We start from the raw sequence: 72,089 nt of genomic DNA on the forward strand, positions 1-72,089 counted from the left end.
TTCTCAAAAAACCAACTTTTTGTTTCAATGATCTTTTGTACAATTTTTTTGGTCTCTATTTCATTTAGTTCTTCCCTGATCTTAATTATTTCTTTCTATATTTTGTTTATCTTCTCAAAAAACCAACTTTTTGTGTCAATGATCTTTTGTACTACTTTTTGGTCTCTATTTCATTTAGTTTTGCCATGATCTTAATTATTTCTTTCTATCTACTACTTTTAGGATTGGATTGCTGTTGTTTTTCTAGTTCCTTGTGGCATGGTGTTAGGTCATTTATTTGAAGTTTTTCCATTCTTTTGATGTAAACGTTTATTGCAATAAACTTCCCTCTTATTACTGTTTTTGCAGTATCCCACCGGTTTTGGTATGATATATTTTTATTTTCTTTAGTTTCAAGAAATTTTTCAATTTCCTGTTTAATTTCTTCTTGGCCCATAGGTCATTCAGGAGTCTGTTGTTTAGTTTCTGTGCACTTGAGTGGTTTCCAGAATTTTTCTTGTTATTGATTTCCAGTTTTAATCCATTGCGGTCTAAAAAGATACTTGGAGTGATTTCAGTTTTTTAAAATTTTCTGAGACTTGATTTGTGACCTAATATGTGGTCTATCCTGGAGAATCTTCCATGTGCCAATAAGCAGAATATGTATTCTCTAGTTGTTTGATGAAATGTTCTATAGATGTCTGCCAGGTCCAATTGGTCTTAGATTTAGTTTAAATCCTATGTTTCTTTGTTGATTTGTTGCCTGGGAGATCTGTCCAATGCTGAGAGAGGGATGTTCAGGTCACCAACTATGATCATATTAGAGTCTATCTTTTTTTTTTAGGTCTAAGAGTGTTTGCTTTACATATCTGGATGCTCCAGGGTTGGGTGCATATGTATTTATGATTGTTATGTCTTCTAACTAGACAGATCCCTTTTTGATTACATAATGGTCTTCTTTGTCTCTTTTTATGGTTTTTGGTGTGAAGTCTGTTTTATCCAATATGAGAATAGCTACTCCTGCTCGTTTTTGGTTTCCATTTGCATGGTATGTCTTTTTCCATCCCTTCACTTTTAGTCACTTTTAGTCTGTGTGTGACTTTACAGGTGAGGTGGGTCTCTTGAAGACAGCATATCATTGGGCCCAGCTTTTTAATCCAATCAGTCAGTCTGTGTCATTTCAATGGGGAGTTTAATCCGTTTACATTTAGGGTTGTTATTGACAAGTATTGCTTTACTCCTGTCATTATATTGCTTTTTGTTTAGATGGTTTAAATATCATTTGTTGTTTTCTTTTTTTCTTTTTCTTTATTTATTTGTTATAGGTTATGAATATTCATGGAATACAAAGCTGATTGTCACCACTCATGCCCAAGATGTGATGGCCAAATCCATACTGACAGCATGCCCATTACCTCAAATTGCGATTATACCTTGTCTCCTGCACCCAATTATTCCTGACATCACTCTGCATCCCCTTTTCCCCCACTCTACTTTAAATCCCCAGGTATGCTCTCTCCCTCTGCAAGTCCAATGCACCACTGTGATTTTTCTTTCCTTCCTTCTTTCTCTTTTAGCTCCCACTTATGAGTGAATCCATGTGGTATCTCTCTGTGCTTTGCTTATTTCACTCAACATAAGTTTCTCGAAGCTCATGCAAATTAAAACCACACTGAGATATCACTGGCCATAATTAGTCTGGCCATAATCAAAATGATGGAGAGTAAGCAAATGCTGGTGAGGGAACACTCCTACACTGCTGGTGGTACTGTAAATTAGTACAATCACTATGGAAAACAGTATGGAGGTTTCTCAAACAACTACAGATAGATCTTCCATACAATACAGCAATCCCACTTCTGGGTATATACCCAGAGGAATGGAAATCATCATGTCAAAGGGATACCTGCACTCCCATGTTCATCCCTTATCTGTTCACAATAGCCAAGATATGGAACCAACCTAAATATCCATTGATGGACAATTGGGTAAGGAAAATGTGGTATATATACACCATGGAAAACTACTCTGCCATAAAAAAGAATGAAATTCCCCCATTTGGAACGACATTTGTTCTTGTCTTCCCCTTTTATTTTTCATCTTCAGTGCTACTTGGGTTTTTGAGGTAACATGATTTAGCTTCTCTTTCTCGTTTGCATTTTGGTTCTAATGGTGAGTTTTGCTCTCTCTTGTAAATCTGTGATAGTGATTATTGTTTTCCAGATTCCAGATGCAGGCCTCCTTTGAGAATTCTTGCAAAGCTGGTCACATGGTAGTGAACTCCCATAATTTTTATTTGTCTGGGAAATATGCTATTTCTCTCTCATTTCTGAAGGGTAACCTTGCTGGATATGGAATTCTTGGCTGGCAATTTTTTTCTTTTAGTATTTTGAATATATTATCTCATTTTCTTCTGGCCTGTAAGGTTTCAGTTGAGAAGTCTGCTGTTAATCTGATGGGGCTCCCTTATAGGTGATGATGCTTTTCTCTTGCTTCTTTTAGAATTCTCTCTTTGTCTTTGAGTTTTGCCAGTTTGACTATAATATGTCTTGGAGAGGATCTTTTTGGTTGTCATCTGTCTGGGGATCTGTGGGCTTCCTAGATCTAAAGGGTTTACATATCTCCCTACACCTGGGAAGTTTTCTGTTACTATTTCTTTGGATAGGTTTTCAGTGCTTTTTCTTTTCTCCTCCCCTTCTGAAACACCCATGATTTGGATGTTTGTGCAATTGATATTGTCCTCTAGCTCTCTTAAACTTTCTTCATTTTTTAAAATTCTTTTTTTCCTTTTTTTTTTTTTTTTTTGCCTGCCTAGATTATTTCAAAAAAGGTCTGAAATTCTTTCTTCTGCTTGCTGTAGCATGCTGCTCAAGCTTTCTGTTCTTTCTTTCATTGAGTGAATCCTTCCTTTTTAGGAGTTCTGTTCATTTCTTTTTAAGGTATGTATCTCTGTAAATTTCTTCCTTCATGACATGGAGTTTTTCTTGTTTCATTGTATTCTCTAGTTGATTCTTCTCTTATCTCTTTGAGTTTTCTTAAGATCGTAGCTCAGGATTCCTTTTCAGACAACTCAAGTGTCTCCTGGTCTATGGGGTCTGATAGTTGAGAATTACCATATTCATTCAGTGACATCTTATCTTCTTGTTTATTTGTAATTCTAATATTTTTTGTTGCTATTTGGTCATCTGGTAGGACGCTTGTTTCTTCTATTACTCTGGAGTGGGCTATGAGGAGAAAGACTTCCTCCTCTATTTGTAGACTCTTTATGTGACTCTTGTATCAATGCAGGTGAGTGTGAAGTGGGCTGCCTCGGCTCCTGTTTGGTCAGTGGGCTGGCTTCTCTGGGGCTCAGCATCAGCTGATGGCTGCACTGGGGTTAGTGCATGGGATGGAGCTCACCTGGGTGCCCACTTTTTCAGTGGGTAGACCCCTCTGGGGCTCAGGTATGGACCTGCTGCTGTGTCTGTGTCAGTGCATGGAACTGGCACTCACCTGGGTGCCCACTTGGTCAGTGGGCAGGCCCCTCCAGGGCTCAGGTGTGGGCAGGCCTGTGGCTGTGTCAGTATCAGTGTGCTGGACTGGCACTCACCTGGATGCCCACTTGGTCAGTGGATGGGCTCTTATGGGGCTTAGACATGGGTAGGCCTGTGGCTGCAAGAACCAATTTTTACGCCTTGCAGAGTCAGCTTTACGTATGCATGTATATATATTCAGCAGGTTCAGGGAAATTCTACGAATTGATGAGGGAGGTCATGAACATGTGCAATGAGTAAACATAGATGTAACATATGTCCTATCTTCATTTTGGGGTGGAGATTTAGTATTAAAATGAGGTGAAATTCGACTCTTAATGGCAAGAGGTAACTAGAAGACATCAAAGTTGGTCTGTGCACAGACTCAACAAACTGACCAAAGCTGGTTGGGGTTTGGAGGGCTAATCAAGAGAAGATGTCCCTGAAGCCAACCTTCTGTCCAGTTGGAGCTGCACTGGGCCCTGAGAAGGAGAGGGAGGGGTTGATGATTGGCACCAAGTGGGCTGTCTGAAGGCCAGCAAGGAAATTTTCCAGCTGCAGCTGATCTGACATTATCTTCTAGGAGTCGGTCCCTGCTTGGTTACAGGAAAGAAAAATCTCATGATGATTAACAACAAATACATATTTTGTAAGAATGGGAATATATGTCTAACCCCTATTCTGGATGGCTGTTTGGTTCTGTTTGGTAGTTTTAAAGTGTCTCTTTGCAGCCACAGAGAGTCCATTTTTGTTTATCTGTTGGGGTATGTCTTAACAGTTTGAAGTAAGTATAATATGCCAAAACATTTTTCAAATTGGTGTGCCAATTTACAGTTCCAGCAGCAGTGTTCAAGAGTTGTTTTTGCTCCTGTATCTGATAACACATGGTATTTTTAATCTTTTTAATTTTTGGCATTCAGATGACTGAGTAATTGTCTCATTTTGGCTTCAATTAACATATTCCTGTTAATGATAATATCTATCTCCTTTATGCTTGCTTATTGGTCATTGGATGTGTGTCTTTGTGTAATTTTTTCTGCGGAGTACATGTGAAAGTATTTGTCTACTTTTCTATCTAGTTGTATTGTCCAGAGGTTTTCAAACTTTTTCTGTAAAGAGCCAAATAGTAAATATTTTAGGCATTGTAGGTCAGATGATCTCTGGTTCAACCACTCAGCTCTGTTTTGGTAGTGCAAAAGCAGTTGCAGACAATATGGATACGAATGAGTGTGGGTGTGTTCCACTAACATTTTATTTACAAAAACAGGCAGTGAGCCAGATTTGGTCCATGGCCTCTTGTCTTATCTATTTCTTATTGATTTACAGTAGTTCTTTCTGTATCTAGATATTAGTAATTGTTGGTTACATGTGTTGTGAATATGTTTTTCTGGGCAGTGGCTTGCCTTTTTACTCCTATGATGAGGTCTCAAACTTCATTATAATGTAGTCTAATTTATTAATTTTTTCCTCTGTGGTTAGTGCTTTCTGTGACTTGCTCAAGAATATTTTCCTACCCCAAGATAACAAGATATTTTCCTATATTATATTCTAGAAGTTTCATTGTTTTTTCCTTTTCCATTGATTAAGTGTGTGGTATTAGATAGGGTCAAATTTAATGTTTGCCATGTGGATTTATAGTTCACATATTCTTTCCACATTGCTTTTTATGCCACCACTGATTTAAGTCAATTGCTTTTTGTGTGTGGATTTGTTTCTGAACTCTGTAGTGTTTTATCATTCTATTTGTTTTTCCTTGTTAATTATTATGGCATTAAATAAGTCTTAGAAGTTCGTATAAGTCCATTAGCTTTTGCTTTTTCCTAATTATTGCCTTGACTATTCTAATCCATTGCATTTTACATATAACTTTACAATTAACTTGTCAGTTTTCACAAAAAGACCACCAGAACCTTCACTGGATTTGAACTGAAATTTATAGGTCAGTCTTTATACATGGTGCAATTACTTTTCCCATGTTGTCCCTCTCCTTTGAGGTTATCTTATTTTTATATAGCCCTCTAATTTTCATAAATTTTAGAATCAAAGGACCGGTCCGTGGCACCCTTGGGAGAGTGTGGTGCTGATAACAACAAGGTCACATGTTTGGATCCTTATATAGGGATGGTTGGTTAGCTCACTTTGGAGAGCCTGGTGCTGACAACACCAAGCCAAGGGATGAGATCCTCTTACCAGTCATATTAAAAAAAAAAAAAAAGAATCAGCATGTCAATTTTCAAAAAACCAGTATTTTATATTTTAATTGTGATTGCAGTATAACTATTAATAAATTTAGCAAAGATTGATATCTTTGCAATTTGGAGTCTTTCAAATCCAACATGATATATTCCACCACTTTATTTTTTAAAATTTCTCACAACAATGTTTTATTGTTGCTTTGCCTACCACAGACTTGTCACCCCTCTTCCCCTGGGTGATGGAGCCACAAAAGATTACTCAAAGCCCATCTCTTCTGAGAAGTGAGAAGCCCCGAAGTGGTTAATCTCCCAGAACCCTCAAGATAGAGGCATTCCTTTCATTTGGCAAATTAACCGTAAATTGGGGTTCTCTTCCTGCATTTTTTTTTCCTGAACAGGAAGTTACAGGAACAGAACATAGGTGGGGTTATAGTTTAACAATATAGGCTGGTAACATTCAGTAAAACAAGCCAGATGACATTTCATAAGGCAATTTAAGTGATTCACCAACAAAAGCTTGATCTTAGCAAACATTTTCTTTTCTGCATACTTCCTACAGTGATTTCTATAGCATATTTAAACATCATTCAAGCAGTTTTCTTGACATATCTAAAGAACAACCAGAAGGTTAGTCAATAGTCATTCAAGCCAGAATGAAACCAGCAACCTGAAACAGTCAAAGTACACAATGATTAAAATTGATTAGATGGATTTTGCTAAACTTATCTGTGGACTTTCGTCCCCTAATCAAGAGCCTTTTGGCTCATTCATGCATTACCTAAAAATCCTATTCTAAGATCAAAGGAGAATCAAGATTTCTAACCCACTACTTTTTATAATTTGCTGAGTGGTTATCTCACTTATACACTATTAAACTTATTCCTGGGAAACTGATATTTTTAGATACTTTTGCAATAGTATGTTTTTTGTATTTTTATATTCTTTTTCTTGCTGGTATAAAGAAACACAATTTATTTTTGTACATTGTCCTCGTATCTAGGAATCTTGGTAAATTTGTTTGTTTATCCTAATGATTGATTTGTAGATTCTTTTGGATTTTCCACATATAGTCGTGTTGTTTGCAGATTAATGACAGTTTTAGTTTTTTGCTTTCTTATTGTTATGACTTTTATGTTTTTTTACTTCCTTATTACACTAGCTAGGAACTCCAGAACACTCCAGAAGTTACCACCACTCCAGTGTTATTACTCTACTCCAATGTTATTGCCATTTCAGGAGTGGTGATAACATCATCTTTGTGTCATTTCACCAAAGAAAATGCTTTTAACATTTTTCCATTAAATGTGATGTTTGATTTAAGATTTTAATAAGTTTCCTTTATCCAATTAGAAAATTTTTCTAGCTTGCTTGGACTTTTATTATACATTGATCTTAGGTTTTGCAAAATGCCTTTTGACTTTTCATATAATTTTTCTTTTTATTCTGTTAATGTGCTGAATAAAAAGGATTACTTTTTAAATGTTACATAAATATTGCATTCCTGGAATAACCCAATTTGGTGAGTAACCCTTTTCATACATTGCCAGATTTGGTTTGCTAATATATCGTTTAAGATTTTTGCATCTATATCATAAGTAATATTGGTTTGCAATTTTTGTTTCTTATATCCTGTCAGATTTGGGTATGAAGGATATGCTGGCCTTATAATATAAGTTGGGAAAAAAGTCTTACTTTTCTTTTTTCTAGAAATGTTTAAGATTAGTTTTATTTCTTCTTTTATATGCTTTAAGAGTTTAGTAGTGAAGCCAGCTGGGACTGGGATTCTTTCTGAGGGAGGGTGTTTAATTACAGAGTCGGTGTCTTTCATAGCTGTAGGACTGTTCAGATTTTCGATTCTTGTAGCAGATTTAGCATGCTGTACTTGTTTTACAATTTCTGCTTCATCTACTAGTTTTCAAATTATTGAGGTGATATTATTCAAAATATACTCTTATCGTCTTTTTAATATTTGTAGGATTTTTAGTGGTGTCTCTTTTTTCACTTTCCCTGTCATATACTTCCATTTTCTCTTGTATTTTGTTGATTACTCTTTCCAGGGATTTATCAGCATTATTAGTCTTTTCAAAATGCTAAGTTTAGGCTTTGTTAATCTCGTTTTGTAATTAGCTTGTTCTCTGTTTCATTACTTTCTGATATCATCTAGTTTTTTTTTTTCTCTACATGTTCTTTGGTTTTAATTTGCTCTTATTTTTTTAACTTTATGAGATTGATTCTTTGATCATTAATTATGAGCCATTCTTCTTTTATAATATATGCATTTAAAGTTGCAATTTTCCTTTAAGCTCAGTTGTAGCTGCTTTCTACAGGTTTTTGATATATTCTCACCACCATTCAATTCAAAATATTTCCTAATGGTCAATTTGATTTCTTCTTGATTTTGAAAGGTTGCTTAATTTGCAAATGTAGTTTTGTTTTGTTTTAAGTTACTTTGCTGTTTGTGGTATGAAGCTTAATTGCACTTTGACAGAGAACATACTCTATTGAATTTTAATGTTTGTTTTTAAATCCGCATTTTTCTTTTTTATTCCATAAAATTGAACATGATAATTTTATCTTTAATCAAAAAAGAGCATAATGAACAAAACTTGTGGTGGGATTATGAAAAATGTGTATTTGTGGGGTTTTTTATGAATATTTCTGAGATACGAAGCTGATTGTCACCCCTCGTGCCCATGATGTGAGGGCCAGATTCATACTGGCAGCAAACCCATTACCACAAATCACATTTGTACCCTGTGTTCCCCACCCAGTTATCCCCAACCTCCCACCCCTTCTCTCTCCCCCCCCCTCCACTTTGTAACACAAGGAATGTTCTCTCCCTCTGCAAGACAAATGCACTACTGTGGTCTTTCTTTCCTTCCTTCTTTCTCTCTTAGCTCCCACATATGAGTGAATACATGTGGTATTTATCCCTCCGAGCTTTGCTTATTTCACTCAACATAAGTTTCTCCAAGCTCATCCATGTTGTTGCAAATGGGAGAATTTCATTCTTTTATATGGCAGAGTAGTATTCCATGGTGCATATACATCACAGATTCCTATTCCAATCATCCACTGATTTACATTTAGGTTGGTTCCATGTCTTGGCTATCATAAACAGCTGCAATGAACATGGGAGTGTATAGAGGATTCTTAAAGCAAATTTACTTCACAGGGCCTGGTTTTCCAAAGCCTTGCAGTTTCAAATATTGACCTTGCAAAGGACAGGAAATTTTCCTCAGGCTATACGTCTCTGGTGTAAGATAAAGAATTCTAACACAGCAAGGTTGCTGGCTCAAAGACAGACTAGTTACTGATTGATATGTAAAGATACTGGAAAATTGCTGGAGGGAGAAGAAATATTTGCTAGATCAAGCTTTTTTTGGTGGATCACTTAATCGTCTAATGGAATGTCATCTGACTTGTTTCACTGAAAGTTACCAGCCTATATTGTTAAACTATAGCCCTACCTATGTTCTCTTCCTGTAACTTCCTGGTCTGGAAGATAAATGCAGGAAGAGAACCCCAATTTGGGATTAATTTCCCAAGGAAGGGATGCCTCTCACTTGAGGGTTCTGGGGAAGTTAACCACTTCAGGGCTTTTCACTGCTCAGAAGAGATGGGCTTTGAGTAATCCTTTGCATCTCCATCACCCAGGGGAAGTGGGATGACAAATCTGTGGGGGGCAAAGCAACAGGAGTGCAGGTATCCCTACAACATGATTTCCATTCCTCCAGTTAGATACCCAGAAGTGGGATTGCTGGATTGTATGGAAGATCTATCTGTAGTTGTTTGTGAAAACTCCATACTGTATTCCATATTGGTTGTACTAATTTACAGTCCAACCAACAGTGTAGGAGTGTTTCCTTCTCTCCACACCCTTGCCAGCATTTGTTATTCACCATCTTCTTGATTATAGCCAGTCTAACTGGGGTGAGGTGGTATCTCAATGTAGCTTTAATTTGCATTTCCCTGATGACTAGTGATGTTGAGCATTTTTTCATGTACCTGTTGGCCATTTGTATGTCTTCCTTTGAAAAATGTCTATTCAGCTCCTTTGCCTATTTTTTAATTGGGTTATTTGTTTTTTTAATGCATAATGGCTTGCATTCCTTGTATATTATAGGTATTAATCCTTTGTCGGATGCATAGTTAGCAAAATTTTTCTCCCACTCTGTAGTTGTCGTTTCACTCTGTTGATTGTTTCCTTTGCTGTGCAGAACCTTTTTAGTTTGATATAGTCCCATTTGTTTATTTTTTCTTTTGTTGCCTGTGCCTTCAGGCTCATGTTCATAAAGGCTGTCTCCAGACCTAGTTGCTGAAGTGTTTCACCTATATTTTCCCTTAATAATTTTACAATTTTGGGTCTTATACTTAAGTCTTTGAATCCACTTTGAGTTGACTTTAGTGTATGGTGAGAGATGCATATCTAGTTTCATTCTTCCGCATATGGATATCCAGTATTCCCAGCACCACTTATTGATGAGGCAGTCTCTTCTCCAATGTAGATTTTTGTTGCCTTTGTCCAATATCAGATGGCTGTAAGCCTGAGGAGTGATTTCTAGGTTCTCAATTCTACTCCACTGGTCTGAATGTCTATTTTTATACCAGTACCATGCTGTTTTGGTTACAATAGCTTTGTAGTATATTTTGAAGTCAGGTAGTGTTATGATTCTGGTTTTATTTTATTTGCTCAGAATTGCTTTGGCTATTCAGAGTTTTTTGTTATTCCATATGAAAGATAAGATTTTTTTTGCATTTCTGTTAAGAATGTCATTGGTATTTTGATGGGGATTGCATTGAATCTGTAGGTCGCTTTGGTTAGTATGGATGTTTTAACAATGTTAATTCTTCCAATCCAAGAGCATGGAATATCTTTCCAACTTTTTGTGTCTTCTTTAATTTCTTTCAGAAATGGTTTGTAGTTCTCATTGTAGAGGTCTTTCACCTTCTTGGTTAAATTGATCCCTAGGTATTTTTTTCATGAAAATTGTAAATGGGATTCATTTTTTATTTCTCTTTGTGTTAGTTCATTATTTGAGTATGTAAATGCAATGGATTTGGGGGCATTTATTTTGTATCCTGCAACATTACTGAAGTTATTAACCAGCTCTAGGAGCTTTTTGATAGAGTCTTTAGGTTTTTCTGTATATACTATCATGTCATCTGCAAATAGAGAAAGTTTGACTTCATCTTTTCCCATCTGGATTCGCTTTATTTCTTTCTCTTACCTGATTGCTCTGGCTAGTACCTCCAGTACTATGTTAAATAGAAGTGGTGAGAGTGGGCATCCTTCTCTTATTCCTGCTCTTAAGGGAAAGGACCTCAGTTTTTTCCCATTCAGAATAATACTGGTGGTGGGCTTGTCATAAATCGTTTTTATTGTGTTGAGATATTTTCCTTCTAGACCTAATTTGTTGAGAGTCTTTATCATGAAGGGATGTTGAATTTTGTCAAATGCTTTATCAGCATCTATTGAGGTAATCATATGATCTTTATTCTTGAGTTTGTTGATATGATGTATCACATTTATTGACTTTCGTATGTTGAGCCATCCTTGCATCCCTGGGATGAATCCCACTTGATCATGGTGTATAATTTTTTTAATATGTTGCTGTATACTGATTTCTAATATTTTGTTGAGGATTTTTGTGTCTAGGTTCATCAAGGATACTGGCCTGTAATTTTCTTTTTTTGTTGTATCTTTATCTGGTTTTGGTGTCAGAGTTATGTTGGCCTCATAGAATGAGTTTGGGAGAGTAGCTTCTGTGTCAATTGTTTGGAATAGTTTGAGGGGAATTGGTATTAACTCCTCTTTAAAAGTTTGGTAGAATTCAGCTGTAAAGCCATCCAGACCTGGACTTTTCTTTGTTGGACGATTGCTAATTACCACTTCCATCTCCTTGCTTGTTATTTGTCTTTTCAGGTTTTTTTTATCTCTTCTTGGTTCAGTCTTGGTAGTTTGTCTATGTCTAGAAACATCCATATCTTCCAGACAACCTAACACTATGCCTCAAAGAACTTGAAAAACAACAATAATCCAAATCTAAAGATAGTAGATGGAAAGAAATAATTAAGATCAGAGCAGAACTAAATGAAATAGAGACCACAAAAAACAATAGAAAAGATCAACAAAACAAAAAGTTGGTTTTTTGAGAAGATAAATAAAATAGACAAACCATTAGCTATGTTAACTAAAAAGAGAAGAGAGAAGACCCAAATAACAAAAACTATAAATGAAAAGGGAGATATTACAACTGATACCACAGAAATACTAAGAATCATTAGAGACTATTATAAACAACTCTATGACAACAAATTTTAATGTTTTGAAATTTGGTGAGAATGGCTTCATGCCCAGCATATGGTCAACTTTTATAAATGCTCCATGTGTCCTCAAAAGAATGCAAATACTACAGTTTGGGTTTGTTAGCTGTATTATTCAACACTACCTATTTACTTTTTTTCCTTTTTCTTTTAGTCACTTAGAGACATTAAAGTAACCCAGTGTGATTTTTCTATTTCTTCTTTTGATTTCATCAATGTTTGTGTTATATTTTTGAAATTATATTATTACTTACAGAAATTTTTAAAATTATTTTATGCAACTTTTTAGTATAATAAAGAATACCTCTCTTTTTCTTAAGGCTTTATGCCTTAAAATTTACTTTTCTTTGGTACTAAATAGCTACATTAGTCTTCTTGTGGTAGGAGCTTACATGCTCCATCCTTTTTTACTATCTTTTACTTTCATCAACTTTTTACATTTTTATATTTTAGGGCGATTCTGTTATAAGTAGCATATATTTGCATTTTTTAAAATCGTAAGCTGGCAATTTTTACTCCACTAGGAATATTGGTCAATGTATTTAATGGGATTACTGATGTGCTTAGGTTTAAACTTATCATTTTAATATTTATTTTCTGTTTATCATAACTTCTCTATATTCTTTTCCTCCTTTTTTCTTACCTTTTGAATTAACTAAGTATTCATTATTATTATTTTGCTGTTAACTTGATAGTATGCATTTCAAACCATTATTTTACTGGTTACTATAGAAAGAAAAACATTTGTTCTTGACTTGTCAAAGTCTAATATAAATTAGTACCTTTAACACTTCCTAAATAAAGAATGATTCTTAGAATTTTTTTAACTCTGTATATCAATCGTCTGGCTTACATGCTATTGTGGTTAATGATTTTAATTCTCCGATACTGTAGGCATGATGAGACCTTATTGTTGCTGTCCTCAGTCTACCCTCTTTTACATTTATTCACATATTTAACCTTTGCCTTGCCCTGCATTCTGCACTGTATCTCTGAGCATCTTTCTTGAATAATTTTTTTTCTGCCTTATATCCCTCCAAAATTTCCTTAGTGTGAATTTTCTTATGGATTATTTCATTTTGCTTGTCTGAAAAGTTTTTATTTACCTTAATTTTTGTAAGATATCTTTTATGGGTTGGCATGTACTTTCTTTCAGCACTATGAACATATCGTATTGTCTTATGGCTTCCGGTATTCCATATGAGCAGTAAATCAAACCATCTCTCTTATTTTTGATCTTTTGAAGGTAATAGCCTTTATCTCTGAATACTTTTAAAGTTTTTTCCTTGTCTATGGATTCTAGTTGGTTTTGCTATGGTGAGTTGAGATACAGATTTCTTAGTATATATTCCACCTGTGCTTTTAAAAATTATGGCTTGATGTCTTTCTTCCCTCATCATTATTTTCTCAGTCACTAGTTCTTTCAATATTGCTTTTATGTTATTCTATTTTTCATCTCCTTTTGGTACTTCAATTTAATGCATGCTTGATCTTTTTAAAAATATGTATTTCCTATATTTCATATGCATTCTCTTTATTTTGAGTTATTTTTCAGCACATGTGCATATGTTTAATGGGATACTTTCTTCTGAACCGTTTTCCAATTTACTACTTTTATCTTCAGATCTGTCAGACATTTCATTAAACTCGTCGTCATTCCTTAATTTTAGTTATTGTAGTTTTCAAGTCTAGAATTCTTATTTGTGCTTTTTTATAGTTGATGTACATTGTTGAATTTCTTAATCTCGTATTTTAATTTCTTGGCCAAATTAAATACAATTATTTTAGAGTCCATGTTGATAATTCCATTACTTGGTTTCTTTGCTTGTCTGTCATTTCTTTTAGGTTGACATCACATTGCCTTATCTCCTCATATAGTTGGTTGTTTTTGCTTGAGTAGCATTCATTTGAGGCTCTGTGCATCGTAATACTCAGGAAGAGATTTGCTTTTGCTTCTGACAGGCTAGGTGTACTGGATTACTTTAATTCATTCAGTGAAGCTAGGACTGATTCAATCTTTCTTAGGGCTGTTACTTCAGTGGTTCAAACAGACTCTGTGGCTTTCTAATTTTTTGTCCCCTAAGCCCATAACTCTGTTGAAAGCACTGTATTATCAGTCTGTCAGGCATCACCTTCAGAATCAGCAGATGATTATAGAAGGAAAGCAGATTCTCATGCCAGGTTCACATGACTGAGTCCCTCTTCTGCTGGATTTTGGCTTCACAATGTCTCACTATTGTAATAATTTTCCAGTGTCTTCAACCAGAAGGTGGGTTTTTTTTTTTTTTGCTTGTTTTTGTTTGTTTGTTTGTTTTTATTAGTTCACCTTTTCTGGTTGTTCTAAGTACAATACTTAGTTCTAAACATCTAGTTTGCCATTAATGAAAAGCTCATCTTGATGAACTTTTCAAAGGCATCTTTATAGATTTTATAGCTACCACCACTGCCTTCTGCACCTGTGAGTATAATACCTGGCACTGAGGAAATTGTATTAGTCCATTTTGTGTTGCTAACATAGAATACCACATACTGGGTAATTTATAATGAACAGAAATTTATTTCTCACAGTTCTGGAGGCTGGGAAGCTCAAGATCAAGGGGCCATCATCTGGCAAGGGCCTTCTTGCTGCATCTTCCCATGGCAGAAGGGCAAAGAGAAAGCAAGCGAGAGAGCAAGAGGACACCAAACTCATCTTTTTATAACAAACCCACTCTCACAATAATGACCTTAATCTATTCATGAGGGTGGAGCCCTTGTAGCCTAATCACCTCTTAAAGGTTCCACCTTTCAACATTGTTGCCCTGGGGATTAAGCTTCCAACACATGTTTCTTAGGGGATACATTAAAACCACTGCACAGATGTCTAGTGAATATGTACTGAATAGATGAATACCCACCAAGTTCCTTCTACTTTCCAATATTTTCCATATTTCTTTCAACTATTGGGCCAATGAAAAAAATTACAGTGACAAGCATTCTTTCAACACCTGCTGTGTCAGGATGTGTGACATGCACCTCACATGCCCTACCTCATTTTCCTCTTGTTAACATTGGCTCTGATTACAATTTAACTATTAAAAAGACTCTTGTTCCCTTCAGAGGGTATTGATTGCCAGGCCTCAGTTTCCGCAGTCTCTGTTGGCTTTGACTTTGGCATCACTCACTTTTCAAGCCCAGCTTTGGACTTCTCTGGACATGCTGTCACACACTCCTCTGTGTATGTTCTTCAGACTCCACACCTCAGGCATCTTCCACCTCAAAGCCTCAAAACCATCACCTTCTTGCACCAGTATTATGACTCTTTACAGTCTTGACAGTAGGACATTTCTGACAGTTTTTTCCTCCTGACCTGGACCCATTGTCATAGGTACAAAAGCACTTGACATTCATAGAAAGGCAGATTTTCAGAGTCTACTCAGCCTCTAATCAGTGTCAAATCCCAGATGTGTTGTCTTCATTTGCTCACTTATAAAATGAGGATTTAGTTTACAAGACTTCAGAAGGCTTGTCAAGCCTTAGGATTACTAGCCTAAGGACAAAAAATATTCTCTTCTATTCCAGTATTACCAGACTTTGAGAACCAGGTGATCATTAGCAACATAGGAAGTGTTTTAATCATTTATTATTATCCAGTGTAAATTTCTATTTCTGTAGGACTTGAAGCTGAACTCCCAGCTGTGATTAACAATCCGAAGTGGGCATCAAAATTTTTTTTTCATTATAATAACAATACTTTATACTTCTTTTTTTAAAAAAATTTATTTTGTCGATATACAATGTGGTTGATTATTGTGGCCCATTACCGAAACCTCCCTCCTTCCTCCCTCTCCCCCCTCCCACCCAACAATGTCCTTTCTGTTTGCTTGTTGTATCAACTTCAAGGAATTGTAGTTGTTATGTCTTCTTCCCCCCACCCCCGGTTTCTTTGTGTGTGTGTGTGTGTGTGTGTGTGTGTTTGTATGTGTGTGTGTGTGTGTGAATTTATTTATTTTTAGCTCCCACCAATAAGTGAGAACATGTGATATTTCTCTTTCTGTGCCTGACTTGTTTCACTTAATATAATTCTCTCAAGGTCCATCCATGTTGTTGCAAATGGCAGTATTTCATTCTTTTTTATAGCTGAGTAGTATTCCATTGTGTAGATGTACCACATTTTCCGTATCCACTCATCCGATGATGGACATTTGGGCTGGTTCCAACTCTTGGCTGTTGTAAAGAGTGCTGCGATGAACACTGGGGAAAAGGTAGACCTTCTGTGTTTTTGCCACTCACTAGTTCTCAGACCTTGGTTCACTCTTTGGGCTTCAGTGTTTTCATCTGAAAAACAAGAGGGTTAGAATCAATTCTTCAAGTATTTGGAGCCTTTTATCTGCCTGGTGCTGTGCAAGGCTCTGGGGATTTAATAATGAAAGAGAGTCCTTGTAGCATGTGCAGAAGCATTAGTGAGAGAGAGAATGGTGCTTGGGGACACTGCTTGGAGTTTAGGGTACATGTATGAGTGGAGCAAGGTGATGCTAGAAAACAGAGACCTTGTATGCTAACCTAAACACAGCCCTTTCCCCTTTAAGTATTTCAACATCTAATCACACCATCAGGATAGTGACGTGATCAAATATACATTTTAGGAAAATTTTTCTGTAGGCACCATGGTAAATAAACTGGAAGGGCTTAGGAACAGTGGCATGTCGACCATTTAGGCTACTTTAGGAATTTGGTTAAGAAGTCGGGCTCATTTAAGAGAGTGTATAGACAAAACTGATAAAATGACAGAAAAGGAGAAGAGGAAGGGGGAACTCATGCCTGGTGGCCCCTATTTCCTCCGTTAACTGTAAGATGTTATGGGGAAAAGTTGAAAGAGTAACATAGGCTGGAGAGAGAGGTGAAGGACATGCAAGGAATGTCCAAGGTGAAAGCCATACAATGGCAGTGGTGCCAGGACACATATTCATGTAGTTACCTCCTGTAGTGCTCACCTGGTGGTAGGAGTGTAGGGGCGGGAAGACAGACTGACATAGGGTGGGAGTATTCCAGGGTCCATATGCTGGAAGGACAAAGGGTTATAGAGTTGAAGTGGTTAAAGTAATGGACACACAAGGCCAGGAAGGATAGGAAAGGAAATGACGCCTGAAGGAAACTGGTAATTAGGAGGAAATAGAGGAGTTAAGTGGGCTGATTCAAGCTAAGACAGAGAAGTGGGCTGCATGGAGAGAAAGTTCAGATAGAAAGCTATGATAGACACAGTGGGCAGATACTCACTGTCCGTGGTGAGCGTCTTCATCCTATAGAGGCTGTCAAGCTAGAATGCAAGAGCAAACTATCAAAAGCACCCTACACTTTCCAGAGTCGCCTGCAGCTAAGGTTCTAGATGTGGATCAGGTTCTCCAGCTGGCATCGCTGAAAGGTGAAGGTGAGGATGGTGGATCTTCCTGCTTTTTCTACTGGAAAGCATGGGCTGGAGACATGGGAATTTCGGCCGTGGTGTTCCAGGGTTCAGTTTTAAGCTTGGTGGGAGCTGATGTATTTGTTGCTGTGGCTCTACTGGAGGGAATGACTTGACACACTCTAGTGCTTAAGTGCAACTCCTCATCTCTGAATTGCAGGTGGTGCATTCAGCCTGGATTCCCCACTTTCGTGGCTGTGGTAGAGGCAGCAGCTCTCACAGCCAGCTGGTTGTGCTGTGCGGTTCTGGCCTAGATGCTACTCCTCGAGTACATCCATGGCCTTTGTGAAGCACCTAATATCCTGTCCTGAATCCTTTTCTGCATAAAATAGCTAGAATGGTTTTGTTTCCTGCAACTAAATCCAGACTGAGAGATATGGCCTCATAGCATTGTTTTCAGTATTAAATAATATAATCTATTCAGTAATAGATCATTTATTCACTAAATAGATACATAATAAGGACTTAGTAATAAGCTCATCATAGGTACATAATAAGGACTTAAATAAATAAAAACTATATGCTATTTAGTTTAAATAAAGGAATCAAAGAGCTGGAATAATAGGGAATTATGATCAGAAAGTAGTATATTTGATTTTAGGAATTTTGAGACATAGTAATTCTGGATAATAACAAAGTCCAGGGAGAATTGAAACTGAGGGTAGAGGTGGTCCTTGAGATTGAGGGGGTTATGGAGGAAAAGGTTCGGTATCAGAACATCCATTCCTGTAGGTGATGAAGTATCCACACCTGGAAAAGCAATAATCCTAAGTTCCTGCTCAATGCACTGGTTTCCTGTCCCTGCCATTGTGTTGCCTCCGCACTTGATGGGGTTACTTCCAGCTCTCCAGTTGCCAAACCAACGTTCACTTTCAATCCTGATGGTGATCCCTGGTGGCCTCCGACACTGCGGGACGCTCCCGTCAGCTGGAACTCCCTCCTTGTTTCCTTCTGAGACTCACTCATTGTTTGTCTCTGTTTATCTTATTTAATTTTTTCTGTCTTTTCCTTCATAATCGTCACTGGATTTTCATCCTCTATATTTGGGTCTTAGAACTTGTGGTTCGCCATGCTTTCAGCTCTGGTCATCTTCTGGTCTTGCTTTGCAAATCTGGTCATCATTTTCCCTCGCTCTGAGAGCTTCAGATGTTCATTCTCTTTTCCTGGTTTTCTGTGACGGCCTCTGACTGCTCAGCAGTTTTATCTCCGTCACTCTCCTATACCCACTGCATCTTAGCCAGAATGCACGTTGATGTTTTGTGTCTCTGAAACATTGTACATGCTGAGTCGGGGTTGTTCTTCTTCGTGTCTAAAATATAAAGACATATTCACATGTTAGCAGCTATTATTATTAATATTTTAATTTTAAATCTTGTTAGTATAATGTCACCTTAAAATTCTAAAATAAAAATCAAGGCTTGCTGAGAATTTAAAATGTAAAATAATGCTCCAGGTGGATCAGAATAGAGGCAGTCCAGATTAATGTTAATATGATTAAATATTTGCATATCTTGAAAGAAACAATGAGTTGACAAGAAAGAAGACTGCTCAGCAGCCGGACATAGAACAAGAGGCCCAATTCGTGTTTGCCTGTTCTCTAAAGAAGGAGACACCACGTTTTATCAGTCTGATGCCTTCACCGCTCTGACTCACTAGCAACTCCCATTCTATTTGGTAAACAATTGTCTGATTATGCTGTGGTTTCCCATATAAGGTATTTATAGGGAAATAATGTAAGACTTCTAGGAAGCCATATTTCACATTGTAAATAAACAAAGGTTCATTCTGGCTTTATTTGTTGAGTTTTACCCTGCAAGGTGGATCCATTCACACTGTTCCATGGTGGAGAATGAAGTATGGCTCTGAACCGTGATTGACCAGGTGATGAGAGAGCTCAATACCTGGGCAATTACATCTTTATTTAATTAGGGGTTTACATGTTTGTTTTATCTATTATATTAAATGGCCAGGGTCTCTCACAGGGCTGCAGGATGGTGAGGCTTGTCCTCTGGGTGGCTGCTGAGGATGACAAGAGAGAAAGGCCTTCCTCAGACTAGCTGTTCTTCAGTTGGCTGGGTGTGAGGTTGTTCCCTGTTGCAGTGGAGGCATGGGTGACGTGAGAAGTTCTGTGACATCTGCTCTCCCTAAGCCTGGCTGGCATTCTTTGACTATTGTTCAGGCCTCCAAATAGGATGTTGGTGAAGAGTTACTTTGGATTTTGGTAAAGTCCAACCCCTGATTGGTGGAGAAGATGTAACAGCCTGTAACACAGAGGAGCAGTCACTATTCACCTGGACTTGCAGCCTTGACAAAGGGGCTTGGCGCCACTAGATGGGGGTCCACTGGGAGAGACGGGCCCCTGTAGGTGGAGGACATTCCTGCCTGTTCATGGCCTCTTGCCAAAATCCTTCATGACCCAGGCACAGTATTCCTGCAGGAAGTCTTACTTCCAGCCTGCATAGGCCTCTGTCCTCTCAGTTCCTATTAGACTTAATATTTGTGTCACTCATTTTAGCCTGTAAAATATTCTTTGTCAAATCATGTGGACACAGAGAGACTGGGCAAGGAATTCCTGCTATGTATATCTGTCTATCTATCGATCTGTCTGTCTATCTAATAGTCTATTTCTTTTGCTTATGACATAAATACCTGAAACTGGGTAATTTGTAAAGAAAATATTTATTGCTTACAGTTTCAGAGGCTGGGAAGTCCAAACCCAGGGAACACATCTGATGAGGGCCGTCTTTGGTGGTGACTTCAATGACACAGGGTATCACATTGTGAGAAAGGCAGGAGCAAGAGACAGAACTTCTCCTGTGCTCACCTTTTAAAGCCGTCAGAACCATGCCCATGACCACCATTAAGCCATCAAATGGATTAATCCACTCACCACGGCATGGTCCTCACAATCTAATCACCGATTCATAACAGGATTTTCCACCCTCAGCAGTTACAGTGGGAGTTAAGCTTCAGCGAGTTTGGGGGGACAGTCCATAGCTCTATCTACCTACCCACCTATTATCTTACAGTTAGACTGTAAATTACCTAAGGTCTAGGGACCACACAGGCCTGTTGTGTCTCCCACAGTTCATGGGACGGTGCTGACTAGGGGTGTAACTAGTATCCCCAAATATCCATTGGATTGAATTTTGGTGTTTTAAAAATTTTTTTTTCTCTTTAGGACTGTACAGAGATTGAAGGGGAGCGGTTTACTTCTCGGGAAAAAAAGCTTTTGGTGCAGAATGTGTCAGCCGAGGACGGAGGGAACTATGCATGGCGAGCCAGACTGACGCATGTGGGGAAACAGTACGTGGTTTTAAACGGCATCACTGTGAACATCAGTAAGTGTGCTCGTGTCTGTCACCGGGCCTTCCTTGTGCTTTGTGTGAGCTGGCTGGCTTTGCGCAGAAGCGATCCTGATCTTGATTTTCCTGAATGTTAGCAGGCTCTCCACCCCGCCACTGTTAGAATCAGGTACACAGAGTGAGGCAGAAGGGCGTGAGGAGCTCAGTTTTCTCTCTGCAAAAACAGAATTCTCAGAGCTCTTGGTTTACTTGTGAAAATTCAATGAGAGCATGTCTGGAGAGTACGTCGGTGCCTGACAAGGTGCAGGCGTTCGGTGAATGGCAGACATTCTCAGCATTGCTCTCCCTGCCTCTGGCTCTGCAGACGTCAGGGGCTCTGGACTGGTGCCAGCATAAGCAACTGCTCGTGGGACTTTAGTTCTTGACCCAGAGTAGCCAGTTCTCTTGAACATATGCCCTCAAGGTTTGAAAGCAGAATCTTAGGGATGGAAGAAACCCTAAAAATAGTTCAGCTCAAGCCATTATTTTACAGAGGCCCAGGAGGGGAGCAACTTACTGAAGTTCACAACGCTGGCTAGTTTCAGAAACAGGGCCAGAACTCGGGCCTTCAGTGACCAGACAAGCATTTTGCCTTTTATACACAACGGACAAGGAACCCCTGCTATGTCATTTCTGCATTTTCTTCAGTAGAGAGTTGTTTTCTACATTTATTCATCTAGATCGAAAGGACTAAAGGCTGGATATTTCTTCAACTTACACCTTCACGTTTGTCTCCAACTTCTTCTTCTTTTTTTTTTTTTTGTCGTTTTCGTGACCGGCACTCAGCCAGTGAGTGCACCGGCCATTCCTATATAGGATCCGAACCCGCGGCAGGAGCCTCGCCGCGCTCCCAGCGCCGCACTCTCCCGAGTGCGCCACGGGCTCGGCCCGTTTGTCTCCAACTTCTGTCAGACCCACTCGAGCTGTCTCTTGATGGTGTGGCCTCCTTCGGGGATCTGCTCAGCATGGGTGGATCCCTGCCGCCCCTGAGACAGGCTGCAGGCAGATCCAGGCCAGGGCCCTTCACCCGTAGGGCCCAACGACTCCCTGCTCCAGCCCTGTGCTACCCACTTGGGTCCTCTTCCTCTCATCCTCCAGTGTTCTTTGCTGCAATTGCTCATTTGATTTAAATGTTTTTCGGTGGTCTTTGATTTTAATTTTGTTTGCTAAGAGTCCTTAATCAAGAAAATTAATTGCATTAGGTATTATGATTTTTATGCTCTTGGGTTTTCTGCTGACTGTTCTCTTTCTGAAAATAAGCATGTTCCTCATCTTGTTCACTGTTGAATCCCTGGCACCTAGCCCAGTGCCTGGCCTAGACTAGGCACAGATCTACTTATTAACCAAGTGATTGACTATCATAACACTTTCGGCTTACATTGGTAGATGAGGGAACTTTTTGAAAGGTGGAATTTCTAAGGTAAAATAAAAAATACCTCAAGAAGTCACTAGGTATAATAGTCTATATTTTATGCCAGTTCAATAAGCATTTATTTATGATGAGTTATATGCCAAAGGTTATGTTAGATAATGACACCTGCCAGTGTCAAAAATGATAATTCAAAGATGAAATACTTGTTCCGTCTATTGAGAAACTCTCAGCCTGGTAGTAGTGAATGGAGAGATATAAATGGACCATTTTAACACCAGTGCTAAGGACAGAGTTATAGACAGTGTCTGGGGAGTGAGAAAAAAAATCAGGAGTCACAACGGAGGCAAGTGACTGAAGGATTCCGAGAGGAAATGAATTCTCAGATGAATTTTCAAGGATGAGTAGGGTTTGTAGAAGTCAAGAAAGTGTGTGTGTGGGGTTCTAGGCAGAGAGGACAGCATAAGTCAAAGTGTAGAAGTGTCAGAAGACGTCATGGTTTATGTTGGATCTAAAGCCAATTTCATTAGCGCACAGGTAAGAACAAGATGAGGAGCAGTGGGAGCTGGGGCTGTAGAGTTAAACAGTGGCAAGGTCAAGGAGGCCACTTATACTTGAGCCTTACCACATGGCTGCTGAAGGGCCCTTGGCCGGGTGCAAGTGCACAGTGATAAGGCTGCATTGGGATGGGAGCGATCAGTCTTGACAATGGTTGAAGCCAACGTTGAAGAAGGTCTCAAGGCCTGGAGACCACACAGGAGGCTGCCGCAGTATCCAGAAGAGTGCTGCTAGTCTGAGCTGGGGTGGAGGCTGGGGCATTTCATCTTCAGATGGTCATTTAGTGACATTTTACTGAGTGCCGAGCAAGGCCGGTTCCTGTGCCAGGCAGAGAGAACATGACAGTGAGGAAAACAGCCATCGCTATTGTTCTGATGAAGTTTAAGCCTGAGAGGGAGGGGAGGCAGCAATTAATCAGATAATCCACTAATGAGATGTGTAATTACCAAGAAGACTAAGGCAGTGAAGGAAAGGAAAATATGAGCTCAAACAGACCAGGACCATTGAGAAGGCAGTGGCTCAGGTAAACGTCCCTGATAACAGTGATGCTGACAGTCAGGAAGCATTAACTGTTTGATGGAATGGGCGTGGTTTTTCCAGACTGTGGAAGTGGCAGAAGTGAAGGCTCTAGAACAAGAAGGACCATGGTGTGTCTGAAGGATGGAAAGCAGGCAAGTTGGGCTGGAGGGATGCTGAGTGAGGGAGGTCACAGGAGGAGATGAGGTTGGAGAAGTACTCAAGGGCCAAGATCAGACGGAATCCTGAAATATTTACTTAGAAATTTTAAGAAAATTATCTAGAAAATTACCACTACTAGCAATTGTTTAATAAGGTTATTTCAATACAGAATAAACTTTCAAACCTAATAGCATTTTTACATGCCCGAAATAATCATATATTATGTAATTGGGGAATGGTGTTAATAATTTCAATAAAAATAACAAAATATTAAGAAATAAACTGAATAAGAAATTTGAAAGTCTTGCCTACATTTTTTAAAAATTACAACATTTTAAGGGTAGGACATGAAAAAAGACATGTTTTAATGAAATTCCATATAATGTTCTTAAATGGGAGGAAAATATTAAAAATGTTATTTCTCCTTGGTTAATACATAAGTTTAATATAATACCAATTAAACTTCATTGAATGTCCTGGACCTTGTCAAAGAATTTCTAAAATTTATCTCAAAAATGCTAGAAATCGCCAAAAAAAATTGAATAGAAGAAATAGAGACATTTTCTTGTAAATATTAAAGTATAATGTAGGCTAGAACAAGTAAATACTGGTGTTTGCATATGAATAGAGGACTGAAAGTAAAAGAACAACAGAAATCAAATAAACAAATTAGCATAATTCCTAAAATTTACAAGAATTTAGTAAAAAAGATTTGTGGCATTTAAAGATGTATAGGGAAAGGGAGATGTAATAAATATGTTAGTATAACTCATTAAATTTGGAGAAAATGTAGTTTCTTCCTTAGATCACATCAGAAATGAAATTAAATTTTGATGAGCTAAAGAAGTATATATAAAAACAAAAGCACAAGAGTGCCATGAAAACATTTTTATGTTTTCTAAACTCAGAATGCACTTTCTTTTGGAAGGAGCATCAGAATTCAATCTTCATTGTTCAATCGTTTGTCAGTACTATGCTTTAAAATCTATAGTCTTTTTTTATAGCAGAGTAGTATTCCATTGTCTAAATATACCACAGTTTCCTTATCCACTCATCTGATGATAGACATTTGGCTGGTTCCAACTCTTGGCTGTTGTAAATAGTGCTGCAGTAAACATTGGAGTACTGGTATCCCTTCAACATGATGATTTCCATTCCTCTGTGGGGGAAAGCTGGGTCATATGGTAGATCTAGCTGTAATTGTCTGAGGAACCTCCATACCATTTTCCATAAAGGCTGCACCATTTTGCAGTCCCACCAACAGCGTATGAGGGTTCCTTTTTTCTCTGCAACTTTGCTAGCATTTATCATTCTCAGTCTTTTGTATTTTAGCCATCCTAACTGGAGTGGGATGGTATCTCAGTGTGGTTTTGATTTGCATTTACCAAATGCTGAGTGATGCTAAGCATTTTTTCATGTGTCTGTTGGCCATTCATATATCTTCCTTTGAGAAATGTCTGTTCAGCTCCTTTGCCCATTTTTAAAATTAGGTTTCTTGCTTTTTTGCTGTAAAGTTGTTTGAGTTCCTTGTATATTCTGGATATTAATCCTTTGTCAGAAGTATATTTTGCAAATATTTTCTCTCACTCTGTTGGTTGTCTTTTCACTCTGTTAATGTTTCTTTTGATGTGCAGAAGCTTTTTAGTTTGATATAATCCCATTTGTTTATTTTTCTTTTGGTTGCCTGTGCTTTTGAGGTCATATTCATGAGGTCTGTACCCAACCCTCCTCCCTGAGTGTCTCCCCTATGTTTTCTTTAAGGAGTTTTATTGTTTCAGGGTGTGTATTTCATTCTTTAATCCATTTTGAGTTGATTTGGTATATAGTGAGAGGTACAGGTCTAGTTTCATTCTCCTGAATATGGATATCTAGTTTTCCCCACACCATTTGCTGAAGAGGCAGTTGCTTCCCCAGTGTGTAGACTTGGTGCCTTTGTCAAAGATCAGATGGCTGTAGGTGTATGGGTTGATTTCTGGCTGCTCTATTCTATTCCATTGATCCATGTGTCTATTTTTATGCTGGTACCATGCTGTTTTGGTTATTATAGCTCTGTAGTATAGTTTAAACACGTAGTATTATGTCTCTAGCTTAATTTTTTTTGCTCAGAACATGGATGGACTTAGAAAAAATTATATTAAGTGAAATAAGTCAGGCACAGAAAAAGAAATACCATGTTCTCACTTATTTGTAGGAGCTAAAAATAAATAATTATGCAAACAAATGGGGGGTGGGGAAGAAGACACAAAAATCACAACAATTCCTTGAGCTAGTTAAGACAAATGAACAGATATGATGTTGATTGGTGGGAGGGGGAGAGGGACGGGGGAAAAAGGAATCTGTAAAGGGACACAAAAATCATCTACATTGTATATTGATAAATTAAAATTAAAAATTAATTAATTAATTAATTAATTAAAAGAATAAATATGATTTGTAATAATATAAATGCTAATAATATCGATTTGATCAACATATGTCAACTTTGCACCCCCAAAATATGTATAATTGGGCTGACCCCATGGCTCACTCGGGAGAGTGCAGTGCTGGGAGCATGGCGATGCTCTCACCGTGGGTTCGGATCCTATATAGGGATGGCCGGTGCACTCACTGGCTGAGCGCAGTGTGGATGACACCAAGCCAAGGGTTGTGATCCCCTTACCGGTCACGAAAAAGGACAAAAAAAAAAAAAATATATATATATATATATGTATAATCAATTGTGATTCAACAAATAAATAAATAAATCTTTGCATAAACCACAGAAAAATTTAAAAATAACAATTCAAAATTTAAAAAATAAAAACTATAACGTCCATTTAAAAATTTAAAACTAGTACAGATATCCACACATGTTATTAAGAATCATGCAGTGTAAAATTCAACATAGCCCATAAAATGTTTTGGTTTTAGGCACATGTTCATTTTGAAAATATCCATGGAATGTCTTGCAACCAACATGAGTGAAACACAAAAGACTCCCAGACAGGCTGGTGTCTGGTGCTGCCTCTGAATTACTCTGAGCCAGTGTCTTGATGTCAGCAAGCTTTCTTTGGCTTTGATAATTATTCCTCTAGGCTGCATAAAGCCTGTTTTCACATGGGACACAATTACTATAGTTCATGTGTGTGGGCAAATATCTGCCCTTCCATTGGGCAGCCTCAGCATCATGCTTGCTCTAAAGCACCAAACTCCCTTTTCAGAGATGCACTTAAGACACCATTATTGAAGTAATTAACTTAATGAGGACTTTGTTCTTTTCACATACACTGATGTATTTATTTCATGTAATTACTAAATTGAAATGGATTTACTTATGCAACTGTAAGAATTATAAAATTATTAAATACCAGAATGCTGTACTTTCTAAGCATAAAATCAGTGGAAGGAATCAAAATGAAAAGATAGAAAAATTAGACCAGCATAAAAAATATAAATGTTTGTATGTATGAAAAATGGTAAAGTTAAAATGTAAATGATAAGCTAGCAGAGAATGTTTGAAACAGAGATGACAGAAAATGGGTAATACCACTTATATGTAAACATATAAACAAATCAAGAAAAATGAACAACTTAAATGAGGCAAATAATTTACAGAAGGAAAAAACCCCAACAAAATAAGAAAAAAAATGTTCATTTGCAATAAAAGAAAGACATTAAAAAATATTCGTCTATGAAATTGGTAAGGATTAAAAAATATATATAAAATACCAAATATTAGCAAGGGTGATATAGTGTTCTAATACATTACTGGTAATGAATATGAGCAATTCCTTTAAAATGTGTGCTTAAGACTCTCCAAAGTTTTCCCATATCACTCAGAATAGAATTCTGAGTCCTCACCATGCCCAGCATAACCCTCCATGGTTTGCTTCTCCTGCCAGTTCATTTTTATCCCTCTCCCTTCAGCCTTTCTGCTTTGACTGCATTGGACTGCTTGCCATTCCTTGAATGCCTCGAGGACAGCTCCACCTCAGGGTCTGGGGACTGGCTGATCCTTCTGCTCGGAATGCTCTTCCCCAGCTGCCACATGGTTTGTTCCCTCACTTCCGTCAGGGCCCCGACCACTGCATTAAAATACACGCCTCGCTCTCCCCATCATGCCTCATTTGCTTAACTTTCTCATTATTCATGAAAGCACTTATCACTATCTCACATATTTTAAACGTTTTTTTGTATCTCTAATTCTGTTTGAATCTATGCTCCTTAAGAACAGGCTTTTTGTCTGTTTGGTTCCCTGCTCTATCACCAGCGCTGAGAGCAGTGCCTAGACCACAGTAAATTTCAGTAAATAGTTGTTAAATAGATACATAAATAACTAGATTGGTATGGAGGACAATGCAAATATGTATTCAGTACCTTCAAAAATACGTCTGACTTTTGACTCAGTAAATTCTAGATGGTAAACCATATACAGCAGAAACGGGTCCACAGGACTCCAGATATAGAAATATCAGATAACGTATTTTCAAAGAAATTGTGCCTACTGTGTTCAAGGAAGGGAAAGACCTGATTGATATTTTCAAAAAAGAACTGGAAACTATAAATAGCAGCATACCAGATTTGAAAAGGAACAAATAAAATGTCCAGAACTAATAAATACAATAACCAAAACCAAAAACTCAATGAGGTTTTAGTAGCATATGACATATTTGAAAAGAGAATTAATGAAGTAAAATATAGGAGATAATACCTGGGATTAAGCACAGAGATACAAAGAATAGGAAATATAGAGATGAGATTAAAAGAAAGAGGATACAGAGACCTAACGTGTATAATCACATATAAGAGACAAGAGTAAATGGGGGTAGAGGAAAGATTATTTGAGATAACGCTGAGAATGTTCCAAACTGACAGAAGACGTTAATCCAAACACTCTGAAAGCCAAAGAAACCCAAGCAGGATAAATAAATATAAAACTATACCTAGATACACCACAGTGAAACTGTAAAAAACCAAAACCAAAAATAATCTTAAAAGTAGAGAAAAAAAGAAAAATGCCTTCTGTGTGCAAAAATAAAATTGCTGGTTGAATTTTTAACAGAAACAATAAAGGCTACATATTGAGAGGAAAAGCTCTCCTAATTTTATAACCAGTGAAAATGACAATATTTGCCAATTATAGTCATACACTAAAGAAAATACTAGAATATTCTTCAGGCAGAAGGGAGATGCTTCCAGATGATTAATCATCTATGCAGAAAGGAAGGGAAAAGCAAATATTGCTGTAAATATGTGAGTAAAACTAAATGAATCTTGACTACATGAAGCAATAATAATGATTGTTTATGGATTTAAAATATATATGAAATTAAGGTACACAACAGCATTTGACCATAGGCTGGGAAAAGGGTAAATGTAATTGAGTTCTAAGGACTGTGCATTATCTGAGAAAAGGGTAAAAATATCAATAATATCAGACTTTGAGAAGTCCAAGTATATATATTTATAATGCTTAGGGTAACCATAAAAGAATAGTAATTTTAAAAATACAGAGTTAAAGGAATAAAAAAATCAAAAACTAGGTGAGAAGGAATCCAAAAAACAAACAAAAAAGGCATGAAGGAAAAGATAAATATAGGACCAATGCAACACATCAAAAATACATGAGTTGATTTAAACAAACATATATCACTAGTAACAAAATGGACTAAATGATCCAAATAAAAAGATTGTCATACTAAATTAAAAAAAAAAATCTCTGTACTATTTACAAGATGCTTGAAGATGATAGGGTAGGAAATAATACAGAATAAACAATAACCAAAATAATGTCAGTATAATTATACTAATATTAATGTGCATTTTAAAGCAAAAGCATCATTAAACAGAGATATTTCATTATGATGAAAAGTTCAATTTTGAACTTGTAGATACATAACATGGCCTTAAAACACATATACAGAGAGAATTTAGAATTACAGGGAGAAATTGATAAATCCACAGTAATAATGAAATTTGTTGACATAGTTTTCACAGTAACTTATAGAACAAGCAAACAAAATGCCCTGTCATGACTAACAAAATATGCCTAATAAATAACCTGATGTTCATATATAGAGCCTAATGCCCAACTACTACAGATTGTACAGTCTCTCCAACCACAAATGAAATGCTTAATAAAATTGACCATACGCATATGAAGCTAGTCTCGACAAAATCCAACAGATTGAAATCATATAGAATATATATTCTCAGACCAAGATACAGTTAAATATTAAAAAGATAACTTGAATAACCACATAGGTTTAAAAACCAACTAAATAAAAAACTCAGTAGCCCATAGATTAAAATAGAAATCACAATAAAATTAGAAAGCATTTTGAAAGTGAATATTAATGAAAGGATTACATCAAAATCGATGGGATAGGCAAAGATTTGCTTAGAGCAAAGTTTATAGCCTAAATTAGAAAAGAAAAGTGGTTGAATATCTGTGAACTAAGAGCTTACTTCTAGAAGATAAAAAATGAGAAACAAAATAAATCCAAAGAAAACAGAAGAAATAAGGTTTTAAAAAAAGTAATAACAGAAAATAATGAAATAGAAAATGAACATACAATCACATGATTCATGAAGCCAGAAGTTGGTTATCTGAAAAATGGAACAATATTTAAAAATCTTTGCATGACTGATTGAGAGAGAAGGCACATACTGAAGTTAGAAGGAGCCATCAACGCAGAGCATGCAGGCATTAAAAAGATTATGAAAAAAAAGAAATAATTTTATTTGAAAAAAGCTCATAAAAGAACATTCTGGAAAACTTAGTTCTCAACAATTTGAAAATTTAGAAGAAATGAACAGATTTCTAAAAATCAGCATGTAGACTCTAACACAGGAAGATATAAAATTCCGTATAGTCATACAGCTATTAAATAAATTTAAAATCTTCTCCCAAACAAAATCCCAGATCCAATTGACTTTACTGGTAATTTCTACAAAATATGTAGTGGACAAATATCAATTTTAAACAAATTATTTCCAAGAGTAGCAAAAGGGGAAAGGGTTTTTAACTCATTTTATTAGGTCAGAAAAACCTTGACATCGATGCCCAATAAGGACATTATCACAAAGAAAATTTCAGGCCAATCTCATAAACAGATGAGAAATTCTTTTTTTTTTTTTCTTAATTTTATTTTGTCGATATACAATGTGGTTGATTATTGTGGCCCATTACCGAAGAAATTCTAAGCTAATTATTAGCAAATTGATTTCAACAACATACATAAAGGATAATACATTGTGACTTAATCGGATTAATTCCAGGAACGTGAAGCTGTTTCATGTTAGAAAGTTCATTCTTTTATTCCACATCAACAAACTAAAGGAGAAAAATAATACATCTACCTCTCAACAGACACTAAAAAGTTATTTAGAAAAATTGATTCAGGAATGTATTATTTTTCAAAAAATAAACTCATAAAACTAGTAATGGAAGAAATTCTTAAACTCTTCTAAGACTAGGAATCTATAATCTGATTTTTTAAATGTCTTTTTTTTTTTACACCTACAGAAACATCACGTCTGGTACTGAACTGTTGAACATTTTCCCTTTGTGTTGAAGACGACGATAGTGGGGACCTCAACAGATTGTAGTTACTGCAGATTTGATAAGCTGATCATAACACTGATAAGCAAATGCAAAGACTGAATATAGTCACGATCCTTTTAATGAGGAAGAATTAGATGGAAAGACTTGTACTACCAGATTTAAAGATCCATCAGAAAGTTATGATAATTTATTTTTATTTTTATTTCTTTTCTGTGACTGGTAAGGGGATTGCAACCCCGGGCTTGGTGTCGTCCGCACCACGCTCAGCCAGTGAGCGCACCGGCCATCCCTATATAGGATCCGAACCCGCGGCGAGAGCACCGCTGTGCTCCCAGTGCCACACTCTCCTGAGGGAGCCATGGGGTCGGCCCAAAGTTACGATAATTTAAATAGTCTACTGCTGGTTCAAGGATAGATAACAAAAGAGAACTGCAGGTCTAGACCTGGACCCACATACAGACTTGATTTTGGCCAAGACAGCACAGAGAAGTAGGGGAAGTGTGATCTTTTCAATAAATGGTCCTGGACAATTGGATGTAATCTTGAGTGAAATGAAACCTGACCCCCTTTTCACACCGTTTGTAAAAATACAGTCGGCCCTTGGTGTATGCGGGTCTCACATCTGCAGATTCAACCAACTACAGATCAAAAATGTTTGAAAAATAAATGGATGGTTGTGACTGCACTGAAAATGTACATACTTTTTTCCTTCTCATTATACCCTAAACAACACAGGATGACAAGTATTTACATCACATTTACACTGTGTCACTTATTGCAAGTAATCCAGAGATGATTTCAAGTATACGGGAGGATGTGCATAGGTTATATACAAACACTAAACCATTTTATATCAGAGACCTGAGCATCCATGGATTTTGGTATCTGTGGAAGATGAATATTGAGGGACAACTGTAACTTCCAGTGGATTGCAACCCTAAATAGGAAAGTCAAAACAGTACATTTCTAGAAAAACACTTCCACAATTTTAAGGTAAGAAAAGATATATATATAAATCCAGACATACAAAGCACTACTGGAGAGGGAAAAACTTGCTAAGTAGGTCTTCATTCAAAATAAGAATTTCTGTTTATTAAAAGACAACATTAAAGGAATGAAAAGACAAGCCATAGAGTGGAAGAAAATATGTGAAAAAAGCAAACAAAGGTATCATATCCAGAATCTATGAAAAACTCCTTCAAAGTAATAAGGAAAAGACAACCTACTAGAAGGACAGACAGATGACTTGGACAGACAGTTTATAACAAAGGCTGTCCCCATGGCCAGGAAAAATATGAAAAGGTGCTTGCCCAGGTACAATCTGAGGAAATGAAAATTAAATTTATAGTGTGATACCACCGTACACATCAGGGTGGGTAAAACAAAACAGACTGGCAGTACCAAGTACTGTTGAGTGTGTAAAGTAACAGGAGCACTTGTACATGGCTGGTGGAAGTGTAAATTGGTACAACCTCTTTAGGAACCAGTTTGAAGTTGAAAATATGCATAATCTGTCATCTACCAGTGTTACTGGTGGATAGGTATGTATACATTAAATGTGTGCACATGTGCAGAGTGCATGAGAGCATTCACAGGAGCCTTATGCATTCTAGGCAAATACCAGAAACAATTCAAGTGTGTATATAGCAGCAGAAGAGATAAACAGCAGTACGTTCCATTATCTGAATGAAGTGTAAGTACGTGCAGCAGCGTGGATGACTCTCACGAACTGCTGAGCAGTGGAAGTAGGAAAGGAGTGTGCAGAGGCTCCCGGGTTCTGGCGATGTCCATCGTCTTGATGGAGCCAAGGTGGTGTAGATGTTTGCTTTATAATAATCCATTAACTTTACACTTATATTCTATACTTTTCACTATACCTCTTATATTTCACAAGAAGTTTTAAAAAAATCACCTTGAATAAATAACACTCCTTGAAACTTAGGATTTACTAGGCTCATGGGGAAAAATTGTGAAAATCTAGATTTATTAAATATAATTTGTGAATATGTGTGGAGGCAGGATAAGGGTGGAAGGGTCATACCTGATGAAGTAGAAATACCACTGCGCTTGGGATTAGGAACCTAGAGTCCACATCTCACTTCTTCCTCTAATTAATGCGTGATCTTGGGCAAGTCCCTCAATGTATCTGAACTTCAATTTTCTCATCTGTAACATGAGGGTAATACTCCTCCCCTTTTCCTGCATTGTAGGATTGTACTGAAGATGTGAAAACTGAAGGAGAAAATGTGCAGAAAATACTTTGTAAACTGTCAAGTTCTTTGCCAATGTTGCTAGGAGTAGAAGTAGTATTTGTTGCCAGATGTTGAGGAAAACACTCATCAGAAGCTGGTGATATTTGTCGGCATATGCGAATCCCTTTACAGCAGATTCCCCGAAGGCCACTTGTCCCTCATGATCTCTGTCCAGGGAGAGAAGAAAAGAGATTAACATTGACCCAGGGGGGTATTGCTGGTAATCAAAAGATAATCAAGCCTCAAAAGCAAAGTGATAACAAATTTGAAAATTTGTAGAACTTTCATTTAATATTTATGAATTTGGGTTTTACAGGCTCCACCCTTGTCATGGACTGCAACATAACGGACACAGGGACAACACAAATCGACAGTGCTGGACAGTCAATGACACTTTGGCGGATACTTACTATAATGAATCCAAATGAATCAGAGAGGGATTGGAGTAGGTGTTCTGCTTTTCTGGATTCTCTAAAAACTAGCAAGAATTTCTCCATCTAAAATAATTTGGTGTTACTACTGCCTTTTTTAGACACTTCTCACTGCCTCCTTATCCCTCCCATTGGCTTCATCTTTCAAGGAACTTCTCAGGCCTGTGCATGGCCAGGCGTCTGGTTGAAAGCAGTGTGACATGTTCGTGTTATCAGTCTTCCTAAAACCTAGTTAGGGAACAAAACACAAAGTATGCCTCAGAGCAGTAAGATCCATTTTTTTCAGCTATTGCTGAAAACTAGTCCCATAGACATCCAGTCATATCATGAGCCTGGGCCTTCAAGGCTTAGACAGCAAAACAATCACCCACCTGGGACTTCTGGGGGAGATAGTGCATAATCATTAGTGGTCTAGAAAGAAGGTTAACAAAGTCAGAAGGCTGAAGAACTTGTGCTGGCCCTTCCAGTGTAGAAGAGTTACTGTATGTGGAGATTGGACAGGGAAGTCTCTCAGGGCCGTGGAGGGCGTCTGTAGTAACAGAGCCCCCCTTCCTTGTCACTGTCTGGAAGAAAGTGCAAATTTGCAACCTCACAATCTACACACATCAAAGGGCCACTCAGTGAAATATTTGCAGCATAAAATGATGGTCCAAAGTGTACTCTAGGAAAAAACTCGATCTCCAGAAAAAGGATTATGAAACGTGTTGGGTAAATATTTTATGTGGGTGAATACTCATGGGTTAATGATCAGCTCTTTTCTTTTATAGAAGCTGTGCTGCTTTTCAGGAACACACTTCGTGCACAGTAAACATAACCTTCTTAGAAGTAAGAATGGAGGATTACGGCCTTCCTTTCACGTGCCGTGCTGGAGTGTCTGCAGCATACATCATGTTAGAACTCCCAGGTGAGGTTCCAGTGGGATACAGTGTGTTCAAAACGATGGCCAGGAAACACAGGAAAGAAATGGTATTAAACGCTCCTTGTGAGGCAGCAGGGTGGTATTGAATAGAGACACTAAATATGAAATCTGGGGAAAAGCTGATGTGGTGTCTGATAATGTTCTCAGAGTAAGGCTATGATTTTATTGCAGTATACTTAGAAAATGCCATATAAATGTACATGGAAATTTTAAACATCAAAATTCTAAGAAGCTATTAAGCCTGATTGCTCAACTTTTACAACCATTTGCTTGTGATTTTCACCTTTTAGATGATTTATTATAGATAGTTGGATGTACAAATAAATGCTTATGTAGACTTTTACCATGTAACTTTGTAAAATTATCTATGAGGCTGAATTCCAACATTTGAGCAAGAGAGCTTCAAACTCACTGTGTGTACACAGACTACACTCCTAACCCTGTTCAGAGCTTATCCATTAGAGGTAATAAAGCTGGAGAATAGACAGTTAAGGGTAAAATCAAAATCTTCAGAACAACTTTAAATTCATAACATTCCAGGGGAAGTGTATGAACTACCTTGTAAAATGCCATGTGGTTGACCAAGACAGTTTTTTTTCTTGATTCTATTAATATCATTTTTGTGTGTGTGGCTAATTATGTGCGAGAGAGGGCCTGTATTTGCTAGTGTCCCTTAAAGATCAGTTAAACCCATGTTCACATGCATCTAGCTAAAGTCCCATCAGAAATGTTTTTCTAGAACTTAATACAAAATATAGTGGTTGCCACAGGAGCCAGCACATGTGTTTTTGCTCATGCTCAGCTCATAACCACATAAGTGTCCGTCACCTCCCTTAGAACAGGGGCTATTAAGGAGATGTCCATGGCAGCCAGCATTTCCAGGTGTGCACGTTCTCACCTTGCTTCTGTGACCTGGGGGCCAAGGTCACTCTGTCTCCAGCTGCCCGGACTGTGAGTGAGCACAGCCCCTCCTCTCCTCACCCCGGACCCGTGGGGAATCCTCTTGGGTTGCGTCATGTGGAAGGAGCCTTGGGCTCATCTGCCACCACTGTCCACTTTTGCTCTTCTCCCTGGCTTCTCCTTGTCATGGAGAGTCACTTTCCATCACTTTCCCCCAGTCAATTGCGTGCATCCCATCTTTCTCTATGGCACCCCACAGTGATTCTTGAAGTCCCAGCATTGGTGCTGTTTTCTTTCTGCATCCTCGTCCCCACTAATCTCCCTTCCTTTTATGGTATCACTGTCAACCCTGTGCAGGTGCAAATTCCAGATCTCCAGCTCTCTTCTCTCTTCCCACGTGGCAGCCTGCATTCGCAGCTGTGTACTGGACTGCGGGCACATTGGGCTAAAGATTGGAAGCATATTATCCTCTCAAACCTCTGGGTTCTCTTCCTGTTTTTTTTCATGTTTGTTCCTGGTACCCCCATATCTTCCACATTATCCAGGCTCAGAATCCGGGGTCGCTCTGATGCCCTCTTCTGCTTCCCTCGTGCCTCCACCCAGTTGCAGTTGCCGAGGTCTGCACAGCCTTCCTACGCAGGGCCTGCCTGCTGCAGCCATCCCCACCTGCCTGCTCCCCCTAGCAAGCGAGGTGGCAGAGTGGTTCCAACCCAGGCCTTTAGGGTCCAGGTTTTTAGGATCAGATCCTGGCTTTGCCATGCGTGAGCCGTGTGAACTCAGAACTGTTACGCAGCCTCTCTGTGCCTGCTTTTCCTCGTCTGTAAATGACGATCATAACACTACCTTCCTTCAAGCATTGTTCTGAGAAACAACTGGGATTTTCTTTCTTTTTAATTGTGGAATATAACATACATATAGTAAAGGACACACAGAATATATGGATCACATAACAACTAATAAAAAGTCATTTCTTTGCTTTTCCATCTGCACTGATATCCCTAAGAATAGTTTAGTTTGGCCTGTTTTTGAGCGTTAAGAGCTTATACAGGATGTTTCTTTTTATGTCTGCTTCTTTGCTCAGGTGTGTGGGGTATGTTGGCACATCGATGATGCTGCAGGTAACTATAGTCCATTCATCTTCATTGCTGAGTCCTGTTCTGTTGAATGACTAGGTCATGATGTATCCATTCTACTATAAATATATGGTTATTGGCATTGTTCCCAGTTTGGGACTTTTAACAAATAATGCTGCTATGAAAATTTCTGTATATGTGTCCTGGTATCCAAGTATGTGCGTCCCTCTGTGATACATCATTCGGAGTAGAATTTCCAGATGAGAGCCTGTCATTAGCTTTTCTAAATAATGCCATACTGTTCTCCAGTGTGATTTACCAATATTTACTGCTAGGGCTAGCAGTGTGTGAGAGACTCTGATGAGATACTTTTATAAACCAAGCACACAGCCTGACATTTCGTGAATTCTTTAAAAAGTGCTTATTTTTATTAGTATTATCCTGGTTCTTAACATTATTAGGTGCCATTTGGAGGATTATATCAATTTTTTTTAGTGGTTTCTTTGCCTTGAGGATTTTTTCTAGTCCAATATATTCTGGTGACCATTGTAGAGTCATCTTCTCCCAGGGTGGCTATCACCCTGCCACCCGTGCCTGGGCATTAGTGACACATGCTTATCCCTGGGATGAACTGGAAGCCCTGGCTTGGCTTTCCGGGTCTCCCTGGTCTACCTGATCCCACTCATTTCTTAGTTCTCTCTCTCATTTTCCCTGCAGACCAGAGGATCGGAGCAGAGACAAAGGCAGGTCTCTGTGGGCCCCGTGTTTTGATGAAGGAAGGGACTTTGAGGCCTTTGCAGCAGTGTGTGGTAGGCCGGTGAGGACAGGATCATTTTTCACCCAGGGAGCAGGGCAGGATCGGCTGGCCTCTCCTCCCCTCTCGCTCCGCAGTAGCTTCCATCCGAAATGCAACCTGGCTCAGCCCGGAGGGAGTGATTCTGGGTCCACCCCAGGGAAAGGAGGGGAAGCTGATTGTGTAAAGCCTTGGAGATTCCACAAGACCTGAAGTGGTTACAACTGAAATCTGCCTCAACCTAGAAGTTGGAGCTCTTGGTTTGTTAACCTAGACTGAAGTTGGCCAATGCAGATTTCCATGCCAGTACAGACTTACTGGTATCTGTGTTCAGAAGGATTCTGAGACCACGTCCTGGCTCCAAGGCACTATGCTGTCACCAGCTAATACCTGTCAATCATGTGCAAGGAGGGAGGGGTCCTTTGTTCGCTTTGTTTTAGGCTGATTAAGAAGCTGTGCTTACTAAATTCATCTCTGTTCCTACCAACACTCACTTCCAATCTCACATGCAGTGTGTTTGGTCCTGTGCGCTTTGTTTTATTTGCCCTGAGTTCTCAGGAACATCATCCTCTAAACTCAAGCCTCTTGTTGGTTTTCTTGGGGGCAGAGTTATGGTTCCAGCTTCTCCATTTGACCTCCTTGTTTTTGTTGAAGACACATCCAGATTTGAATTTTATTTGGTTTGTCTGAAATGGATCACTAGAAAGTTGTTTAGATCAGATGTACCCCTCTGTGAATTTCCTTTGATTACTTGTTCTCACCTACTGTCTCAGTTGGAGGCTGGCGGTAGCCATATGGACTCAGCTGGCAAATACCTCCTTTATATATATGCCAGGGCATCTGGTATATATGTCAACAGTGAATTTTCTATTTATTTCTATTTCAAAGCCCCTATTCCCTTTGAATTTATTCATCAATGTCCTGATTTGATTTAATCATCTTTAAACTCATTTACAGAGCAGAAGGTATCAACACTCCTGAATGCAAGGAATGATCAACCCAGAAATTTCAGACCATCTCTCCTGTCTATTGCCAGGGGCTTTTAGAATCCCATAAATGTTGTGGGCATGATCTTCCTATCATGACAGTTTTCACTACCAAGATCTCTAAAATATACACTAAAACTTGCCTGACCTGGATCCTCCCAGAGGAAGAAGTGGCATTTTTGCTCCAAGAAGGAATCACAAGCTGGGAAAGAGCAAGGGGGTGGGGGGTCTCTCATGGTTGGGAGCCAGAAGTTCTAAAAAGTGGTCAGGATTCGATCAGGCACCCACGTAGAGAGCAGTTCACCTGGCTGCAGCAGGACTTAGTTTGGGGGGGGTACCGAATGTGGTTTCAGTTGTTGGCTTTATTGTGTGAAGTATTGAGAGACACACGATAACAAATAGGAAGTGTTGGGCCTTGAGATGCCTACAGCATGGTATGGCTTAGGGCCTGTTGTGATAAGCTCTTAATGAGTATTTTAAAAATAAAAGTGTTCTGGGGGTGAGAAGAAAGGATCCCTGTCCTTCCCCTCCTCGCCCACCTCTGGTGAGGAGGGAGGCTCAGGAAGGGCCGATGGAGGAAGCGGTGTGCGAGGTGGGTTCCGAGGATGGGCGTTTCTCTCTTCCTCCCTCCTCCTTCCTCTTTTCCAGCTCTCTCCACCCTGGAGGCTCCTGCATCGGGGCAGGGTCTGGGCTGTGGCACGCAGGCGGTTGGGTGGTTCCTCTTCTTGGACACGTAGAAGCGTGTTTTGCAGACTTGCAGTGCCAGAGGAACTGGTTCTGCTCCTTGGGCTCTGCCCGCCACTCGTGCTGTGCTCATCATCGCCCGGCACCACGATCCTCGGGCACAGAGGGGTGCACACGCCCTGCCCGAGGCCATGTCTCTCAGGCTCCTCTGTCACGGGGAGGGTTGGGCGACGCTCTGGCTCTCGGCCAGTCTTGTGGAGCCAGCAGCAGTGGCTTCCAGGAAAGACAGCTGATGGCCCTTTATTTGTGATGGGAGCCTTGCTGCTCAGTGTTGAGTGGCCGGGAACCAGTCGGAACAGTAACAGTGTTGCAATCGCCAACATGCAACAGAACCACCTGGGGAACCTCCCAGTAAACTTATTTGGGCTGGGCCCCTGGAGAGTCTAGTGTTGTCATATAAGGCTTGCAGGTAGCAGAACCCAGATATGTGGGTTTGCAAAGCGGTCCTCATGCAGCTGGGACCAGCTATCAGTATCCAGCGCGCTGAGGAATTTTCCTCTCCTGGGTTCCCAAGAACCCATCTCTTTCCTAAAATTCACAGTCCAGATCAGATTACTCTACTCCCAAGCCTATTACTTAACTTTAAAGAAACATTTAAGCAGTGCCCTTATTGACGTTTATATATTTCCATTTGGCATTTAGAATGTGATCTGTATTAGTAGAGGATATATTTGACTCTGTATTCTTATTATTTTGCTGTCATTTGTAGCTCCAGATTTTCGAGCTTACTTGGTAGGAGGGCTTGGTGCCTTGGCACTTGTGGCTGTGTCTGCTGTGTGCGTGTACAACATTTTCAAGATCGACATTGTTCTTTGGTACCGCAGTGCCTTCCGTTCTACTGGGACCATAGAAGGTAAGTGTGTGTAATCACTAAAAAACGCCTCAAATTTGTTACCTGCTCACCCGTATAACCACTTTAACACACTTTGTCGTATTTTACTAGCTTACCTTTCATGCTGTTGCAAATTTAGAGGAAGGAATGCCCTGGAACTACTTATGCTTCAGAGAAAAGATCTGTCTGTGCTCATCAGTGTCCTTCCATCAAATAAGGCTTCCAGGTCCTAGTGACAAGTAGCAGGAGCAGGTCATCCTCAGGGTCCTACTGCAACCGTGTTAGAAAGGCCCTCACATCCGTCAGTGTTTGCAAAAGAGGAAAATTCCTCATAGAGCCAGGTCTCTGCATCATGATGTGTGCTCAGCACAGCGGTGCTTTGTGTTATGGGGAGTGATGCGCCCTGTGGCACCCTGTGGGTGCGGATCTCTAGGCCCTGTCCTCGGTAGAGAGAGAGATGAACCTAAGTCTGAGTGTGAGTTTTCCACTTCTCCCTGTATGAACTTAGAAAGATATTTAATTTTCTTCTAATTCTAAGCTATAGAAAAGAAGACAGGAATAAAGGCAGAGAGGAAGGAAGGGAGGGAGGGAAGGAGGGATGAAAGGAGAGAGAGAGGGAAGAAGGAACAAAAGAAAAGGGAAGGAAGGAAGTAAAGAAAAAGGAAAAACCGAAGAAGAAATCAAGCGAATCCCACCTCGCCGAGAGCTGGCAAGTGACTGAGCTGAGCTCTGTGCCGGAAAGCACTCAGCAGGGGCCGGGGCATGGGGGCTCCGCTGCTTGCCTGGAGGTCAAAGCAAGCTGCCCCCCCACCACTCTACTCTGGGGTTTTAGTCTGTGGTGTCTGTGTCCTGCCAGCGCTATTTGACACAGAAATCTTCTTTGTGACTCTGACACTCTGGGGGACAGGCATTTTCCACCATTGTAGTTGTAAATCTTTGTGCTATTTGGATGGAAATATTAACATAAGGTCAAAAGAAATCTGTGCAGCTGACAAGCATGGAGATGCACAAATTTATACCTTTCAAGTCCAGAGACATGCAGTGACAAGAGGAGGAAAAGGGCAGAACTGGGTGTTCAGGCGAGTTTTATGAGTAACTGACACACAGAAGAGCACCATTTACACTGAGGGCCTGCTTTGCACACTAAATACACAGCATAAGTTGTCCACATGTTTTATAAAACACAGATGTCCTAACTCAGACTTGATTCTAAGCTAAATTTCAGAATTCAAAATTAGCAACGCTTGAGCCATGTAGAGAGCACCAAACTCCATTTTGATGGCAAAATTCAATCGAGCCTTGCATATGCAGCACAACTGAAGTCCTGCAAGCACTGCAGATGGCCTGACTGGATGAGTGCTTTCAATTTTTGGCTGTGGTCACTGCAGAGGCTGCCCTGTCTGAGCCCACCCATGACTGTCCTCCTGCCTGCATCCGTTTGAGAAGACAATTCAGTCCACCCGCACTTATTTTTCCTGACACACATGTGAATGGTTCTGCTGTTTTCTGTTCTTCGACTATTGGAGGACTGTGTCACTTTGCATGGTGTTCTGGCCCCACGGTGTGTCTCCCTCAGTGACTCACACCCCTCCCAGGAGTGTGACTGCAGCCGTGATGTGCAGAGTGCGTGGTCGGCACAGCAGGAAGAGAAAAAATAGTGACTCACCCTGAGCAGGAGGAGCTGGGCACGTGAGCTGCTCAGGGAGCCTCACTCTCTGCTGAGACTAGGCTGCAGCTCGAATTCTGAACCCAGGGCTGAGCATTTGGAGATCGGAGCTGACATGCAGCCAGTGGTCCTCCTTGTTTGTTTAAACTCAGAAATGTGTGCACTTTGTGATTTAATTCTCTACAGTTCACTCCATGAGAACTACCCTGTAATCACATCCCTTCCCGCTGAGTGTTGGCTTTGACAATGAGCTGGTGATGAGACTCCCAGATAAGTCTCAGATCCTGTTTACAGCTTTGTTTCCCTCGAGGATGTTTCCTGAGTTATCTGGGAGCACACCGAGTAATGGACGGCAGATACAAATGAGGGGGAGAGAGACATTATGTCCCTCTTGTGATAAGTCATTTATGCCACCAGCTGGATTAAGCTTGATAAGACCACTAATAAATAGTTAGGTGTGTGTGACACAGTTTTAGTCAGAGCCATTGACAGGCCTGGCTGAAGTTGGCAGATTCTGTATATACTCATTCAAATCCGAGGCACTTTTATGATTGTCCTGCCAGGTGTGCAGGTGTGCACAAGAACGGAAAGCTCAGCTTAAAAATGCACTGGAGAGATCTGCATGTGCCTCACCTTATTCCAAATAGACTTATGGAGAATGCACCTGTAGAACAGACAGATTAAAAACAGCACAGTTGAAGCAACACACTGTACCCCACAAATATGTACAAGTGAGTGTTAAAATAAAATAAAAACAAAATAGGTACAGTGAACAAAGGGGAAAAAAGGTAAAATGGTGAAATAAATCAGGGGGAGTTAACGACAAATCTTGGATGGGTTTAGAGGTGAATTTGCTTTCAAAGCTAAAAGAAAGGTGATTACAAGATCCATCATGTGCTGTTCACAGAAACCTTCCAGTTGCTCATGAGAGAACATGGATTTTCCGGGGCTAGTTTCAAGGGAGATTTTTTGTAGGGAGTTATTTTAAAACAGGATGATGTAAGAAACCCTGTCTGCCTCAACATTCCCGTGGCAAATGTAATAACATGTTTAATGTGGCTTTTCTTCTACTGTCTCTAATGCATGTTGAGGCTAAAAGCCAAACCTTATGCAATTCAGTAAAAACATTTACAGGAAGGCCAGATTGAATCTGTTTGATGTTCCCACCAGTCTGGTTTGGTCAGGTCTAAAATTTAACAATATCATATCAAGAGAAAGCAGGGAATTGAATAATCTCTAGGTAGTCTTTCATAAATATTGACTTATTCAAATGAGCCTTTGTATCTTAAGCCAACAGCCAGTAAAGGCATACGCACATGCTTAGACACTGGAGGAGGGTTGGTGGTATGCTCAGAAAATAAAGGGACTTGGCCAGGACCTGGGTAACTGTCACCTCAGCATTACAGAGATGTGCCATGCAAGCATCTGTCGCAGGGCCCAGTTTCCTCAGAACGCTCGCTAGTAGGTCTGCACTTCTGGAATCTTCTTGGTGAAAGACAGTGGGAGGTGTCCAGCACATTGTTACTTGTTGCTGTTCACTGTTATCTCCTCAGTTACTGTTCTAGTTACTACAGCTGGGAAGCGAATTACCTCAAAACTCGGTGGCACAAAACAAGCACTGCTAATGGGGTCTGGGGGCCAGGAATGTGGACAGGCACAGCGGGGATGGCCTGTCTCAGCTCCGGGATGTCTGGGGTCTCAGCTGGAGGAGCGGCAGTTGATTTTGGCTGTCTTTGGTGGCCTCAGCCCCTCTCCACAGGGGCCTCCTGAAGCGACCTCTCTGTGTGGCCTGCTTCAGGCTTCCTTGCAGCACAGTGGCTGGCTTCCAAGAACATGTGTCTCAAGAGCAAAGAACCAGGCAAAAGCCATGGATTTTTTATAACCTAACATCTTAATTTCTAGGTCAACTCCTCCACATTCTATTTGTCGGGGCAGCTGCAGAGGCCTACCCAATTTTAAGGAGAAGAAACAGATCCTGCCTCTTTGTGGGGGTGTGGTAAAGTTCTGAAAGAACGTGTGGGACTAGAAACATTGCTGGAGCTGTTTTTGGAAAATACAGTCTGACGCAGTTGCACAGGACCCATGAGGGACAAGCTCTGAGACGTTCCTGCTCCTAATTCCTATTTTAGCCACACCAGAGGGACCCTGGCCCTGGGCTGAGATCAAGGCTGTGCATTTACCAGCTGGGAGACTTCAGAGAGCTCCTGCAGCCTTGCTGGCCTCGGGTTGCTTATCACACTCCGAGGATGCAGCCGTGCTCCTCACAAGTGATCGTGACAGGCAAAGCTGGGAAGTGCCGGCTGCTGTTGCCTGCGAAAGGCAAAAGCTCCCACTGCTCTTTTGCTGTATTTCAGGAAATGACACCCCGGTCATGTGAAGGTGAGGGAAAACTCTGCATTTTGAGGACAAGTCAGCAAGTCGTATCTCTATTCAAATGCTTAGTCAGAAAGAAAGGGGGGAAAAAGATGACCCCAAAATTGGGGATATTTTTATATTTTGAGTTTTTGAAAGGTGTGAGACTTTATCGCTACCCAGATCCCTTCTCCTGAGTTTGGATGTCCAAAAGTGCCTGTGTCCTAGACACCCTGCTTACAGACAGGGAACATGGGACACTAGCAAAAGAGAGAATAACCTAGTAAAAGTGGTGTGTTTGTTTCATAATCAGAGGCAGTGGGGAAAAAAAAGAAACAGATTGAGAGAAAAGAGTTACCAGTGGCAGGGCTTGAGACAGAAGTGGCAATGAACCTGGATGTTCACTGTAGTTACAAGGCCAGGAAATACCGCTTTGCTGGGGAGGCTTCTCTCTGTGGTGAACGGAGCACCAGCACGACCAAACCCTTATCAGAAGCAAAGGGAGAAATACGACCAAATGTTTAAACAGAAAAATTTGATTCCCTAAAAGTTCAGAAACATAAGAACTCTATGAAATGTTTCTTTTCAAAAATTTTTTCTATTCTACAATCCTCTGGCTTTGGAAAGTCAAATGTATGACTTTAAATTTAATACAGAAAAATATCCACTTGTTTGAGTGGTGGTCCAGAGCAGTGACCTACAAGATTCCACAAGGATTTTTAGTTGTGTTGGGTTTTTGCCAACTCTAGACACAGAGTTAATCATTCCTTTTGTACCTGCCCTATGATTCCACTTTTAAAGCTGAAATTGACCTGTCCCCAACATTGTTATAACCTCTTTGGGCCTCTGTAAAATCAAGCTTTATGCAGACATTTGGCAAGTGCTGATTGAGACCTCTTCTGCACCAGCTCCTGCTCTAGGTGCTGAGAGCAGAGCAGGGAGCCCAAGTCCCCACTCTCACATGGCTTCCTTTCATCACAGAGGGTGGGAAGGCAGAGAAAGAGTGTATATGTGTGCATGTGTGTGTGCAATCACATGTACACGTGCATGCATATGCATGACTGCGTGTGTAGGACTGTGCACACGGGGACACGTGTGCACACGACCGCATGTGTACACGTGTGTGCACAGGTGTGAACGTATGTGCATATGCTTGTGCATTATCATTCTTCACAGGATGGCCAAGAGCAGAAACCTGAAGGTTGGCAGAGGTTGGTGTGAGAACTGATGGAATGAGAAAAGGCAACATGTAAACTGTAAAGTTCAGTATACATGTTAACTATTGTCACTTAGACAACTAGAGAAAAGCAAGATTTTGCCTTCTCTTGTTAATCTTCGACGCACCCCATCTCCAAGCCCGTTCATCAAACAAACTCCCATGAAAAGGGATAGAAAAGAAAGCTCCCCTCTCGGGTTCCCCATTAGGTTGGCTGTGACTTTCCAAGTGGCCCGGACCTTGAAATCACATTTTCCAATGCGACGCCCACAGTCCCTGTCCTCCCATGCAAGCCCTCTTGCCCTGCTGAAGTGTGTCATTCACAGAACTCCTGGGAAGGCCCTCTTCGTGCCTGCTCACCCTTCACTCTCAGACCCACACTTCCTTCTAAACCCTCCTCACCCTTTAAAATCCAGGAGCTGTTGCATGCCATTTTGAAGTTTTTTCAGGAACTCCAGACAGTAGGGAGTTTCCTTTCTTCCTGTCTCTGCTGTTCACTTAGCTGTTGCAGTCTTGTGGTGCCTTATGCTGTTTTTGCTCTGTGCATGTGAACAGTCTGCCCAGTTAGATCCCGGGTCTTGTGCATCCTTGCACTGGTGAGCACAGAGATTGTTTTTAGTGGTTGCTCAGTAAATACTGCTCATTGTGACAGTGGTGACGTGCTGTCATGCTTGACTTCTCAGAATGGCATGGCAGATCCTTAGGGTCTGCTCAGATGCTCGTTCTCTGTATGACACAATTCTGCACAATTGCAGTGATGGAATTCACTGGTGGGTCTAAATTAGGAGGGATTAGGCCTGTTTTGTCTGGTGCAGTTAGGGCAGAACTCTGTGCACAGGCCCCACCAAGGGTAACATGGGTGGCGTCTGCTGTTCTTAATTCTCATTACCAGCCACATCACAGGAGCAGTGGGCTTAGAATCAAGACTTGGGATGGAATTAGGAATGGTGGAAATGGTGCAACCTTCCCAGTCTCACCTCCATTCTTGTGTAGTGGGGATGAAACCTTGCAGGATGATTTGTGAGAGTGAGATGTCATAGCGTGGCAGTGCCTGGCACCAGCCAGCAGGGCACTCTGAAGTCACTGAACCCAAGCCAAAAGCACATCATGGCAGCACCTCGGGTTCTCCCCTTGCTCACGTGAGAGAATTTGGTGGGAATGATTCCTTGAGCTTGCCCCACTTCCTTTTCAGATGGGAAGCTGTATGATGCATACATCTTTTACCCAAAGCCTCAAAGTGAAAGCCAGCGTCACGACGTGGACAAGCTGGTGTTGAAGATCCTGCCCGAGGTGCTGGAGCAGCAGTGCAGATATAAGTTATTCATATTTGGCAGGGATGAGTTCCCCGGACAAGTTGTGTACTAAGTGAGGTATAAAAATAATAATAATAAAAAAGAACCTCTCTCTTCCTTCACTCTGCAAAGAGCAGCAACTCTGCTCGCCTTCCCCGTGGAACCTCAGGCAGGCTGTGACCAGAGCCTGCAGGCTCCCTTCTCCACGCAGCTCATTCCTGCACCACCGTGACTGGCATTCGCGGGGGCAGTCGTGTGAGTCTCACTTTAGAGTAAGGATGTACTTAATCCATGCACATGAACAGTGGCCCGTGACGTGGTCTTGGCCAAAAGACCAAAAAGAGACAAGTGGTCATTTGCCCTCATGTCACTGAGACTAACTGCAGAGTGTTCTCTATCAGTTTGAATATTTAAATCAGGTCATGTTTAAAGGTGATTTTATAAACCTCAACCCCCCTCGCTCCTTCCCCACCTAAATAAAATGGGAGATTTTTAAATTTACTTCTCCCATTTAACAAGAGCATAGCTTTGGGCAATTCAATGGACATCTCTGAACCTCAGTTGCCTCGTCTGTAAAATGGGAATAAGAAAACTTCTCCGACTCAGCTGAGCAACCTGGATGAGAAAAATCTGAGAAGGGAAAGTATGGAGCTTAGCACACATTGGACGCCCAACCCAGAAGTTCCCTCCTGTTCTCTATTCTCTCCCCATAAAACGGAAAAGTACAGTAAAATGGCTGAAATCTGAAATAATCATCCTTTTTTAGTCACTAGGAAATGTTACTCACTCACTTCTTCAGCAAATATTTATTGAGTACTCTATGTGCTGGCTACTATTCTAGGCACTAGGGATACAAAAATAAGCCAAACAAGAAGACTCTGTCCTTAGAGGCCGCAGTCTATTCTTATATTCTACAGGAGGCAATTGCAGGCCAAAGAGTGTTTGCAGCGATGGGTGTTTAAAGAACCCTCCCCTCCCTTCCCAAGCAATCAGTAGGTTTCCAAGTCAGTTGCATAGATCCTGGTCATTTAAATAGCTATAAAGAACAAGAGGAAAACACAAATACAAGATTAACACAATATCTGAGCTAATTACATTTTCTCTAGCCTTTTAAAACCTACTTTAAAAAAAAAAAAATGTTGATCATCTACCATATACCAGACGTTCAGCTAGTCTGGAAATACAAAGTTAGGCACGATAAGATACTTGTTTGCTGGGGAAGGTGACATACCAATAAACTACAAAAAAAAAAAAAAGTGACTCATGACCATAAAGAACTGATTCTTTAGGGAAAAGCAGAAAGGCTTCACAGAGGAGGTGATTAATTAAACAAACAAAAACGAAAACAACCCCCCCCCCCACTTTTGTTAATCCATCCCTAAGTCCTGTTCATCTTAAAGTCTATTTTTTCTTCTCAGTGCCATTTCTAATATTCTCAGTAGCATTGTGACCCGGGCTGTGTTACTCATGAGATCTTCTGAATCTGTTTTCTTTCTAGCTGTGGCCAATGTCATCGATGAAAACACTAAGCTGTGCAGGAGGCTGATGGTCATCATAGACCCCGCATGGGGGGTGAGCTTTGGCCTAGTGAAGAACATGCCAGAAGAACAAATCGCAGTCTACAACGCCCTCATCCAGGACGGGATGAAAGTCATTCTGATTGAACTGGGGAAAACTGAAGACTATATGACCATGCCAGAGTCAATCCAGTACATCAGACAGAAGCACGGGGCCATCCAGTGGAGTGGGGACTTCACAGAGCAGTCACAGTGCATAAAGACCAGGTTTTGGAAAAAAGTGAGATACCACATGCCACCCCAAAGGTATCCACCCTCTGCAGTCCAGCTGCAGAAGCGCACTCCCTCCAACTGCACAGCAGGCAGGCGGGAGGCTGGCTAGGGGCACATCACCCACTGACGGCTCTGCAACATGCAGTGGCGCCTGCGGGCTGTGCACCCCTGAAACTTGCAGTTATGCACTTATGAGAGAGCTTGCATTTGTCTGTTTGACCAGAGCTACTTCTTCAGGGAAGAACGCCTCTCTAGAAGGCCCTCACTAACCTACTGGCTCCCGAACACTCATGAACACTCGCTGAGCTTGGGGTAGAGAGAGCATTTGGGCCCCTTGGGAGTGAGACACAGGGTTCTACGGAGTACGGTTTACATGTCAGAAAGTGTGGCCCATGGTGTGGCACCCATGGGGCTTGCGCAATTGGGACAACAGCAGGGTGGTCTGTGGCTGTGGGAGGACTGGGAAGGGTCACCATACTTTGTCCATCCCTGGCCAAATTTGCCTAAGAAAGAAGGTTTATGTGTTCAATGGCGAATGGACAGAGGCAGTTTATGTGAAAACAAGGCTGCCATTAATTATCTCCTGTTTCACTAGCTGAGCCTCATGTCCTGGGGTCTTGGTTCCAGTCCTTGGAGGTGGACCCAGAGCTGATGGGAAACGATGGGGTGGGGGCTGACCTGGAGGTGGGGGTGACAGAAAAGGGGAAAGACAGGTGCTGGGACCCTTGGTGACTTTCCAGTTCACCTTCCTACAGTGACTGAGTTAGTCACAAGTCCTGCTTCCCTTGGTCACTACCCTCAACCACTCTGAGTCTGTCCATGGGAAAAGCCTGAGGGGAGACTGAGTCACATCAAATAAAGGGTCTGGAGGATATGGTCTTTTTCCAGAAGACCAACTGAGATGAAGATACACAAGAAAGTGCTTGTCAGACCCCATGATGTAGTGAGGCCAACGTAGTCCGACCAACGTGAGGACTGGGGAGTGGGGGGCCATGGCTTGGGTGCCTCTTGCTCCTGTGGGGACCCCTCAGCAACTCCAACAGCTTCCTGCTGTGTCCCAATCAACCTTTCCTCAGCTCTTGATTCCGCTGTGTATTTATAAACTTTCTTTCAGCACATGTTTGCTTGGGTTGGTTTCGTTGGTTTGATGGTTGATTAATCCATGGCTGTCTGGAAAATGAAGAAAGTAGAAAATTCCTCCCTGGTTTCCTTCTTAGAATAGAGCCTGTCCTACAGGTGACAAATCTACCACGCCTGGAATGAGCTCCTGGGGCTGACCCTGGCTCTCAGAGCTGTGGAACATTGGGTCTGAATTGCCAGAGGCCTCACATCTCAAGTGGAATTACTCTGGGGCCCTTGAGGGATGAGAACTCTGTGCAACGTCCCCTCCGCTCCTGTACCCAGGGAGCAGCTGAGGAATGCTTCTGCTGCCTTAACACAAGGATGCCCCAGGCTCAGGCTGTCCGAGGAGAGAGACTCTCCACTTGGGGAGGACTTCAGAGCCCTGGCTGCTGTCCTCCAAATCCACCTGTCCTTGGAGGCTCTCTATGAAAGGAGGCAGTTGCTGATCACCTTTCATGCCCTGGCCTAGCCACCTAGAAACAATAACAAAAGAGAATCAGAACCTGCAGTAAGGGAGACAGTGCATCTTTTCTGATTTCAGGCCCAGAACTGGGCTCCAGAAAGAATTGTCCTTTCATGCATGGTTAAGACCTGCTGCACTGAAACATTTGGTTGAAAATGCCTTGTTTTGCTCTGTGTCTCCTCTTCCACACACACCGTCTATTTCCAGGCTACTGTGAGGCTGCAATTGGAATTCTGGACACCCAGTTGAGCTCAGTTTAGAGAAGAGCTGGTAGGGGGTATCACTGTGGGCTGAGGTGGGTGACAACTGTGGGCTATGCTCATGGGTCACAGTGGGTGACAGCTGAGACATTGCTGTGGGGCCTGTGGGTGAGAGCCGGGGGCATCACCGCAGTCCTGGTGGGCTGAGCCTCATGTGGAAGCCTGTGCCTGATGGCTCATGCCCTTTCCCCTGTCTTTCTACAATGAAAAATGAAACTGTAACTCTTGTAAATATCACAAGTCCATGACATAAATTTTCTTCTCAGCTGAGAAACATAAATCACAAAATTACTTGTTAGCACCCATGTGAAAATCACAAACATTTTTCTCAATCCCGAAAATAAAAACCTACTTCTACTACATTCAAATGATCAGCTTGTCATTCAGATATTTTTCAACTTAATTATACTTTTCTGGCAGGGTTGTCAACTGAAAATTTGGGCAAAACCCAAATTGTGGCTGTAGTTATAGAAAAACGTGGGGGTAAAGTGTCATAGCTTTTTTACTAACTCATTGGATGTATTTTTCTCTGTCTGAGTCACTGACATGTACCATTTTGCTGGATTTATTGTTGTTCCTTACCTGCAAGACCTGGAGACCAGAGCTTCACGACCTGGTGAGTGTTGTAGTCCCCACAGCCTTTCCAACCCCCTTCTGTCCCCCTAATTCTCTCTTCTCTTTGTTGTTGTCAAGATTTACTTCCCACCCCCAGCCACCACCACCACTCTAGTGAGCATCTTTCTGGAAAACAGAAACATGTCTAAGTGGGGAGGCTTGGCAGAGGGTAGATGACTTTTCAACACATCGCCCAGTGTGTTCAGGTTTTCGTTCTCTCTCATGTACCAGACCACACCACGCATGGACAGAGGCAGGAGTGGAGAAGTTGGACTCCCAGGTGTTAGCTGAAATGCTGACACCCGCTACCAATGGCTTTCATAATTCTTTGACTGCAAGGTACAGGAAGAAATAGATTTCACTTTGCAACTCAGTATACATGCGCACATCCACAGAATGAAAAAGTTCAACTTTTCAAATGCCAGTCACAGCACAACAACTTGTTTTAATGATCAGCTTATGTGTTTCAATGCAGTTTGGAAAACCAGGCTTCCCAGGAAGCCTGGTCACTCAGTCAGTCCCGTTATTTTCCTTTCTCTAATCAACAAGGCTTATCAAAAACTTATTAGGCTGTTCTTTTAATTATCTAACTTCCAGGTCAATTAGCTTTGTTTGTGTTTTAAGTGACCACAGGGTAGTAGAAACCTTCCCGACAGCAAAGATTTACATGAACACAGCTTCCTGCCTGTGTAAAAGGATGACTTCAAGAGAAGAAGAAAGCAGCCTTGTGGGAGAAGAGCCTGGAGAAAGAGAAAAGCATTTCCTCCCTTGAGACACCAGAGAAACTGCAGTTCCCATCTTAGCTTGGCAAAAAGCAGCGACTCTAGCCTCCCGCGGCGCCGTGGTGCCCCCAAGTGGCAACTGAGGAAATGCTGCCCGTCCCGCACTCACAGAGCCAGGCAGCCCGATATATGGCAGGTGGGCGGGCATGCAGGGGGACACTCACCAGCTTCTCGGGGTCTCCAACTTCAGGCCAAGAGTATCTTTCTTCTTCTTAGCTTGTGGAGGAGGCTGAGACAGTGCCAGTTTCTGTCACTGTGATCCTAACTCTTGGGCTTCCGAGACTGCAGCAGTCTGTCCAACAGTCACACATGGGACCAGCAGGCCCTACTCACTACGTACACACACGAGCGCACTCTAGTCATAGTGACCCCAGAAAGGTGGCCCAGGAGTCAGACTGCCTGGACTCCAATCACAACTCCACCACTTGCTCATAGAGTACACTAGCTAACCGGTTCGCTTCTCAACCCCGCAGGCAAGTCACAAATGCTGTGCCTCAGTTTCTTCACCCATAAAAAGAGGATAATAAAAGTACCTACACTGGAGGATAACTTGCACACAAAATGCTTATTGGCACCTAGCAATACCTCAATGAACATATTGTAATGATAATTATTATTGCATTTCCTATACCACTATTTTTACTATAATTATTTTGCACTTCTTACTGCATTAATGGTAATGAGGGTGACAGACAACATTTAGTGGCACTTACAACATTTGATATTCTTCTCCATGCTTTGTGCACATGAATGCGTTATCAGCTCCGTGAGGCAGGTGCTCTGAGGATTTCCACTTTGCAAGTGAGGAAAGGGAAGCATGGCAGGGTCAGGGGAGGTTTTGCAGTCGGAGAACCTGGGTTCAAGGTGTCTGACCTCTGTGGGCCACAATGTTTCATGTCCAGAAGCCAAGTGGGATAATACTTCCTTGACAACATTTTTGTAAGGATTAAATGCATGTGTGAAAAGTAGTTTGAGCCCTACACAAAAACCAGTTATTGTCACTACTGTGAATATGGTAAGTCCTAGGCTACTTTATGTAACCAAGTTAATTTATCAAATGGTTCTACCTCAAAAACAAACAAACCTGATCCTATAAAATATATAATAAGCTCATGAATTTAGGGAATGATTATATTTTTGCTTTTTTAGTGAAAGAATAGAGATAGGGCTCATGTAAAGAGTAACTCAAAGTTTATATGAACTAAATTTTAAAAATGAAACCACAGAAATGTAGAAAACATAGATGTGTATTATATTGGATCAGAACAAAGAGAAGGGAGGAATGACACATTTTAATATAATCACAAGTAAAATGAAAAAGCATAGAACGAACTGGGAAAATGCAGAGAATCAACATGAAAGACAAAGGCTGCTGTCTTTATTACCCACTAGAAAAAGGGTCAAAGAATATGAACAGGCCTTTGACAAATTAAAGGCTACTTCATGCAAATGCCTAATGAATGAAAAAGTGTGTAACATCACAAATGATCCGATTCTGCTGGTTAAGGGCATTTACAACATGCCAGGCTCTATGCCAAGCTCTTTAAATATATTCATTAATACTCTTGATTATCCTATGTTTTCTCCATTTTACATGTTTGGTTTTTTGGTGGTTGGCCAGTATGGGGTTCTGAACCTTGACCTTGGTCAAACAAGGTGGTGCTCTACCCAACTGAGTTGGTTAACCAACAAGCTCTCTCCATTTTAAAAATGAAGACATTAAGTACGTAAGAGATTAGGTAACCCACCCAGGGGTAAGGCATTTGTAAGACATGGCCCTAGGGAAATTTATCACTGACTGGATATTTCATGATATTGTAGCATTACTGTTAAATTTCTAGGTATGATAATGATAGCATTGTTATATTTCCAAAAGCATATTTATGTTTTAGAGGTGATATACTGAAACATTTGTGGATGGATGTCTGAGGTTTTCTTCAAAACGGTCCTGTGCAGGGAGAGGTGGAAGGCAGGGGAGCTGGTGAAACAAGACTGGCCATGAATAAGGCTCATGGGCATTTATAGTCCTATTTTTTCTACTTTTGCAAATGTTTGAAGTTTTCTCCAGAAAAAGGTTGAAAAATAAACTAGTTAAGATTAAAAGAAAAAAAAAAAAAAAAAAAAAACCCCAACCCTCAGACATTTGAACAAGTTTGCCTGTGAAAAAAGGAATAGTGGGTATTCTGAAGAGCAGGATAAAGCCAGGGAAGGAGGTATTTTGTTTTGTTTTCAAAATAAGAATGAGTCCCCACCACCCCCAATTATTTGCTTATTGGGAAAATCCATAAAAACAGGAAACTATTAAAAAATTATTAAAAACATTATCCTTTTGGTGTATATTCACATAGATTGGATCTTGCAATACATATCTAATGTATTTAATCCATCCTACATTTATGGATTGTGTTAGAGTTCTCCAGAGAAACAGAACCAATAGGAGATTATATATTTTTTTATGTGGCACATATATATATAAAATAGAGAATTGTCTCACATGACTCTGGAGGCTGAGAAGCCCCACAGTCTGCTGTCTGCATGCTGGAGACCCGGGAAGGCCAGTGGTGTATTTCTTCAGCCGGAGTCCAAGGCCCTGAGGACCAGAGGAGCTAGTGATGTCAGTCCCAGTCTGAAGGTGGAGGATGAGACGAGACATCTCAGCTGAAGCAGTTTGTGAGGCAGGCGGGTAAAAAAGAAAAAAAAAAGGAGCACACTCCTCCTTCCTCTGCTTTTTCGTTCCGTTTGGGCCCTCAGCAGATTGGATGCATGGTACCCCTCACACTGTGGGAGGCCATCTGCTTACTCAGTCCACCCATTCAAATGCAATCGCACCCAGAAGCGCCCTCACAGACACACCCAGAAATAATGCTTAATCTGGGCATCCTTCAGCCCAGTCAAGGTGACACATAAAGTGAACCATCACGTGGATGTTTAGGTTGTTTCCAGTTGGTTACTTCGTAAACAAAGTGCATTCGTTTGATAATTTGCCTTGAATAAATTACTGGAAAAAAATTTCCAGGCTAAGATGTCTGAGGCATCCTTCCAAATAAATGCCCCTCCAGAAAGGTCATACCAGTCATGACTCCTGCCAACACTGGCTACAGATGCCACACATGAAGTATTCCAAGGGGTGCCAGTGAAGAATTATAGGCTTGAATTTGAGTTTTTACTTTGGTAATGACAACAGGAAATTTCTTGTCTTACATATATGTTTTGTGCATTTCAAAAAAATGGTCAACAAGTTGGGATGGGATGTTTTTGGTCTTGAAGGGCCTGGTAATACATGTCTCCATTCCAGGGTGTAGGTATGTAATTCCTTGTCCCCTGCACTTGTCAGTTGCATGTGCCCTGCTGCTGGTGACTCATAGCAGGGCACATTCTCTAGCTGGGCTTCCTCATGGTGGCAAGGCCATTCCTGCAGGGTCACGCTCTATTGCTCTTCCGTCTAGTTGGCTGCATCCTAGAAACTTGACTGGCCACAATACAGGGGTGAGGAAAAGCCAGGGCTCCAAACAAGGGGAGAATCATGCAGCCTTTCCCAGTAACCACCTGATAGAGTAAGTTACTTCAGCAACAGCAACCACTAAACCTTCTCCCCTAAGGAAGTTGGATCCCCTAAAACTAAGAGAAAGCTTGTGACGTTAGGATATACCGGGCCTGCTTTGATGTTATCCTCTCTGATTTTATTTCATGTATCACAGTACAAGGGCACAGATGTTCCTGAGACATTTCTAAAAGAGATGCTTGGGATTTTGAGAAGACTATGGGTCTTCCTACTAGGTGTTCAGTATATGTTCATTGAAATAAATCCACAAAACCAAACACTTTATTGAGGGCAGATGGGTGTACAATAGCAGGAAATTTCCTCTCAGTCTCCATGCTTGAAAACCAGTTCCCTTTCCATTTCCAACTTTTCTGTTTCACAGCTGTCAAAATGCCCACAAAGCTTCCTGACTGAATAACAGGTAGGCCCTGTCTATCTCATTCTGTGTGAAAATAAAAGGTCTGCATCTTGCAACTCTTACAATAGCCATGTCCCAGAAGGTGCCGCCGTGGCCCTCTCTGGAGTGGAGGACCTGGCACAGTGCCAGCACCTGCTAGGGCCTCTGCAGAGCTCTGCTGACTGAGGCCATCAGGGGAGCACAGAAGCCAAAGCAGCAGAAGGCATGGGTCCCAGCTGCAGACACTCAGCAGGTGGCGCCACGTGGCCATTTAGCGATGCTGTGACAAACACCCCAGACTGGCCTTTCTGATTTTATTGTCATCTTCTACCACTCATTGAACAAGTGGGCACCCTAAATTGGATGCAATGCAGGCAAAGCCTCATGGTCTGTGCCCTGATAAAGTGCATGTTCTAGTGGATGGACGAGAGCGCGAGGAAGAACTGGAGATGCGGGGCAGAGAGAGAGAGGAAAAAAGAAAACCACAAAAGAGGATACAATGTGATGGGAGACTGTCTCTCTTTATTTCATTTTTAAAAACTGGAACATGGTTGATTGTACATATCTCTGGGATACAGCATTGACTATCAATACCTGTGTACAATATATGTGCTCGAATCAGGATAATCGGTATATTTAACATTATACAATGTAATCAACTTTGGTGGCCCTTTACCAGGTCCTCTCTTACCTCCTTCCCTTCTCCCTTTCCCACTCTGAAAGCCTCAGTTCTGTTCTCTTCTTTTGAAAGTTCGATGTATTATTGTGATTGTCATATATTTTATTTGTTTATTTTATTTTTTCAGCTCCCACTTATGAGTGAGGACATGCAGTATTTTTCTGTGTCTGGCTTATTTCACTTAACATAACTTTCTCTAACTCCATCCCTATTGCTGCAAATGGCAGAATTTCATTCCTTTTTATGACTGAGTAGTATTCCATTGTGTAAATAATCACATTTTCCTTGAAAATGAAACAGCAGTCACTAGGGGATGTGGCTAACCCGAATGTGACCTCCCTAAATGAAGAGGCCGCTGCACCCCAGTTGTTTGTTTTTTTGTTTTGTTTCTGTTTTTTGGAGGCTGTTGGTACCGGGATGAACTCTGGACTGTGGTGCTAACCAGCTGACCTGGCCCCCTGCCCTCACAGATGTTTTTGACTGAGGGGCTGGTGATGGTCTGGCTCCCATCCCAGCAGATCTGAGGTGGGGAGGAGCCGCCACCAGGGGCCTTGTGGAGGCTTGGAACAGGGTTGTGCTTTCTAACACTTGGTTGGCTTAAATGAAACCCAGGGCTAAACCCTCCACTGGGGTTGTCCATTTTGGAGGTCATTATGGCATAGGAAGTATAATTTAGACTGGTTTTCCCTCAGTACTTGGAAAAATTGTCACCTGGATGGAACCAGCCTAAAATGAACATGGAGGGCATGCTTGGGGGTTCTGGGTTGCCTGTGAGGGAGGGGTGGCCGCAGCACGGGGTCACTCGGGAGATTATTCATGGGGTAAAAAGGATATTTAAACAGACAACTAAAACAAACCGCATCCCAAGGAATTTGTTGACAAAGTTGGTAATAATTAAATGAAGGCAACTCTTGATTTTAGATTAAAGGGAATTAGTTGGGTCATATACTATGCGGATTTTTAAAGTGTCAAATCTATTGAAAGCATGAAGTAATCAAATTTGAATGAGATACAAATTTGAACACTAGGCAATAATCTAGATGAGGATTATTTCCTTTGCCAGAGGAAGAGGAACTTTCTGAGGTGGTAGTATTTCCCATCAATCTTAGCAAATGTGAAATTTCACAATATTATGGTGCAAAATAATTTCACTTTCTCTAACTTCTAGATTAACAATCTGCTCCATCCAACCACTGCTGTTTTAGGCTTTTATTGTCTTTCAATTGCTTTGACGTCTTTTAGCTAATTACAACTCTGTAAATTGTAGAAAACTGAGTGTTGCAAATAATTATTGTCTGTAGTCATGCAACTGGATTCTGTAAGGTGGAGAGACAGTTTATTTCCTCTTCCATCATGCAGAAAGCTTTTCCCCTCATCTATTTCTAAGTTCACTTTAGCATTCCTGACTGCCTATAAATGATTTTTAAATTTTCCTTTAAACTGGCTGAAACATCATATTGGTTCCCTGATTAATTAATAAGCTGAATATAATCATCAACAAGTGTTCATTTTATATTCGAGAGTCATGATTTTAACTTTTTAAAAATATCTTTTCACAGGATCTAAGCAGTCCGACTCCACAGTCCACACCTGACAAATACTCCATGCTTGACCAAACATTCACCAGTCTCCTAAACCTTCTCCTGGGCCCATCTGTGCACTCCCTTGTAAAATCTGTTTTAGTAAAGAATCCTGACAAGTCAGTTTGGCAAGGACCTCTCACCCTCAATATCTGATCAGGTTCCTCACCCTCCACCCTGGCCTATATTTAGTAAAAATCTTGTTAGGTTGGTTTAGCCAGAATTTCCCTTACCCCTAATGTTTCCTCTTGGTAATTTTCTATCCACTGACCCTCACCCTGCTCCTTGGCTATGAATTCTCACTTGCCCATGCTGTATTCGGAGTTGAACCCAATCTCCCTCCCTCCCCAACACACGCACACTGCAAAATCACATTGCTGTGGTCTCTTTACCTATCACGATGGTCCTGCATAAAGTCTGCCTTACAGTGCTTTAACAGGTGTCACTGAATAACTGTTTCTTTAACACACTTTGTCAACCTAAGAAAACTGAGGCAAAACTATAAAACAAAGAGTTTACTTGGGCCAGATTTTAGGACTGCAGCCTAGAAGACGCCTGCCCAGTTTCCCCCTAGTACATACTCTTTTTGGCAGCAGTTACGAGCTGATTTTTAAAAGAAGAAAGGGAGCAGTTGAGGGCAGGTTCCAAAGTGGTTCAGCAAGAATTTACACTGGTTCACTAAAGAAACAAACTATTAATTGGTTATACATTTCTCGTTGGGTCATAAATTCCAGGGAATTTGTAATAATGAATGAGGGTCACATTGTACAACTTGCTACAACACTGGGATGATCTATACCTGGTGGTAATGGCAGCCTGTCAACTAGAAACATGCCTTTTAGCAGTTATCCCAGACATGGGCAAGGGCATGTGACTGAAGCCCCCATGCTCATGTCTCTCTGGGCCTGACAAGTTTTGCAGACTTCACAGGGCCTAGATGGCTTTAAGCCTCTTCTTTTCTCAACCTTTAACTACAAAACTATCTAAAACCATCACTAGGGTAAGAGCTAAAGTATATTGTGCACTGAAGTATATGCCAAACCTTCTGCTGATGCTTAGAAGGGCTAAACAAATTTTCTAAATAAGGTCTTACAGAGCTAAGGAATAGGATTAAAATTCAGCTCTATTTTACGCTTGTATTTCAGCTCTCAACCACTTGTATTTCCTCGTCAAGTTCTTTCATTGGCACAAAAATGCTCTGTTCACTCAAAATGGACACAGGACTCAATACTGAAGAGTTTACTAAACTCATGACCTATCAAGTCTTACAACCACTTCATGATGTAGGTGGAGTACATGTCCTTATCTCCAATTTAATGATATGGAACTGACTTGAGAGGTCAAAGGGCTTGGTCAATATCATAAAACTACTAATTCATGGAGCTAGTAATCCAACCCACACCTTCTGATTCTGAATTCTTATATGTTGCTCTGCTGAAGGAGGACACTGTAGGGTCATCCCCAGACAGGTGGCCAGTGCCGACTGAGAAGGCATTTGCTGCAAGGTAAACTACACTCACTGCAATCCTGGAGATGGTTCAGAAGCCATAAGAACTGAGCCTGTAGTGCTAAACCAAGATTTACTCACTGCTCTAAGACACAAACATCTTAGGACTTACTAGGGCACAGTGATGGAGTGACATTTTTCCAGGGCTTTTCTTATGTCTGGCATTCTGAGAGCTTAAAGGCTAGAAGAGAACTCTGAACAGTACACTAAGCCTTTCAAATAATTTCCCCAGAGTAAAATTGCCTTCCTATGTATGAAAGTTTCCTGAGTCCACCCTAAATATGAGGAGAGGCTTAGCATTGTGATTTAATGACAGTAGTCCATTTTCTCCTCCAGCAAATTCATCCTACCTCAAGTCATTAAGAAACTAACTAACCCTCTTTTGAGGTACCCCCCCAAATATTTTCTTTTCTTTCTGCCTGGAAAATTTTAATTACCCAAATTCACCACAGATGAAGTTTACTTTTCAAATTTTCATTTTCATTGTTGTAATATTTGCTCAAATATTTTTACCAGAGAGTTGCCTGAAACTCTATGTGTCATGGAGTTCATGAAGCTGCAGAAATTCCAGCTGTACTGTCTAAATTCAGAACTTGGAATTCCACTCCAGGGGAGTGGGTGCGGCAGCACAAGCATTGCTTGCCAAACCCATGCTCAGAGGATGCTGGTTTGAGCTACCCCGCTCTGTGTGACTCTCCAATGGGTGTATCCTTGGTTAAGGACCTGTCCTTTTGTCCTCTCCTTTTAGGAATATCCCCTTTTTGGAGGACAGAACATTTGTCCTCCTTTCTTCTTTCTGAGTGGTTGGTTTTTCACTTCTACATTGAGAACTTCAATGATATCCCCCCTGCTCCAATACACACAAACCCTTTTAAAGATGGCACAGTTAGATAATAGAGCTGACTCCTGAACCAGGTCCAGGACAAGCACAAACTCAAAACAAAGGCAGCTTTCACCCGTGAAACAGTACACCAGCGAAACCCAGAGTCAGTTTCACTTGCTCTTAGTTATCCAAAAAAATTCCTGTGATGAAGCAAAATAAATGAAAGACTGAGGAGGCTTCCTTCCTTTTAAACTGGTCCAGAGCCATGGTTCTAGGTGACCCCTAATTTTAAAAGTTTCTAACTGGCTCTATTTCCAGTATTTCCACTAGCTCAAAGAAAAAATACAATGGGAATAGAAATATTAAATTTTTTAAAAAAGATTAAAGGATAACTCACATTCTCATTTCACTCTACTTGACCAAAGACACACACTCTTGAATATGAATGATTTGGCCACAGTCACTGTTAGCTTGAGTTACCACTTCAACATCAAGCAAAACTGAAAGGAACTTTGGGGCAGCTGATAAATGAGACCTAAAATATTACCCAGTCTGGTAAAGTGATATTTAGAATTCAAATGATGGTGGCAAAGGGCATATTCATTTTTTTTTTTTTTTTTTTTGGTTACTAAGTGTATTCTTTACAACAGCCACAAGGCCATTACCGCAGTTTGGTGGACAGGAGTTAGTGGCTTTTGGTTCAGACAGCTCTAAACGATATGGCCACTTGCTTGGCTTGTGTCCTGGGTGAAAACTTTTCTGCGACTCACTTTCCTCATCTGTACAGGTGATAATAGTCATAATAACTACTGAATAAGGTTATCTATAAGAATTAAATTTTTAAATGTTTGTATAGATTTCTTAGTAAAACGCTGAGCATAGTAAGTTTTCAATTAATGGCATAGTACTTGCCAGGAATGTAAGTTCCTTTTTAAATATTATGTCAATGTTTTAATAGTCGAAGTCATTCTCCCTATACCCTGCCACCCTTTCAGTGGGATTGTTGGTTTCTATTTCCATCATGAGTAAACAGCACAGTTCAGTGTTTCAACGTGCCCAGGGCTGTGGAGACTGTCTGGTTAGGGACTCCCTAGGGAACCAAGAAAAAAGTTCTTTGGAAACAACACATAACTGAAATTAAAAAAAAAAAAAAAAAACTCAGTTTAAAACCAGTCACAAAACATTTTGTGAATCCTCAAAAAAAAAAAAAAAAAAAAAAAAGTAATGGCTCAAATTATCGAACATGTTCATTATTTGACTTTCAGATCATCTTTTAAGTTTATAAAAGCAGACTTTCAAAATGACAGCAGCTTCTACTGTATTAGCACATTTTAAACAATGTTGTTTTTTGGCAGGATGGAGCTTCTCTGTTTCTTCCTATTGGATCTTTCCCAAGTGAGAAAGAAAACCATGTGCAGATCTGAGTCCCTTATTAAATTCCCAATTCTGCTCAAGGAGGGAGTTTAGGTCAGTGTTAATGAACCAAGTCAAATCTGGCTTCTAATGTCTTCCCTGGAAGAAGGGAAACCATGGACTTGTTACTCAATCTCTCTCAACCTGTTTCCATTCATTTAAGATGGGGTGATACTGGCATTTATGTAGGTGAAGCATTTTGAATCATGCTTTTTGCATGTAGTAAGCACTCTATAAATGCTGGCTATTACTGTTCTATCCAAGACTGATTTCTTAGAACACAGAATAAATAGCTTGATTTTAGGACCACTTAGTTTGATTTGAGGTCTGCATTACCATGTCTGGAAACCGATAGTCACGACTGTCTTGGTTCCATCTACAACATGGTTTTAGTCTCTTTGTTGAGTAAACCCTATCTTGAAGAAAGCTGGGCATCTGATTTCTAACTGCCATACTTACTTGAGTATCCCTGGCTTGGAAGCTTATTAGAGTCACAGAAAGAAAAAGAATTTATTAAGTCAATTATTGTACACAGATAAAAGGACATGCCATTTGCTAATTGTGGGAGTGACTGGCTTATGGGCCCATTAACAATGAACAGTGACTGATGTCCTAAAATGAAGCCTTCTGTCTGCACTGCTGGGTTTTCTCAGGAGGAGTTAGAAATAAGATACTTGGGCCAACCCCGTGGCGCACTCGGGAGAGTGCAGCGCTGGGAGCGCAGCAACGCTCCCGCCGCGGGTTCGGATCCTATATAGGAATGGCCGGTGCACTCACTGGCTGAGTACCAGGCACAAAAAAGACTTAAAAAAAAAAAAGAAATAAGATACTTGACAGAGTTTAGTAGGGAAAAAAAAATCAAAAACTGAGAAACCACTTGCTTTATTTGTGCATGAGATATACTTGTGAAAGTCTTATATAACACTAACACAATCATTGACTTTATTAAAAAAAGATTACTTTGCCTAGTTTTGGAATGCTGTGAAACATACTGGAAACTATTTTTTTCCATACTGAAAATGCTGAAACACTTATTTCTCTAGTTAATATCCATAAGTTAAGAAAATCACTTTATTGAAGGGAAGATCTCTTACAGGAAATAAATTCCAAGCTGAGGAATGAAACACCATTGAGTTTTCCCCAGCAAATGTCCTTTTTCTTCACTGGCTGCCCATCATGATACACACAGAGGCAGGACTTGTAAATTCATGTCTCTTTGGGAATAAGTCAAAATTAGAATTACACACCAGGGTAACTTTCCCCAAAGAAGGAAAGTGAAATAATTTTGAGAAAATAACACAAAAATAAGCAAGATGCGGTTGTGCTCCGATGGAAAAATGTGAATCTAGATCTAGACCTTATCTCTGGTTTTGCTTTTGATTGAGGGATTCTGGAAAGAAACATGTCTGGGTAGAGTTGTGATCACGCTTTTCAGTGTTCTCTGTTTCTGTCACGTCCTATCCCTAGTCCCTCCAAGTATCCTCTATCAAACAACCTCTCAGAAAAGTCTCGGATATCAGCTACTTACAACTCTTCATGTAATTTAATCAATGTACGTTCTCTTTTATCAGTGCATATAGTTCAGCCTAAATAATTATGGCTCATAGAGATCAAGCTCTTATTATAAAACAAGCACTAAGCTAAGAATTTTCCATATATTATCTCATTTAATCCTCATGAACATTCTATGAGATAGATAAATCACCCAATCTTATCGATTGGTAAATTTCAGCTTAGGAATGATAATTAATTTGCCCAAGATCTCACAGCTAAAAGTGCTTTGACTTCAGAGCCTGAGCGCTTAACTACCTACATTGCTTTAAAATCGAAATGATCAGAGTGCCAGGCATCCAAAGAGGTGAGGAAGTACTCAGGGGGCGTCCCTGCAGGCTGAAGCTGACACTCCAGGCTGAAGACTTAAGTTTTCCACATACCTGCCTTAGTGGTGGCCTCTTGTATAGGAATGGTAATTCTAACATGGAATTCAGTAGGCAGTTCTAGCTCTACCTCCTGCTGTTTCCAAGAAGAGAAGTGCAAAGTACAGCCTTCATGAGAGAAAGAAACGCATGAGGGAAGCATAGGAAAGTGTCCAGAATCTCATCCTCCACTTCGTTGTAGCAGAGTCCCTCCTAGGGCTGATGTCTCTTTCAGCAGGTGGCTTAAGGTCAGGAGAGGTGCTCACGGCATCGTGTCAGCTTTGTGAAACTGAAGATAAAAAGGACAAGTTCTTTGGGGCTTCTGGTAGAGGACATTGGCTGGTCAGTGGACCAGAGCCAGGAGAAGGAAGGGAGTCCTGTGCAGCTCACTCACTCCCAGGGGTGAGTAGAGAAAAGGAACCAGGTCTTTCTCAACACTCAGGAGGACACTCCATCTGCTGCTCTGCCTGCCTGGGGCCTGTTGGGAAAACCCCTCATGGAATACCCAAGAAATTCCTGCGATGCCAGTTCTACACTCCACCAATCTCCAAAGCAGGCTGTCACTCAAGAGAGTGGGGGGAGATCAGACCACACTGAATTTTGAACAATACTGGATGAGCACTCAAAGAGGCCATTTCAGTGGTGAAAAGTCTCTCTCAAGTCTGACAGAGCCACCAGGACCACTGGGGGCCTTAACAGCCACACATTTCAGGCAGGAGCTTCAGGAACATCACAGGCTTGGGAAGCTGTGGACAGCCTGTGTCTAGATGAACAAATAGCCTTGGGGAAAACAACTCCATTATGGCTTCTACTATCTGAAAGGGCAAGTTCCAGTCTACTCTCTAAATCCCACCACCTCTCACCTTAACAGCACCAGTGTCTCTTGCTGACAACACCAAGGTCAAGGGTTTAGATCCCCTTACCAGACAGCTACCAAAAAAAAAAAAAAAAAAAAAAAACCACCCAAAACAAAACAGCACCAGTGTCTCAGAGAAAAACAGGAGAGCTACAGCGATTCCACAAAATCTTAGACCTACTGGCTACTCTGGGAAAGACCCTTCACAATTTGGATTTCTGTTGTTATGTGGACAGAGTCCAATAAGAGATGTAGGCACTATTTAGCTCTCAAGAATTGGTTTTACTTATGGCCTTGGAAAGGCAAATTCTGATGACTCCTCTCTGCCTCTGTATCCACATCTACAGTTTTAGGATAATGACTCACTGCCTTCCTCTCATGGGGCATAAAGTTTTTCTGTTGCTTTGATTGCTTGTTTGTTTAAGGAAAAAGAAAAACCCAGAGGTCCCTGAGTTTTATGTGTGCGTATATCCCTTTGGACTGACTATGTTCATTTGGTAGTGTATAATTATTATTAAAATCAAAATATTCAGACAATTTAGAAGCAACGTTATGTTTCAGATATAGAAGATGGGGTTTTGTTGATTGCCGTTTCTATCACTGAAGCAGGAACTGAGTGAAAATCATTCACAAAATATAAATCCGGGAGAAAGTCATATGTTTCTAATTGTTCTCAGTGGTCTGGAACATACTATTCTGATGCCCTTGCCTGAACTTAAGAAAATTAAGAAATGATTGCCAAAATGAAAAAACTAATCAGTAAAGGGGCTGAAAGTCAAAGTCAAGATTTTTCAGTAAACAAGCAGAAACAGAAAGTCAAAAACTTTAATCAAAAAGATAAAGAGAAAAAATGAGACAGAGTGAATCCTCTAGGTAGAACATCCAACAAATGAATTCCTGCCATGCCAGAGTTAGTGAAATTAGGGAACAAAATAATAGATCATCAGACTTCAGATTGAGAGGGACTACTAAATGTCAACTAGAATAATTGAAAAAAAATATTGAATAAATGAATCTGAAATAAACTCAAAGTATTCCAAACACCAAAGATAAAAGAAAAATCCAAGATGCTTCCAGAAAGGGAAACTTTCAAGTACTAAGTCCTCACATCAGCAACAACAAAGTGACAGAGATAATGGAACAATATCTTCACAATTCTGACCGAAATTTATGTTACTATGGAATTTTATTCCCTGGCAAATTATCAATCAATTATGAGACATGGGATGAATATAAACATTTCCAGAGACAGAGGACCTAACGTTTTCTTCCCATATGCGCTTTCTGAGGAAGTTACTCAAGGATGTGCTTCAAGAAAATAAGGAAGGAAAACAAAAAAGAGAAGGAAATGAAATCCAGAAAGCATCTGAAATCTAATCCTATGGAACAGTGATTATGGAAGGGAAATCCCAGAATGAGATCTGACCAGTAGACCTAGACAGCAACCAGTTCAGGCTAGAGCAGGAAGCTACAGTGGTACTACTAAAAAATTCATGTGTTGTTTATTTTGATAGTCCTGGTATTTACACAGGTAATTTTGTCAAAACTCACCAAAATGTACATTTTAAATGGTTACATTTTATTCTTTTTTTTCCTCATTCTTAAATTTACAAGTTTAATTTACAATATGAAGTCTGTAATTTCTTGAAATTCTCACCTTGCTCTTATAAAGAGTTGAGTCTACAATTTCGGTCTTCATCATCAGGAAGGATACCTAATTCTTCACCTGTCCACTGGGAAGGATCTGGATATGGAAAGTGACCCAGCACAGCATCTGAGTCATGCCCAAAGCGCCAGAGAATCCAGAACCACATGGTTGCACAGTAGACCTCAGCCCGAATCACCTGTGATCTAGTCAGCTGGGGAAACTGTCTCTATCGGGGCTCGATATGCACACCCCGCCAGCACAACGGACTGTGTGGCCATCTCGGAAGAGGCGGCCTCCAGCGCCCACGGAAAGAGCCAGCCGGGTCAGAGCTCACATACTCGCTTGCCCGGTTACGTTTTATTCTATGTAAATTATTCTTCAATAAAGTTGATTTTTAAAAGTTGCTGAAGAACTAACCTTTAATTGAAATTTAACCAACAGAAGAGTGAAAATATATAATTCTGAAAAGTTGGAGAAAAGAATAAGAAATGAGAAGTAAATTAGCCAAAGCCTTGTTTTTCTTAACAGGGAGTTAACAAGTACTTAAATTGATAAACAAAAAAAGCATTTTAACATATTTTAAAGTCCTTATTAAATTAATGAGGTATTTGTGCATGACTGACAGACAAATGGAACAAAACAGAGGATCCATAAATAGTCCCAAATTACACATACAAATTTATTATATGATAAAGATGTCACCTCAAATCAGCAGGGATAAGATGAGCTTTTTAATGTGTTAAGGGATATCAAGATAATCATATGGAAAAGATAACATCAGATTTATTGCTCACACTGTATATGAGAATCAATCCAGACACATCAGAAAATGAAACATTTAAAAAAGGAGCAGGAGAAAAGAAACTAAACAAATACTAGAAGCAAATATGAGCAAATTCCTCTATAATCAGGATTGGAACACTTTTTTGGACTCAAAATCTAGATGAAATAAGGGAAAGCATGATTGTTGACTACATACAAATAAAATTTGTTTTACCCAGTGTAAAAAGTAATTTTAGAAAAGTAAAATGGAAAATAAACTGGGGTAAATATTTGTACCTTATGACACACAAAAAACTATCACTAACATATCGAGTTCCTGAGAATAGTAAAGAAAAGAATACAGAAGTGGGCAAGAGATAGGAGCAGATACCTTACAGGAAAAGAAATACAAATGGCTCTTAAGTGTGTGGAAAAATGCTCAACATCCTTGACAATAAGAGAAATGCAAATAAAAACAATATTGAGATACAATTTGTAAGTTTAATACATTCTGTTGGCGAGGCTGTGGGGAAACTCTCCTACACTTTTGCTGGGAATGAGAAATAGTATGACTTCATCAGAGGGAGACTGGGTGGGCATCATTTAGAGAAATTACATATTCATTTACCATTTGACCCAGAAATGCTTTCAAGAGTCTATTCCAAAGATATGGTGGCAAAAATTCAATCAAGACATGTGCACAAGGTTATTAATTGGAGGATCATGTAAGTATCAAAAGACTAGAATGACTGGAAAGACCAGACAAACACCTGTCAGGAGGGCCACCCAGTGGGACCTATGCGGCTGTCAGCAGCAGTGGGACCAGGGTGGGAGCAAGGACCAGCTGCAAAGAGGCAGGAGGGGCTCTCCAGGGTACTGAATGCTCTAAAATGGATTGGGGCAACAGCTGCATTACTGCATAAACAGACTGACACTCACTCACCGGACCTTTCGGATGGACGAATTTTAGGGTATGAAAATTGTACCTCAAAAAAGTTGTGAAAAAAATGCAAAGTATCTTTCTGTGTGGCTATGGAGTTATCTCTGGAACATATTATTAAATAAAGCATGCGGGGAAAGTGAGGTCGGCAAAGAGTGAATACAAATATACAAACACATTTGCTTATGTATTTTTCTAAAATGGAAGAATAAATGAAAAACTCATAAAAATAGTTACAGTGATAAGGAAGACACTGATGGAGGGAAGGAAGCTTAAATTCTTTGACTAGATTTTGTTTTGTAGATTTGACTTTAGAACAAGGTGATATTTTATACAATTATAAAACTAAGAGCAATCCCTAAAAATGTAAAGCAAAATGAAATACCAAGCTGGTAGCATAACCACTCTAAGGACAAAAAAAACAAAACAAAACCTACTCTCAAACAAACCTTAAATTGTTTTCAGTAATCACATTACTAGTGATCATTGTGATATTATTCTGAACCTGTGGTATGGGTATCCTGGCAAATGAATGATACTGTTGGTGTTATTGGCAATGGGACTGTTGAGGTAAGAGAAAGAGAGGCAGATGATGATACTAAAGAGGTTAAAGAAATACCCTATCATTCTGAATTTCAGTATAAATCCACGATGAATTTTCTATCACTTAAAAAAATCCTCTTTACATTGAAAAGACCCAGAAAAATGGCCAACTTTGTAGCAGTGAGCAAAACCACCACCAGACTGTGGTCCCCAAATATGATTTCCCATGAAAAGAATCCCAAGTCCTGGAGAAACGGCTGATTCCAGGCCCGGGAGGCAATGCACAAAATGAACCTGGAACGTGTCACGCCTGAACGCAAGAAAACAAGCAAAGACCACTATCCAAGAGCCAACTAAAATACCCAAGAGCCAACTTGAAGAGACCACTGGCCAAAGCTGGGGCCATTTGGGCATCAATAATCCTGACAATACTTTAAAAAAGAGGGATGTATCAAACAATTACAATGTGCTAAACTTATTTAGATCTTGGTCCAAACACACCGTTAAAAAAAAAAAAAAAAGAAAGAAACACTGTGAGCTGAACAGGGACATCTGAATACCGAATGAATACTTGATGAAATTAAGGAATTTTTGTTAGTTTTTTATGGTGGGATAATGGTTTGGTAGATTTGGAGATGGATACTGAAACATTTATTGATAAAACGATGTAATGTCTGGGAATTGCTTCAAAATAATCCATGAGGAAAGTGAATGGGAAAACAGATTTAAAAGATGGCCATAAATTGATAATAGTTGAAGCAGGGTGATGGATACATAAGGGTCCATTCTTTTTGTTAATTCTGTATATATTTAAGTTTTTCCATAATGAAATGTTTTTAAAAAGTATAAGCTTAGCCACTATTTTCTTACACATTCTGTAGTAGACGTGAATTTGCTCCATTAGGGCAAGAGTGGCACATTATTTTAAGCAATCGGATCCAATCCGATCCAAGCCCCCTCTGGTTAAAATGTTGACAAATTCAACCTCCATCATGTTTGGGGATGGCTGCTTCTCTGTAGGACTGTCCCAGAACCTTTGTGGCTTATGAGTCAACTGAAAGCAGGAGGCAGGTCTGCACTCTTCAGTCCACAGGAACATTCACTATTCTAGCCTATGGGATCTGTCACCTGGGGCTCTGCCTCCTGTGACCACACATTTTCATGACACCTCACCTCTTCAGAGGTCCTGCCACCTGGTGGGGGCTAGACGAGTCTGCACCTGCAGAACTCCTCTTCTGAACCCATCCCCTTCACCAGCTTCAGGAGGCCCACCCTCTCACCTTGGTTGGACCCTGTGTCATTCTGCTCTGGCTGCCATAACAAACTACCATAGACTGGGTGGCTTAAGCAACAAAAACTTTTTGTAACTGTTCAGGAAACTGGACATCCAAGACCAAGGTGCCAGCAGGGTTGGTTTCTCTAAGGTCTCTCCTTGGCTTGCAGACAGCCGCCTTCTCACTGTGTCTTCATGTGGTCTTTCTTCTGTACATACACATCCTATTGTCTCTTCCTCTACTTATGACACCAGTCCTATTGGATTAGGGCCCAACCCTTATGACCTCATTTAACCTAATTACCACTTTGAAGGTCCTATCTGCAAATACAGTCACACTGGGGGTCAAGGCTTCAACATATGAATTTGGTTGGGGTGGGGAGGCAGGGAGCATAACAGGTCCGTAACAGATGCCTCTTTTTCTCTCCCCACCAAACTTCCCCAGAGGACCTGGACTCTTAAACAGAAGTCTTGACAGTGAAGTTGTCTTCCAGGTGCCTTGTTTTGACTCTGAAATGCAAAATCCGTCACTGCCCCTGGGAGGGCTGGCTCAGGTGAGAAGAATCAATACAAGCTGTTCTAGTATTTCTCACAGCTGAAAGTGTGAAACATACATTATATCAATAATGACAGACAACAGATCTGGGCGTCAGTCTCTGATTCCTTCTCGCTAAGGAATTTTCCAATGAGGTTTAGGAAGTGTGAGCAAGTGACAGCCTCTCTCCACTGTGGCCTGAACTCTCTCTGCTGGGTGTTGATTCTATGATTTTGAACTTGCCTTATCTTAACACATTTTCCAATGTCCTTAATTGTCGTATTTTACTAATGATTTCTATGGAACAATGTGGTCCCCTGACCAGCAGCATCTGCACCACCTGGAAATTTGTTAGAAGGGCAAATTGCCCGGTCTCACCTCAGATCTTTAGAATCAGGAGCTCACTCGGAGGGTGAGGCCCAGCCCCCTGTTTTCACCAACCATTGAGGGGATCTGATGAATTCTCAAGGCTTGGTGACACCTGGAAAGGCTGCACAGCCCCTCCTCACCTGAGCCTGTGCTGGACTCTTCTCGGTGGTCCACAGGGTTCTTGATGCACCACATCTTGGAAACTTCCTTTTGAAATCTGAACTAAAATCCGATCGTCTTCCCTCACTCTGTACAATAACCTCAGCATGTAACACAGCGGATTGTACAAAGTATGGTACTTCATAGATATTTATTGAATGGATAAACGCTTCAGTGCATAAAATCATATACACTTAATTTGATGCAGACGTTTTACGCTTACTTTATGTAGGTTAAAAAGTAGGCTCTCAGAAAACTGAACTTGATTTCCTATGTTGGAGGAATGTTGTGTAAGGTTCAATCCCACATGATAAGAAGCCATTACTTCTGGCAGATTCCAGGCTAAGCACTCTCTTATGTTACTCCCAACTCAAAACGATGTCTTCCACGTAAATGATGTGGTAAAAACACCTGCAACTAGCTTTCTAGAATTAAGATTATAAATTAAGACAACAGAATTGTATTTCAACACCAGGAAGATTCTCACTTGGACTCTAAGGAGAGAACCTGAATTATGGAAACAGTAGAGTGATTTGAGAACGTGACACTCAAAATTTTGTTGCTCAGTGACCACATCATATGGGAACACACCATGAGCACTCCAGGTTACACAGCTACTGGCTACCGCTCCACTTCTCAGTTTCTACCACATGGGTCTTTGTTCCATTCCTTCTTTTACAGCTTACACAACAGCAGAAACCTGTGTCTGGACGTAATGGTGGAACGGGTTTTCCTCAAACTACAAGAAGTCCCCGACAACTTCATTTCCCAGCAGGATGGGCCCTAGTTCGCTCCCATCCAGTGACTCAGAGGTTCCTGACTGAGCACTGTCCCCCACACAGGACAGGGCATTCTGTCTAAAACACCTACGTGCCTCAGGAAAACACCCAGCTGCACAGATCCTACAGCACTTGACTCCTTGTGGGATATGTGAAAAAAATCCCAGTTGATATCCTTCCTCATGGCCTTGAGTAAACTAATAATGCGGCAGGGAGACTTTCAGTGTTAAAACATGCCACGTCAGTCCCACAGGGAAGAGTGAGGTCTCCTTAGGCTCCAGGACCACCAGATTAAACCCCCTGTGATTTGCAAATTATGTCCTCTGCCTATCTTTGTCTCTCTCATGTTTGTTTTAATAAAGCCAAGGGACAAATCTTTGTAAATGGGAGGAAAAACCCATTTTCTAAAATCAAGGTTTCTTGATGAAAATGTGAATGAATGAGATGGATCAGAATCCCACCCCACCCCAGGCTCGTATCCCAGCTGAGATTGGAGTGGAACCGTGTCTCAGTTATTCTGTAAGCCTTTAACTCAGAAAAATGAGTGTTTTTAAAACTCCCTTAAACCAATCAAAATGATATGCACTGAGGTATGAAAAAAATAGCCTTTGGAGATTAGCAAACAAGGTCATAATTCTGGCTCCTCATTAATAAATTGTAGAATGACTCCTGCAGGTTACTTAACTTTTGTGAGCTTGGGAAGAGGTAGACAAAAATGCTTATCTCAAAAGACACTACGTGGAGATTAATCATGATAATGTACAAGGATACTTCAAAAAGTTCATGGAAAAATAAAATAGAAAGATAATGTGGGGGGATGGCCAGTTATCTCAGTTGGTAGAACTCAGTGCTGATGACACTAAGATCAAGGGTTTGGATCCCCATAGCAGCCAGCTGTCAAAAAAAAAAAAAAAAGATAATACAAACCTTTCC

General features: G+C 40.4%; 1 pseudogene; it reads left to right on the forward strand.

Moving 5' to 3' along the window:
• The first annotated feature begins 19,560 nt into the window (after positions 1–19,560).
• On the forward strand, positions 19,561–49,904 carry LOC134362663 (interleukin-1 receptor-like 2; annotated as a pseudogene).
• Positions 49,905–72,089: the final 22,185 nt, after the last annotated feature.

Source organism: Cynocephalus volans, chromosome 14 (genome assembly GCF_027409185.1).
Source record: "Cynocephalus volans isolate mCynVol1 chromosome 14, mCynVol1.pri, whole genome shotgun sequence".
NCBI lineage: Eukaryota > Metazoa > Chordata > Mammalia > Dermoptera > Cynocephalidae > Cynocephalus > Cynocephalus volans.